Source organism: Aegilops tauschii, chromosome 6 (genome assembly GCF_002575655.3).
Source record: "Aegilops tauschii subsp. strangulata cultivar AL8/78 chromosome 6, Aet v6.0, whole genome shotgun sequence".
Lineage (NCBI taxonomy): Eukaryota > Viridiplantae > Streptophyta > Magnoliopsida > Poales > Poaceae > Aegilops > Aegilops tauschii.
Genome location: NC_053040.3, coordinates 78544727 through 78616815, shown reverse-complemented (window position 1 = coordinate 78616815; position 72089 = coordinate 78544727). Strand labels below are relative to the sequence as shown.

General features: G+C 45.6%; 3 protein-coding genes, 1 long non-coding RNA gene and 1 pseudogene across 5 annotated transcripts; 2 read left to right on the top strand and 3 right to left on the bottom strand.

Moving 5' to 3' along the window:
- The first annotated feature begins 12851 nt into the window (after positions 1-12851).
- LOC109759897 (L-aspartate oxidase, chloroplastic) lies at positions 12852-17223 on the top strand. The gene is made up of 8 exons (XM_020318733.4): positions 12852-13149; positions 13305-13430; positions 13809-14163; positions 14266-14508; positions 15124-15180; positions 15328-15408; positions 15616-15677; positions 15877-17223. The coding sequence occupies exons 2-8, from the start codon at positions 13318-13320 to the stop codon at positions 16889-16891; spliced, it is 1926 nt and encodes a 641-aa protein (XP_020174322.1). The 5' UTR covers positions 12852-13149; positions 13305-13317; the 3' UTR covers positions 16892-17223.
- Positions 17224-17579: 356 nt separating this feature from the next.
- LOC141025534 (uncharacterized) lies at positions 17580-20078 on the bottom strand. 2 transcript variants are annotated; one of them, XR_012187223.1, is made up of 2 exons: positions 18500-20078; positions 17580-17865 (listed from the first exon to the last, which is right to left on the bottom strand). It is a non-coding gene; the product is annotated as an uncharacterized lncRNA (long non-coding RNA). The 2 variants fall into 2 exon arrangements; XR_012187224.1 differs by having other exon boundaries at positions 19302-20050.
- An 874-nt stretch (positions 20079-20952) lies between these two features.
- Positions 20953-23553, bottom strand: LOC109759901 (uncharacterized). Its single transcript, XM_020318736.4, has 3 exons — positions 23398-23553; positions 22911-23183; positions 20953-22551 (listed from the first exon to the last, which is right to left on the bottom strand). The coding sequence occupies exons 1-3, from the start codon at positions 23551-23553 to the stop codon at positions 21097-21099; spliced, it is 1884 nt and encodes a 627-aa protein (XP_020174325.1). The 3' UTR covers positions 20953-21096.
- Positions 23554-25812: 2259 nt separating this feature from the next.
- LOC109759904 (uncharacterized) lies at positions 25813-31368 on the bottom strand (annotated as a pseudogene).
- A 593-nt stretch (positions 31369-31961) lies between these two features.
- On the top strand, positions 31962-33020 carry LOC109759900 (uncharacterized). Its single transcript, XM_020318735.1, has one exon. The coding sequence runs from the start codon at positions 31962-31964 to the stop codon at positions 33018-33020; it is 1059 nt and encodes a 352-aa protein (XP_020174324.1).
- Positions 33021-72089: the final 39069 nt, after the last annotated feature.

The following is a 72089-nucleotide window of genomic DNA, read 5'->3' as shown; positions in this document are numbered from 1 at the left end:
AAATCATCGCCATCGTCATCACCAACGCTCCTCTCATCGGGAGGGGGCCAATCTCCATCAACATCTTCACCAGCACCATCTCCTCTCAAACCCTAGTTCATCTCTTGTATCCAATTCTTGTCTCTAAGTCTGGGATTGGTACCTGTATGTTGCTAGTAGTGTTGATTACTCCTTGTAGTTGATGCTAGTTGGTTTATTTGGTGGAAGATCATATGTTCAGATCCTATATGCATATTAATACTCCTCTGATTATGAACATGAATATGCTTTGTGAGTAGTTATGTTTGTTCCTGAGGACATGGGAGAAGTCTTGCTATTAGTAGTCATGTGAATTTGGTATTCGTTCGATATTTTGATGAGATGTATGTTGTCTATCCTCTAGTGGTGTTATGTGAACGTCGACTACATAACACTTCACCATTATTTGGGCCTAGAGGAAGGCATTAGGAAGTAATAAGTAGATGATGGGTTGCTAGAGTGACAGAAGCTTAAAGCCTAGTTTATGCGTTGCTTCGTAAGGGGCTGATTTGGATCCATATGTTTCATGCTATGGTTAGGTTTACCTTAATACTTCTTTTGTAGTTGCGGATGCTTGCAATAGGGGTTAATCATAAGTGGGATTCTTGTCCAAGTAAGGACAGCACCCAAGCACCGGTCCACCCACATATCAAATTATCAAAGTACCGAACGTGAATCATATGAACGTGATGAAAACTAGCTTGACGATAATTCCCATGTGTCCTCGGGAGCGCTTTTCTCTATATAAGAGTTTGTCCAGGCTTGTCCTTTGCTACAAAAAGGATTGGGCCACCTTGCTGCACTTTATTTACTTTTGTTACTTGTTGCTCGTTACAAATTATCCTATCACAAAACTATCTGTTACCTATAATTTCAGTGCTTGCAGAGAATACCTTGCTGAAAACCGCTTATCATTTCCTTCTGGTCCTCATTGGGTTCAACACTCTTACTTATCGAAAGGACTACGATAGATCCCCTATACTTGTGGGTCATTAGAGAGCTTCCCGGCAACCAAGATGAAGCTGAAAAAGTAGCTCGGAGGGCCAGTATGTATCAGTTTTTCGATGACACTCTGTACAGAAGGAGGCTCAACGGTGTGAAATTGAAGTGTGTCTGCTGGGAAGAAGGAAAGGAACTGCTGGCTGAGATACACAAAGGCATGTGCAGCTCCCACATTGGATCAAGGGCATTAGTTGGGAAAGCATTCCGGCAAGGATTCTATTGGCCCACAGCCCTCCAAGATGCGGTAGAGCTAGTCACCAAATGTGAAGCCTGCCAGTTCCATTCCAAAAAAACCCACCTGCCTACCCAAGCTCTTCAAACAATCCCTCTATCATGGCCATTTTTGGTCTGGGGGCTTGATATCCTTAGGCCCTTTCCCCGAGCAATCGAGGGCTTTGAATTCTTGTTTGTTGCCATCGACAAGTTTACAAAGTGGCCGGAAGTGACTGCCGTGAGAAACATGACTGCTCAGTCAGCTATCAAGTTCTTGAAAGAATTGGTGTGTCGTTTTGGAGTTCCAGCAAGGATCATCACCGACAACGGCACCCAGTTCACGAGCCACGCCTTCATGCAATATGTTCATGTCCTCGGATGCAGGATCTCATTTGCCTCTGTGGCACACCCCCGGTGCAATGGACAAGCTGAGAGGGCGAACACTGAAGTGCTGCATGGACTCAAGACAAGAACTTTGGATACGCTGCAGAAGCACGGCAGGCGGTGGATCGAGGAGCTGCCAGTAGTTCTTTGGTCCCTTAGAAAGACACCAAACCGAGCTACCGGGCAGACTCCCTTCTCCCTGGTCTACGGGGTAGAAGCAGTTATCCCCACGGAACTCATTTACGGGTAGCCTCGAGTGCTTGCCTACGATGAAGTAGCGCAAGATCAGCACCGGCGTGACGATGTTGTGCTACTCGAGGAGAACCGTCTCCGGGCTGCTACGTGTGCTACACGCTACCAGCAAGCCCTGCGTCGCTATCATAGCCGCAGGGTTCACGCCCGGTGTTTTGAGGAAGGTGACCTTGTCCTTGGCGCATTCAGTCCGCCAAGGGTGCAAACAAGTTGTCACCAAAGTGGGAAGGCCCTTACCGGGTAGTATGAGTTACCAGACCTGGCGCAGTCCGTCTGGAGACCGGAGATGGCACTCAGTTGCAAAACTCATGCAATATTGAGCATCTCCGCAAGTTCTACCCGTAAGGCACGGTTGTCGAGCCCTGCCCGGCAGCCACCCATTTGTACAGGCCTTGCCTCAGCTGCATGTAACCCATTGTACAAAGCCAGGGCGATGACCCTGTGCAAGAGAAATTAAGGAAGCGCTGTGGGGGGGCCCCCGACCAAGATTGCATGCATGCATGAGCATTCCAAGATCACTGCATAAGCATTTCATGAGCATTTGCATATGCATATAGATAGGATCGCATCCTGCATTCATTCTCATCTGCATGAAGTTGCAGGTTCTTGCCGTGAACTTGACTTCGACGAGGAGTCGAGAAGGATGCCCGGCACAGCGATCCCCGGCAAGCCAAACAGATAAGTTCTACCTCTTGTCCATTAGTGTTCTGTAAGGCTATAACTTGAGCATGAGAAAGCTTCGCCACTCTTTTGAGACTTAGGTGCTCCCATCCATGACTCGAACGTTGCTTTGGTCAGGGTGGTTGCAGTGGCCTTTGGTAGAAAGAAGTTGTTGGGGGTTGGTCCCTTTGTCTGTAACCCGGTAGACGCAGCTCTTTGGCAGACAAAAAGGGGGGCGGCGGGATAGCCTGCCGGGGAAAACTCGTTTATTTACATTAAATAGGCATCTCGCCTCTACATGGACACATACATGCACGGGTTCTCGGCAAGGTTCATCTTTTTCATTTATATGCTGATACAAGTACAAGCGTTACAGAACACAAACATGGACTCGAGAGATTACATTATTTGAATTAAAATTTGGCAAGTGCCTGCAGATTTAAGATTGAAAAAAGATAAGTGCCCCGTAATCCCCTCTTTTCGTTTTCCCTCCTTCAGGCATTGCAGCGGAAGGAGGAAAAGATGAGAAAAGGAGCACCCAAGCAGGAGCCCACCCCGGTCCCGTCAGGACCCGCTTGGTGCGGCCTAACAAGATCGGGAGTGGCGAGGCTGCGAAGGAGGAGTACGGAGGACTGGGCGGTGCCCTCTGGTCACCACCTCCAGAGCCAGCAAGAAGCCCCGGCTTGAGCACCGGTGGAGTCATCCACCAAAGCTCAGCTGGAAGACTGCTGGAGGGGAGGCGAAGGCGCCAAGAGAACATCCCTCCCTGGCTATCACCCTAGGAGGCTAGTGATAATGATGTCGGGGAGGGAGGGGAAGAGCGGGAAGACGAGGCGACAGGTCCCCGGTCGGAGGCGAAGGAATCCACACCATCGTACTCCGACCTGACCCCTTGTCACCCGCCTTCTCCGTCTTCCCTTGCTTTCTCCTCACCACCGCTGCTCCTGGGAAGCGCCAAGACTCCGGTCCGGCGCCTTCCCCCAGAAGACGGCGAGCGCTCAGAACAGCCAGGGGGCTTGAGGCAAACTAGTCCCCACCTTGGCGGGCAAGAAGGCGCGCCTCTCGTCGACATCAGCCCCAAGACCTCCGGGAGGGGCAGTGCTAGGATTACCAATGATTTCCAGCCCCGCCTCCCAGCCGAGCCTCGAAGGAACCAAGAGGTTCGCCACACCAAGGACCAGGCTCACTCCCCGAGCATCAGCGCCAGTATGTGGCGACATTAGCCCCAACCAAGAGCCCGGGGACTGGCCCCAGGCTCCTCTCTTCGGCATAACCAGTAGAAGCAGAGGAAAGAAGAGGTGGAATGCAAGGATGAGTGACTCTGCCCTCCTCCACCCCTCCTTTTATAGGCGAACCAAGGAGGGGAGCCGCTCCCTCAGCGGGCGGCCACCGTCCTCCTCCGCCAATTCAAGACGACCGGGCCCTCACCTGGATGCTCTCCTACGCCACGCGCCTCCGTTACCTACCCCGCGCGATGCATGCAGCATACGTGGCCAAGGATAAGGGCGTGGTGGGAAGAGTGAATTGCCAGTTTCTACCCTATGCGTTAAAGTCATTCACGGGCCATTACTGGAGCGGCCCCACCATTATTGTCTTTACACGACGCGCGGAGAAACCAGAAACTGGCCCGGAATCAAGGCTAATTAAGAAGCAAAGAAGACCTCAAGAGACCCGCCTCTTCAGCAACCCTGCCTGTGCACTTATTAGGCCCTACCCCGACGACGCTCGGCAGTGCATTCGGGGTAGGCCCGGGGGCTTCTGTCGGTGCAACTAACCCTGGGTCTGTTGCCCAGACAGTCACGGGAACAAGATTAAAGCACCAGCCCAAGTCAGAGTACAAAGGACCAACATGCAGATCAGAGGGACCAAGATCAAGCCAGAGAAGCAGGATATCGCCAAGAGAAAGGCCTCCTTTGCTGGGCAGGCGAGCCCGGCAAGTCCACCCCCAGAAGCAGGCGACCAAAGCATCCCGGCAGGACCTGCCGGGGCTCGCGGAGGCCCAAACCACCTCACCAATTCCACCACGACCCACGTCATCGATCAGTGCGGTGTCGAGCCGCATAGTGACTAAGTGGCAGCCATTCACCACATGGCTGCCTCTCCCTACAGGAGAAACCCATAGACGACACCCGTCCTGTGACATGTCAAGCAAGCAGGTGCGAAGCTGGCAAGATAGCTTGCCGGGCAACCAACGAGACGTTAAGCGGTGCATTTAATGTGCCCTGTCAGCCCGCAGAGTTAGGTTTGATAGCACTATTTTCTATCATATCAGTGCATAATGACTACTTTTCCATTGTGGTGACCCCTTGATCTGTAAAACGAGGCCCGTGGCAACCGTAGAAAGGGTTAGAAGGTTGGATAACTCACACTCCCATACACGCGTAGCCACTATCGCCCTAAGGCAACCCTTGCCGGGCAAGTGTACTAAGCTCCGCCACCATCAATCCACCAAAGCAGGAGTAGGGTTTTACGCCTCGCGGCAGCTCGAACCTGGGTAAAACTGCTCGCGTGATCTCTGCCGTGCTACCACATGCTCATCTGCTCTTTGTGCAACGCGACGTCCCCGTGCCGAACCAGCAAGGGGACTCCTGGTCCCATAAGTGGCCGTGGTTTCCCGCGACAAACATATTTGTGGCACTCCCGTTTAGGTCATATTGGTGTAAAGCGCATGAAGAAACTCCATACGGATGGATTTTTGGAATCACTTGATTATGAATCATTTGATACTTGCGAACCATGCCTCATGGGCAAGATGATTAAAACTCTGTTCTTCGGAACAACAGAGCGAGCCAATGACTTATTGGAAATAATACATACCGATGTATGTGGTCCGATGAATATTGAGGCACGCGGCGGGTATCATTATTTTCTGACCTTCACATATGATTTGAGCAGATATGGGTATATCTACTTAATGAAACACAAGTCTAAAACATTTGAAAAGTTCAAGGAATTTCAGAGTGAAGTGGAGAATCGTCGTAGCAAGAAAATAAAGTTTCTACGATCTGATCGCGGAGGTGAATAGTTGAGTTACGAGTTTGGCCTTCATTTAAAACAATGTGGAATAGTTTCACAACGCACGCCACCTGGAACACCACAGCGTAATGGTGTGTCCGAACATCGTAACCGTACTTTATTAGATATGGTGCGATCTATGATGTCTCTTACCGATTTACCACTATCATTTTGGGGTTATGCATTAGAGACGGCTGCATTCACGTTAAATAGGGCACCATCTAAATCCACCGAGACGACACCGTGTGAACTCTGGTTTGGCAAGAAACCTAAGCTGTCATTTCTTAAAGTTTGGGGTTGCGACACTTATGTCAAAAGGCTTCAGCCTGATAAGCTCGAACCCAAATCGAAGAAGTGCATCTTCATATGATACCCTAAGGAAAAAATTGGGTACACCTTCTACCACAGATCCGAAGGCAAGATCTTTGTTGCCGAGAATGGAACCTTTCTAGAGAAGGAGTTTCTCTCGAAAGAAGTGAGTGGGAGGAAAGTAGAACTTGATGAGGTAATTGTACCTTCTCTCGAATTGGGAAGTAGCACATCAGTGAAATCCGTTCCCGTGATGCCTACACCAACTAGAGAGGAAGCTAATGATGATGATCATGAAACTTCGGATCAAGTTACTACTGGACCTCATAGGTAGAACAGAGCATGTTCCGCATCAGAGTGGTACGGTAATCCTGTCCTGGAAGTCATGTTACTAAACCATGGCAAACCTACAAACAATGAAGAATCTATGATGAGCCCAGATTCCGATAAATGGCTTGAGGCCATCAAATCTGAGATAGGATCCATGTATGAGAGAAAAGTGTGGACTTTGGTTGACTTGCCCAATGATCAGCGAGCCATAGAGAATAAATGGATCTTCAAGAAGAAGACTGACGTTGATGGTAATGTTACTGTCTACAAAGCTCGACTTGTCACGAAAGGTTTTCGACAAGTTCAAGGAGTTGACTACGATGAGACTTTCTCACCCGTAGCGATGCTTAAGTCTGTCCGAATCATGTTAGCAATTGTCGCATTTTATGATTATGAAATCTGGCAAATGGATGTCAAAACTGCATTCCTTAATGGATTTCTTAAAGAAGAGTTGTATATGATGCAACCAGAAGGTTTTGTCGATCCTAAAGGTGCTAACAAAGTGTGCAAGCACCAGCGATCCATCTATGGACTGGTGCAAGCATCTCGGAGTTGGAATATACGCTTTGATGAGGTGATCAAAGCATATGGTTTTATACAGACTTTCGGAGAAGCCTGTATTTACAAGAAAGTGAGTGGGAGCTCTGTAGCATTTCTGATATTATATGTGGATGACATATTATTGATTGGAAATGATATAGAATTTCTGGATAGCATAAAAGGATACTTGAATAAGAATTTTTCAATGAAAGACCTCGGTAAAGCTACTTATATATTGGGCATCAAGATCTATAGGGATAGATCGAGACGCTTAATAGGACATTCACAAAGCACATACCTTGACAAGATTTTGAAGAAGTTCAAAATGGATCAGTCAAAGAAAGGGGTCTTGCCTGTGTTGCAAGGTGTGAAGTTGAGGAAGACTCAAAGCTCGACCATGGCAGAAGATAGAAAGAGAATGAAAGTCATTCCCTATGCCTCAGCCATATATAGGTTCTATTAAGTATGGCGTGCTGTGTACCAGACCTATTGTGTACCTTGCCATGAGTTTGTCAAGGGGGTACAATAGTGATCCAGGAGCAGATCACTGGATAGCGGTCAAAATTATCCTTGGTTACCTAAGAGGACTAAGGAAATGTTTCTCGATTATGGAGGTGATAAAGAGTTCGTCGTAAAGAGTTGCATCGATGCAAGCTTTGACACTGATCTAGATGACTCTAAGTCTCAATCTAGATACGTATTGAACGTGAGAGCAATTAGCTAGAGTGGCTCCATGCATAGCATTGTAGACATAGAAATTTGCAAAATGCATACGGATCTGAATGTGGCAGACCCGTTGACTAAACTTCTCTCACAAGCAAAACATGATCACACCTTAGTACTCTTTGGGTGTTAATCACATAGCGATGTGAACTAGATTATTGACTCTAGTAAACCCTTTGGGTGTTGGTCACATGGCGATGTGAACTATGGGTGTTAATCACATAAAGATGTGAACTATTGGTGTTAAATCACATGGCGATGTGAACTAGATTATTGACTCTAGTGCAAGTGGGAGACTGGAGGAAATATGCCCTAGAGGAAATAATAAAGTTGTTATTTTATATTTCCTTATATCATGATAAATGTTTATTATTCATGCTAGAATTGTATTAACCGAAAACTTGATACATGTGTGGATACATAGACAAAACACTGTGTCCCTAGTAAGCCTCTACTAGACTAGCTCGTTAATCAAAGATGGTTAAGTTTCCTAACCATAGACATGTGTTGTCATTTGATGAACGGGATCACATTATTAGGAGAATGATGTGATGGACAAGACCCATCCATTAGCTTAGCATATTGATTGTTTAATTTTATTGCTATTGCTTTCTTCACGTCAAATACATATTCCTTCGACTATGAGATTATGCAACTCCCGGATACCGGAGGAATGCCTTGTGTGCTATCAAACATCACAACGTAACTGGGTGATTATAAAGATGCTCTATAGGTATCTCCGAAGGTATTTTTTGGGTTGGCATAGATCGAGATTAGGATTTGTCACTCCGAGTATCGGAGAGGTATCTCTGGGCCCTCTCGGTAATGCACATCATAAGAAGCCTTGCAAGCAAAGTGACTAATGAGTTAGTTACAAGATGATGTATTACGGAACGAGTAAAGAGACTTGCCGGTAACGAGATTGAACTAGGTATGTGGATACCGACGATTGAATCTCGGGCAAGTAACATACCGATGACAAAGGGAATAACGTATGTTGTCATAACGGTTCGACCGATAAAGATCTTCGTAGAATATGTAGGAGCCAATATGAGCATCTAGGTACCGCTATTGGTTATTGACCGGAGAGGTGTCTCGGTCATGTCTACATAGTTCTCGAACCCGTAGGGTCCGCAAGCTTAACGTTCGATGACGATTTAGGATTATATGAGTTATGTGATTTGGTGGCCAAATGTTGTTCGGAGTCCCGGATGAGATCACAGACATGAAGAGAGTCTCGAAATGGTCGAGAGGTAAAGATTGATATATAGGACGATAGTATTCGGACACCGGAAGTGTTCCGGAGGGTACCGGGTACATATAGGGTCACCGGAAGGGGTTCCGGGTACCCCCAGCAAAGATATGGGCTTAATGGGCCAAGGGAGGGACAAACCAGCCCACAAGGGGCTGGTGCGCCCCTCCACCAGGCCGGCCAGCCCTAGGGAAAAGAAATGGGGGAGGGCAAGTCCCTCCTTCCTTCCCCTCCTCAAGGGAGAAAGGAAAGGCGGGGCACCACCTCCCCCTTCCTTCCCCTGGCGCCTATAAAAGGAAGGGAGGGGGAGCGAACCAGGGCAGGAGCCCAAGTGGGATTCGGCCTCACTTGGGGCGTCCCTTGGCCTCTCCCCTCTCCCTCCCACCTATATATATGAGGTGGGGGCGCCTAGAACACACAACATCAATTGTTAGCCGTGTGCGGCGCCCCCCTCCACAGTTTACACCCCGGTCATATTCTCGCGGTGCTTAGAAGAAGCCCTGCGCGGATCACTTCACCATCACCGTCACCATGCCGTCGTGCTAACAGAACTCATCTACTTCCTCGACACCTTGCTGGATCAAGAGGACGAGGGACGTCATCGAGCTGAACGTGTGAAGAACTTGGAGGTGCCGTACGTTTGGTGCTTGATCGGTCGGATCTAGAAGAAGTTCGACTACATCAACCGCGTTGTCAAAACGCTTCCTCTTTCGGTCTACGAGGGTATGTAGACACACTCTACCCCTCGTTGCTATGCATCTCCTAGATAGATCTTGCGTGGGCGTAGGATTTTTTTTTGAAATTGCATGCTATGTTTCCCAACACTTTGAAGGTATTGTAACCTGCCATATTGAAGTCCATTGTTTCCTATTTTTTCCCATTACAGCTCGATGCTGAGCCATCAAGCCAAGATTTCCTAGTTACCTTAGTGTTGATTAACATCATGTATGTAGAGCGGACTGAGAAAATTCCCTTGTTATCAAAATGCCATGACAAGAAATCCCCTTGTCGTTCTGATAGTCTAAATATCTATAGGAAGGAAAGCTTCCTGTAACTTTTCTATACCCCATGTCGATGTCGTGGAGTTTCAAAAAAATCCTTCTGTGGGTTCGTATCTTCTCACATAACAATCCGTTTATTGAGTCCATGTTTCATTGTATCCCTTCCATCTAGCAATGCTCTCCAAATCTGTGATGGACTAGGGCCCAAGCTAGCCGAAAGGAAATCACCTTTGGCCTTCACAAAATTGCACTTGGACTTTTAAGATGGTGCAAAATACGCGAGGCTGAACTGGCCAACAAAGCTAAGTTGAACATGAACTTCTATGTAACTCTAAATTCCAATTCCTTCCCATGCTACCTACAGGTAGTTTGTTACCCTTCTTTACTCCCCCGTCAGAATACTCCGCAATAAGGAATTGATGTGCGGGCGCAATCCTACGGGTAATCGAAAACAAGACATGGAGAATGTCCGGATTGCTTGTGCGACTCATCTAACTAGGACACCCTTCCAAAATCCGTCTTTTAGATATTTGAACTCCTGTTCTTAAGGATATCTGTAACCTCTTGATGCAGGGCATTGGGACAACCTTTACTAAAAGAAGATTGATTCTCTTTCCAGATTTATTCTCTGACCACAAACATTTCAGTACTGGTGAAATACCTTACTACTTTGTTTTGAGAAATGCGAAGGACCTACTACTTTTTTGTGAAGGATCTACTACTATACACATGTGTGCCCGCTGTGCCATTGCCTAGCAGCAGCACCCACCCATCACTTCAGAGCACCATGGGTGAATCACCTCTTATTCGCTAATGATAGCCTTATTTCATCAAGGCGAATGTGGAAAGTGCGACTAGCCTGAATGAGATTCTTGCAATATATGGAGATGCATCTTGGACAATGTGTTAACAGGAGCAAGAGCTCTATCTTTTTCAGCCCAAACACGCCGACGACCCTTAGGCAAAATTTGAAGCGACTTCTTGGTGTACAAGTAGAAGCTTTCTCAGAACGCTACCTCGGATTACCCACTGCTATTGGCAAGATAAATAGTGGAACTTTTGAATATCTAGCTGACGGGGCAAGAGGCAGCATGCAAGGTTGGGCAGAGAGGCTATTTGCTTGTGCCGGCAGAGAGAGCCTTCTGAAATCTATTGTTCATGCTATTCCGACGTTTAGCATGAGCTGCTTTCTGTTGACAAAAAAGGTGTGTAAAGGTTTCACCTCAAGCATGGCAAAATTCTGGTGGGGCAGCTCCATTGATAGGAACTCCCTATGTTGGATCGCTTGGGATAAACTAGCTACACCAAAGTGCAAAGGCAGAATGGGATTACGCGACTTTCGGTTGTTTAACTTGGCGCTTTTAGGGAAGCACGAATGGCGTTTCATGATGAATCCCAACTCTCTATGCGCCAAGGTTATGAAAGGTAGATATTTCCCCGACTCGAACTTCCTAAATGCATCGGTACCTAAATCCTCCTCTGCCACCTGGAGGGCAATCATAGCAGGCCGGGAAGCTTTGTAGATAGGGCTGCTGAAACGAGTTGGCTCGGGAACTTCCATCTCTGTATGGGAAGATAAGTGGACTCCTTCAACTGTTTCTATGACTCCATTGATGCGACTAGCAAACGTGGTGATCCAAACTGTCAGCGAGCTCATTGATACAACTAGCTAGACCTGGCGTCAGGAGTTGGTTAGAAAGACCTTCATTGCACCCGACGCAGCCGCCATTCTCAACATTCCACTACGACAGGGAGGCGGCGAAGATCTTCTTGCTTGGGCACATGAGAAATCAGGCATTTACTCCGTTAAATCAACGTATCGAGCTCTAGTGAATCAAAAAGAGCGATTTGGCTCTAGATGAGGGGCAGATTACCGGCACTTCAGTGGATCAAAAATAGTTGTGGAATGTAGTCTGGAAGCTCAAAGTAGTCCCTAAAGTTAGAGTGTTCTGGTGGCGTGTATTGAGGGGCATTATACCTGATGAGTGCACCCTAAAGTATCGTCACATAAGAGAGATCAACACCTGCATGATCTGCCTTGCCATGGAAGAGGACTTGGAACATGCGTTGTTGCACTGTCCGCATGCGCGTCGGTTCTGGGAGGAGGCCAGACTTATTTTTGAGGTTCATTTACCACGTCTCCATCCTCATACATGGACAAAAGATATCCTCTGTGAATCCCGCTTCTCTGACAAGGACTGGGCAATCTTCGTCACTGTGATGTGGGCTGTATGGATGTCCCGCAATCGCTTGACTCACGACCGGGAAGGATGGGATCCAGCTGCTTCAGTAGAAGGATCAGAGAGGATCTCGCCATCCTAGAACTACCTCGGCAGTTCGCCTCAATACTGCCAGGCTATGGGTGGCAACCCCCTGATGACCCATACATCAAGATCAATACAGACGCCGCTGTTCATCTCGACAACGGGAATGCAGGGCTGGGGGTGTTGCACGTTCCTCATCGGGATTCAAGGGTGCATGGTGCAAGCCGTTCCCAGGTGTCACGGACCCTCTCATTACGGAGGCCCTAGCGCTTAAGGAAGGAGTGATCTTCGCAACATTACGAGGCTACACGCATGTGATCATGGAGACCGACTGTCTTCAGGCAGTTAACCTCTGGGACTCTTGCTACATCGACCGGTCGGTGGTAGCACCTATTCTTTCTGAAATTGGAGAGCTTGCTCTTTAGTTTTATCTCTTTCAATATTCAACATGTAATAAGATCAGCAAACGGTTCTGCACATCTGTGTGCTAAGCGTGGCTCTACGCTTAATGTGACTGAGAGCTGGTTAGGCTCTACTCCTAGCTTCCTGATCAGCAGCCTACTGGCTGACTGCTGATCGAATACTTTTGTGTTGAATAAAGCTCTCTGAAGTTTCCCCAGAAAAAAAAAAGCACCCACCCATCCCTTCTTGGCTGGGCCTGCGACGCAGCGGCGTGGTGGAGGGAGGGGTGGAAAAGCGCACCAGCCGGGCCCCGCGCCCCGAGATTCCAAAACGGAAAGGAAGGATCGACCGAGACAGGCACCTGAAAGAAGAAGTTTGGCTTACCCCTCAAAAAAAGAAAAAAAAAAGCATCTGAAAGAAGAAAGAATCGAATCCGCACGACGCCGGCGGCGGCGATGAGACCACCCGACCTCGGGGTGCGTGCGACGAATTTTCCTCGCCTTTCCCCTCCCCTCCCTTTTCGTTCAATTCTTTCCCTTTCCCCCCTCCCTCCCTCTCTCTTTCCCTCTCGCCCGCGCCGCTGTCTCCCTCTCCTCCGCACGCCCTCCGCCTCTCCGCCCCGCTCCTTGGGGAGGCCCAAAGGGCGTGTCCGCCGCGCTCAACTCCCACCCCGCGAGCACCAACACCTCCTTCTCCCCTGCCTGCCATTGGGAGCACCAGCGTCGGCCGGCAGCCGCCCCTGTTCCTCCCCACCAACTACGGGCGCGATCAGATCTTTCTAGAGGTACGTTTTTTTATGGCACAAATGGCTCCCTAGATCTTCCCGAATTTCTTTTTTTGTTTATTGCTACCATGCCAAGATCTCGTGGGTTCTCCATGGTTCTTTACTGACCGAACCAATCTCTGTGCCTCCTATTCTTTTTTTCTGTCTCTGTGCAGGGCCGGCGCCGGGATGGCCAAACTAATGGGCGGCTCTGCTGGCTTCCATGTGCAGGGGGCACACATGCAGGCGTCTCGCCCGCCCTCTCTCTCCTTCAGAACGTGCGCCCAGCTCGAGATCTCCAGGTGAAGTTGCAGCTCTCTTTCTTGCAGGGTCTTATCTGTACATGTTTCAACAAATGACCGTCAAGCTAAGCCAGTAACAAATGTTTACTATAACAATAAGTAATTCCATGGCCTGCCATGATCATTCAGTTTGGTGAGATAGATATTCACCTTCTTAATTCCTCATCTTTCTTTTCCGATGATTATTTTTGTCCTAATGAGTTTTTTTAAAGGCGGTATTAAATTTACTAATGGATCCATCTAAGAAATTGAGAACCTGTTAAAACCTACCAGTTGGTTGCTATTGGTTACTTGATGAAATCGCAAGCTTTGGTGATAAATCTTGAAATGCCGGTCTTCATTGTTTAAGCTGCTGACACCATGTTGGTTATGCTACAGATTTTGCACTATCCCTCGTTTCATGGGCGTGAAGGCTGTCAATGTTTCCCAACAGCATATGAGGCACAGGTTCAGCTCCATCAGAGCCTCTGCCCTCCCATGCATGCAGGATGACACCACAAGATACTTCGATTTCGTGGTTATCGGCAGTGGTGTCGCTGGCCTAAGGTATGCCCTGGAAGTCTCGAAGCACGGCTCTGTTGCTATCATCACCAAAGCAGAGCCTCATGAGAGCAACACCAACTATGCGCAAGGCGGCGTCAGCGCCGTTCTGTGCCCCAAGGATTCTGTAGAAAGCCATATGCAAGACACAATTGTTGCAGGGGCTCATCTCTGCGACGAGGAGACCGTCAGGGTAAGTTTAGCATCTGTCACAAGCGCTGTGATTGCTTCTAGTGGATCCTTGCCTGTTATCGGTTCATAACTCTTGGTTGCTAACACCTGTGTTGTCTTTCAGATAGTATGCACAGAAGGTCCTGAGCGTGTCAAGGAGCTAATAGCCATGGGTGCTTCATTCGACCATGGTGAAGATGGCAGGCTGCACCTTGCAAGGGAAGGTGGACATTCTCACAACAGAATCGTCCATTCTGCTGATATGACTGGAAAAGAGATTGAAAGAGCGCTGCTTCAAGCGGTTGAAAATGATGAGAACATATCTGTGTTCGGCCACCACTTCGCCATTGATCTGTTGACCTGTCAGGTTGGTATTTGTGGTTTGTATGCCAATCATTTGCTGATTCGATGTGTTGCCTCTTTTCGCATTTTCAAACCTTGTGTACTCTAAAGTTCTGTACAAGTCCTCAAGTTGACTGGATGCGAATTTTTGGGGATTGGTCATTTACCATTTATGGCTGAATAGCCATTCCCACCTTTTCCTCGTAGTGACTTAACAAGCAACAAAATCATGGAATGAAATAGTTAGTAGCTAAAAGAAGACTGAAGAGTCTTGTCATTAAACTGTTCTGTTTACAGGAAACAGACTAGAAAGTGATAAGGCACCAATGATAGGTGTCCTTATGTTGTCGGCTTCCAAATGTTTGTTGATAGTGACCTCTTAAAAATGCAACCTTTAAATGTTTCACTTAGTGCTAAATTTGCAGGTCACCTTTTTCTATTTTTACACGTGCTGGACTTTTGATTCCTTTGGTTTCAAACACATCCAGCTAAATGGATTTTGTTACTCGAGTTACCCCAGGAGCCGAATAACAATTCATGTTCCATAAATGTGTGTGCTATATGTACCATGCCCAACTCGCACCTCCTATTAGAGTCTCCACACAAAGCACAGTGATTAAAATGGAGTGTTTTACTGCAGAATAATGGTGAAATCTTTTGTTACGGAGTGGATTCGTTGGACACCAAAGCTCAAAAGGTACGTCAACTGTAATTCTTACATCCAATCTAGTATCTTTGTCTTCTACTCTTATATTGTTTATCAGTTTCAATTTACTCACTTTTTCTACCAAAGATTACTTTCCATTTATATCACTTGGGTCTTATCATCTTTCTTTGTATCCAGGTAGTCCGTTTCATCTCAAAAGTAACATTGCTTGCGTCCGGAGGAGCTGGCCATATATATCCCACAACAACCAATCCACCGGTATTTCAAGCACCCAGTCTCCGTTATCTTTTAATATGTTGGATTCTTTTATGCGTGTTTGTTTATCTTTTGTCTCACATTACACCATATGTTTTGAATGCCATATTAAAAGATAATTGCGACACGTCCTCTGATTTATCTTCCATATGAAATAGGTTGTCAAATGCTCATAACTCTCCTAATACTCATTAAATCTCAATGTTTCAGGTGGCTACTGGGGATGGAATCGCAATGTGCCATCGCGCTCAGGCTGTGATATCCAATATGGAGTGAGTTTTCCTTTACTCTAAGATATATTTAATCCCTTGTTCACTGAAGTACTCACTCATGCTTCCCTGATTAATGTTGAACCAGTAGCAACATGTTGATCTCAGTTCCTTTAATTTTTCCTTACTCAGTTTTGCAACTTTTGCTTGTATCCAAAATTCTGGAGTTGCATACTAAAACATCATTATTTCGCAATGACAGGTTTGTGCAGTTCCATCCAACTGCACTATCAGACGAAGGCCTTCCAATAAAGCCAGCTAAAATAAGAGATAATGCATTTCTTGTGACAGAAGCAGTCAGAGGAGATGGAGGAATTCTTTACAACCAATCCATGGAGAGATTTATGCCTTTATACGACGACCGTGCCGAGTTGGCACCGAGGGATGTGGTTGCAAGAAGCATAGATGATCAACTGAAGAAACGTGGAGGGAAGTATGTTCTCTTGGACATCAGCCACAAGCCAAGGGAGAAAATTCTTGCTCATTTTCCGAACATTGCAGCTGAATGCCTGCGGCACGGTCTGGACATCACACAGCAGCCCATACCTGTCGTCCCTGCAGCTCATTACATGTGCGGTGGTGTTCGGGCTGGGTTGCAAGGGGAGACGAGTGTGAAAGGCTTGTATGTCGCTGGTGAGGTTGCTTGCACTGGATTGCACGGTGCTAATCGTCTTGCAAGCAACTCATTGCTGGAAGCGTTGGTATTCGCTCAGAGAGCCGTGCAGCCCTCTATCGACCACATGGTGGATGCGGATGCTGACCCTTGTCTCGCGGAGAAATGGGCACGCCCTGTGCTCTCTGTCTCCATTAAGGACAGTGCACTGTCTGACATCATTGAGAAGACAAAGAAGACCAGGATGGAGCTGCAATCCATAATGTGGGAGTACGTCGGTATAGTGCGGTCGACGAACCGGCTGAAGAATGCAGAATGGAAGATTGGTGATCTAGAGTCAGAGTGGGAGGAATTCTTATTCAGGAGGGGCTGGAAGCCTGCCACAGTGGGGATCGAGGCCTGCGAAATGAGGAACCTCTTCTGCTGCGCAAAGCTGGTTGTGAAGAGCGCGCTTGCGAGGCGGGAGAGCCGTGGCCTGCACTTCACTGAGGACTTCCCTTACCTGGAGGAGAGCAAGAGGAAGCCTACAGTGATCTTCCCTACTGCTATCCAAGAGCTAACATGGAGTTCAAAGCCATTGCAGAGGCAGCTGCAGTGCAAATAGTTGCCACGCCCATATCATGGAGTTTTGGGGCGTGAAGATTCATTAATTTATTAAAATTACTGAATTAGGCTGAAGTAGCCTTTTAATCTTGCAGTATACTAATCCAGCAAAGCTGGAGTTGTAATTGATTCTTCAGTTATAATTAGTCTGAAGTAGCCTGTTGTATCAGTGTACTTGCTTATTTTACCATTCACATCAGCTTCAGGTGTTGTAACTTGTCAGGTGTGGTTGGGATCATGTTCTGATATTTCAGATGTATAGGACTGCAGATGATTGTACACACTGGTTTGATTTGAATGGCCAGACTTCCATCAAGGTAGATGTTATCAGTACATATTGTTCCTTTGGTTACTTTTTGACCAATATGTCTGCTGATGAAAATATGAAGATCAAACTTGATACTGGCTGCTAATATGTACAGAAGTATTTGGATTGATTTGTACTTTATTCCTATGCCTATTTAATAATACTCCCTAAATATAAGCCTTTTTAGATATTTGAACATGGACTACATACAGATGTATATAGACGTATTTCAGAGTGTAGATTCACTCATTTTGCTCTGTATGTAGTCCATATTGGAATCTTTAAAAAGGCTTATGTTTAGGAACGGAGGGAGTATAAAACTATTGAAGTTGCTTAAGACCTTGTTTATCCAAAACATCGTACACTCTTGAACGACTAGGAGTACTTCATTAATATATATCATTACTGGAAGTCTGAGCACAACAGTTATTGTACAGCACAACAAAGTCTGCATGAAATACTTTGTCCAAAATGAAAAAAAAATCAACAACAGGTCATTAGTACATTAAGCTAAAGATCATGGTGGATGATGAGTTGATGGCAAAAACCATGAATGCCAGGAAGATATGGCCATATAGCTGTTCGCCATTTTTGGGAAAGGGTCGCTCCCCCAGTTATCGATCCACAGTTGCTGATGATGACAGATGAAATCAAGAATATGCTAGCACCTGCAATACAAATAAAATAAATAATTCAGCATTGATACCTACTTGCAGAGATTGAAGAACTTGACAAGTCATGCGATGTGATGTCAGGAAAGCAAGGTTATTTCTTTTTTTAGGTTATTTCTTTTTTTTGAGAATCAAGGGGGGGGGGGGGGGGGGGAGTTTCCCCACCTGAATATATTGCTCAAAGTGGCCAAAAAGCCTGAGTAGTGATCCAGTTTATAAGGAAAACTGGATCAAAAACCTTAACAAATTGACCCCGTTTATAAGGGAAACCGGGCCGAAAAACCGAACAAGGCACGACCTAGCTGGCAGACATAAGACATCACCACGAGAGACACAAGTAGATGTGGGGTGTCGTCGAGAGATCACAATACCAGGACTTTGCAAACAGCCGAACGCATCGGCGGGCATACCGGCCCCCATGGCACAACTCAGGAGCAACCACAATCAACGAGTGTCATCCCAGACACGAACCTTGACTGGGGCTCCGCCACAGAAGAACGGAACGATTAGCAAGTTTGAGAGGCATCTTGTGCCATCCTTGAGCAAAGATGAGCCGAGACAATACCAAGAGCACGAAGCTCGCCGCAACACAACGGTAACCATGAGAGAGTCTTGAGCAATCATCACCAACCTGAGCCGCACGAGAACACCACCACCGTAGACGAAGAGCTCCAATCAACCGAGACCATCCATGATGCCTCCAGGCTATTGGTGCAGCCGAAGGGCAACGAGCGACCGAGTCCACACCCGGACGAAGAGTCACACGCAGCCGAGTCTACATCACAACAGCGGCACCGCTGGCGAAGCCGAAGGGCATCAAGGAGCCGAGTCTACACCTGGATCGCTTCACCGTGCACAGCAGCGCAGGACGGTCGCGCCACCACCACCACAACACACACCACCGTCGACCCCAGTCGGCCGCACAACCACACCACCAGCCGCACCACCACCACCAACCACCGACCTCAAGCCAGCCAAACACCACCCAAACCTCAGGTAAGCAACATGGAGCAACGTCTCCGAAGACAGGCACCACCAAGGTGGTAACGACGTCGTGGACGCCGCTGCCGTCCGATCCAGGAGCTGGATTTAAGGCTTTCACCCGGAGGACGAACAGAGTAGGCGAGGAACCAATGCATCACACAACGGTACCTTCAGGGAGGGATCCAACGCTGCAGAGCGCCGCTACCACCGATGCCGACCGAAGCCGACATAAGGCTTTCACCAGTAGCATCACCCTCGTCACCCTTTTGCTGAGCCACGTCGCTGTTGAGACCAGAGCCACCACCGCAAGGAGGGGAAAACCTCCTGCTACGGCGACCGAGCGCCTGCCGGACTAACACCAGACCGCCGAAGCAACCAACAGGGGTGGAACCGAGCAAGGCGCGTCAGGGAGTGCGAGATCCGCGGGAGGATATGAGCAGAGGACGCACCTAGCCGCCCCTGACTTGGATCTGGCAGGAAAGAGAGAAGTGGCTGGACCACCGGCCTGGCCCCGCCGCCACGCCACCACGCTGCCAGCCACGCAGGGCTAGCAAGCCGACCAGCTCCATAGCACCAAGCCGGGAGGGGGGCCGCCACCCCACCCCATCCCGCCGAGCAGGGCTGCCGGGCCAAAGCCCGAGCAACCCACTGCAGCCGCAGCATCGCCGGGAGGGGTCTCGTCGAGCAGCCAGGAGCCGCAGTCCGCATCCCCGCCCGCCGGATCCACGCGCCAGGAGCCGCCGGAGCGCCGCCACCCGCCATGCCGTCCCCGCCAGATCCCGTCGAGGCGCACCGAGGCCGCACCCCAAATCACCGGAACGAGGACGCCCAACTCCGCGCCCTGCGCACCCAGGCCGTGCCCCTCGCGCCCTCGCCGCGCAGCCCCGAGCACGGCCACACACGCCGGTGCGCGCACCCGCACGAGTGCCGCGCCGAGCCGAGTCCCCGCACGAACGAACGGCCCGCGCCGCCCCTGCTCGAGCTGGAGGAGGGAAAGGCCCCGCCGCCGCCGAGCCGCGCGGGCTTCGCCCGGCGACGTCCGCCGGCGGCGGCAAGGGGAGGAGGGGCCGGAGGGGCTTGTGCAGGCGGCGGCTAGGGTTCGCTCCCGGGCCGCCCGCGGGAGCGACCAGGGGAGCGAGGAGCGTCCGTAAAAGCAAGGTTATTTCATGCAAACAGAAAAGAAAACTCTGAAAAGCTTAGGACATTTTAGGAACAGTCTGTATTACAACCACACTTGGAAGCTCTGAAAACTTATTTAAGCATAGTGAAAGAAAACAGGTGATAAAGGATGTCCATTCATATAGCTGGCATAAGGAAGAAATATACTCCCTCCGTTCCTAAATATAAGTCTTTTTAGAGATTTCAATATGGATTACATACGAATGTATATAGACATAGTTTAGAGTGTAGATTCACTCATTTTGCTCCATATGTAGTCCATATTAGAATTTCTAAAAAGACTTATATTTAGGAACGGAGGGAGTAGAACTTATAGAAAAGCAACTCCAGGATAAAATGGCATATCCCTTCTACTTTTTGTCCTCTTCTTTGCTTTGTTGCTACAAGTACCCAGCCATCGACTGGTCATTTGCCTGATTATTGGCACATCGACTGGTCATGTTGTCCTCAGGGCTCAGAGCCAGTCAGGTTTTTAGCAGCGAATGCAAAACACATGCGGGAAGTATGCCAAACTTGAACTGAAATGATACACACAGGCATAAGCACTAATACGGTATCATCATCACAGCCAGATGCTACCAGGAAGCACTCAGCTAATAATATCTTCATAGTAACAATTTGGCGCAATACTAAAGCTTCATGCTCAATGGTCAATTGTAGTGTTTGGACTTCAGAAATCATTTAGGGCAGGAAAGTGAAATTGTTCTGTTCTCTTTCCCTTCGAAAGAATGACCATGAGAAAATAACCATGGTAAGTAACGAGTATTTAGCACCAAGTACAATAAAGGTGTGTTTTATCTTGACAACTAAGTAATATCCGTCGATCATTTAAGTAAATGTAACAAGATTAGGCCTCACCAGTACTTGTGACCATGTCAAAGATATTGTGTTCTTCAATTACCCTTCTGCAGCCTATGACGAATATCCTTGTTCTTCATTTCAGTAATCAATTCCTTCGCTTTCATGGAGTCACCGTGATTCAAATAACCCTCAATCATGCACATGTAAACAGTTGTATCACGTGGTACTGCCATATCAATCATCTCATTGAATTTTCCATGTTCATCAATTACCCTTCTGCGGCCTATTTGGAATATCCTTGTTCTTCATTTTGGTAATAAAATCATTGGCTTTCACTGAATCACCATTTTTAAAATAACCCTCAACCATGCACATGTAAACTTCTGTGTCAACTGGTACTCCCATATCAATCATCTCACGGAATTTTTCCATCGCATCATCCATCCTGCCCATCTTGCAAAATGCAGATATCACAGTTAAATAAGTGAATTCATTAGGCTTCACCCCCTGCTTCAACATATCTTCGAAGAAAAGCAGGGCCACATCCATCATTCCATGCTTAGCATATGCATTAATCAGTATGTTGAAACAACGGAGGTTGGGTACAACTCCATCTCTTGCCATCAGCTCACAGAGATCGATCATATCAACAAGGGATCCTTCTATAGAGTACCCATAGAGCATAGTACAGTATGCGACAATATCAGGTTTTTGCCCATTCACAGCCATGGAATAAAATATTTCCTGAGCTTCTTTGGTTCTTCCATGCTTGCAAAGGTAGTCCATGAGTGAGGTGTAGGTAACAACGCTTGGCATAACACCTTGGCTTCTCATCACTTTCAACAACCTAGCGACTTCTTTCAACTGTCCCAAAGTCGAATATCCTTGGATCAGGCAATTATATGTCACAGCATCTGGTTGGACACCATTATGAACCATTGATCGAAGAACCACCTCTGCCTTGTCCATTGCTCTTGCTTTGCACAGAGCATCGATAACGGAGCTATACGTCACCACATCGGGCACAACCCCCTGCTGCATCATTTCATGGAATAGATCACATGCTTTGCTTATTTCACCCTCCTTGAAGAAACCATCGATTACCATGCTGTATGACACCACGCTGGGGGAGTGGTCAGATCCTTTTTCGGCCATCATCCGGAGCAGGTCAAGCGCGAGCTGGCTCCTACCATTGTCACAGAAACTCTTGAGAATTACTGAGTAGGAGATGACATCAGGCAGGTCATCGGGCATCCTGTGGAGCAGCACGCCCAAAGCCTCCTCCGTGCGCTTCATGTCGCAGAGGCACTTGAATAAGTTGCTGTAGGTAATGATGTCCGTCGGTATGCCTGTCTTGAGGCGGCGGCCGAAGAAGGCAGGCCCTAGGTCCGGGCAGCATGCTCGATGGCAGCAGTCAATTAGTATATTGTAGGTGTAAATGGTGGGCGCTGTCACCTGGCGACGACCTGCTTGGGCCATGCGGTTGAAGAGATCGATGGCGAGGGCAGAGGCATTGGTGCAGGCGGTTGAGGGCGGCGCACGCACGAGTGCAACAAATAAGCCGTTGAGTGCACGCGCTGATACTGGGACAGGTTGGCGCAGCATTTCATCGAACAGTTGGTGCGCGAGCTCTGGCCTGAGCGTTCTGAAGCCCAGATGGGCGTCCTCTTGAGCGTCCCCCGCGTCCCCCGCGTCGCTCCTGGGCGGCTCGGGGGAACCCTAATCGTCGGCCGGCGGCGCCCCCCTTCGCCACCCCTTCTCCCCCTCGCCGCTGCTGGAGGATGCGGCCGGGCTAAGCCCGCGCCGTGGACGGCGGCGTCAGGGCGTTCCCCGCACGAAGGCGCGCATCTTGGTGGAGGGAGGCCGCTCCCTCGTCCTGCTCGGCGGCCCGGCGTTGCGGCGCTCCGGTGGCCAGGACCGCGGATCTGGAGGGTGGCTCCTCCGGTGACCCCCGGGTTCCGGTTGCTGCTCGCGGGATGGCGCCTCCGGCTCCCTGCGGTCTGAGGCGACGACTCTGCTTCGCTTCTCAGATCCGGCCATGGTTGGGTTGGGGTGGCAGCCCTCCCACCTCTGCTTACCTGCAGGTTTGCTGGCCGGGAGTTGTGCGCCTCTTGTGGCTGCCCTGCGGAGGAGGGTTGCTGGGTCTGGCAGGCGGCCAGATCTGGCTCACCGCCGGTGCTGCTGGCCGGCTTCGACGGCAGCAAGGTGTGGTGGCGGCATGGAGGGCCTGGTGGTTGGGTCGGGTCATGTGTGGTTTGCCCTCCGGACAGATCTGATCTGGCCGGTGCGACCTCGATGTGCGGCGGCTCAGATCGGCAGTGACCCGTGCACACGATGCTTGATGGAGGTTCCTTCAGCGGATCCGGGTGAAAACCTAGTTCTCGGCTTTGCCAAGACCGGCGTTGGCGGCACTCTGTTGTGTCATTACCTTCTTGAAGGCCTCGCCGTGGAGAAGCTCCAGACCTCTATCTGCTACCTCCGGGGGAAACCCTAGATCAGTAGATCAGATGACGGCGGCGCGTTGGTGTCGTTTCCTCCTTGGGGGCGTCATTCTTGGAGGCGTACACGGGTTCGAGGGGCCAGCGGGCGTTTTTTTTGGTGGAGCGGTGCTTCATCCTGCACATTGATGACGGCGGATCTCGGCGGCGTGGTGCAGTGGAGACTCAGCGCCCGATGCGCGGTGCTGGACACGCACAGGAGGGGGTTGCTGTCTGGCGTCATGGTGGCGTCAATGGCTGAGTGGCCTGCAAGGTAGTAGCCTCAATATCTGCTCTGAAGACGGACCAGTGGAAGATGGCGGCGACGACACATGTGAGTGCGTCTGACCAGTTCATGCCCCAGACCTGGTATGTGGCTCGGCTGGGGCTGCTGGCTTTTGATGATAGGCTTAGGTGAGTGGACTGGGTATTTGGCCCAGCTAGCGCCCCTTCATCATATGGATAGGAGTAGTGGCATATGTTGCCAAGATGGCGGATTCAGACAGATTGTTGTCATACTTTGTAAGGTCCTCGAGAATAATCAATAAAGTGGCCGCATGCATCTCCCAGATGCAGAGGCCAGGGGTCATCCTTCTTTTCTAAAAAAATGATGGGCGTGGAGTTCGTCCAGCAGCTCGTGGGCGCGTGAGGAAACGGAGCTAGAGAAAGAGCGGACCTGAAGGCGTGACATTGTCGCAGTCTAATTTCTGCAGCAGCGGTGAATGCTGGCGGCAACGACCAAGTCCTGTCCTGGTGGGAGGAAGGCAGACAGAGGAGACACTAGAGACTAGACTGGGTGGTGTCGCTCGCTTCTTCCTGCAGCGACGGTGAGTCCGGGCGCGCGCCGGCGACGACCAACCACGGGCCGGGCGCGTCCAGCGGCGGGAGGACGGTGAACGGCGGTGCTGGATTCGGGGATTTTAGATTCGATTTGGAGCTCGGCGCGGCTGGGATTCGATTTGCTGGGCGGGTGCACCATGCATTTTACATGGGATTGGGAGGGGTTCGTACCAAAATAGGGAGTGTGAGTGTGTGACATTTCCTTCCGAGAAACTACACGCAATGGAACCAGTTAACCAACCAGATGGGATCATACAACCATATGATTTTTTAATACTTCAATTAATCACTTTATTCGCAACATGAGTTTAGTAAAAAAAAACGTATCATAAGTAATTCGCCTTTTTTTCATCGCCGTTAGGCGGGGAGGACCGACTCTTCATTGGTTACAGTGGTTTTTATCCTAGTAAGTCTAGGGTTTGCTCGTCTGAAACGACGAATGGACAGTGCATTACGATAGAGAAGCCGCTATTTTCTTTAATGAAATTCAGAAATCCAATATCATTTAGATTACTATTTTAGTGGTCCAAACGATCTTATTTATATTAGTTTACAAGAGGGAGCACTTCTGTTAACCTTTTTCTGCTGCCCATGTTGCTGATCTGCACATGGTGCTTCTATCTACATGCACGTGTTTTCCAATTCTCCTTCTATTACTTTGGAAAAAAAAACTTGCCTGCTAATTAGGGAAAATTCATCTCTGCACCCGCGCTAACGAAAAAAATCAAAACAAATACTAGAAAAATTCAAAAAAATCCAAATTTATTTTATGCGGTAGACAATTTGATGCATGAGGTCCGCTCAGATTTTCAAATCATTTGGACATCTGAGGAGCTCTCAGAAAAAAAGACAAATTAGGGGTCTGTAAAAATGTTTAGTGGCTCAGATGTCCAATGACTTGAAATTTGGAGCGGGCCTCACACATCAAATTGTCTACCACACAAAAAAAACTTTGAATTTTTTATGATTTTTTTTCTAACCGGGTGCAGATGAGCCTGGGCATCGAAACGCCCTACTCGCTAATTAGATGTTATCCTTGAGACCAGTACAAGTATATAAAACTAGAACTAGAGGCAGCCGCAGTGCAAATAGTTGCCACGCCCATATCATGGGAGTTTGGGGGCCTGAAGATTCATTAATCTGTTAAAATTACTGAATTAGGCTGGAGTGGCCTTTTAATTTTGCCACACCCATACTCATCCAGCCAAGCTGGAGTCGTAATAGATTCTTATGTTATAATTAGGCTGAAGTAGCCAGTTGTATCAGTGTACTTGCTTATTTTACCATTCATCAGCTTCAGGTGTTGTAACCTGTAAGGAGTACCGTAGTATAGGACTATAGATGATTGTACACGCTGGTTTGATTTGAATGGCCAAACTTCTGACTCTGATTCTGTTATCTTGAGTAATCCACTCCCAGAAGAGTTGGTTTCACAGACTGGGTAGATGTTATCAGTACATATGGTTCCTTTGGTTACTTTTTGACCAATATATCTGCTGGTGAAAAATTTAAGATGTTTGCAGTTTGAGTGGTCAAATTTGATACTGGCTGTCTGTACAGAAGTATTTAGATTAATCTGTACTTTATTTCTACGCCCATTTAATAATATAAAACTATGGATGTTGCTTAAGACTCTGTTTGCCCAAAACATCGTATACTCCTGAACAACTAGGGGTACTTCAACAATATATCATTACTTGGAAGTCTAGAGAACAACAGTCATTGTACAGCACAACAAAGTCTGCATGAAATACTTTGTCCAAAATGAGGAAAAAAATCAAGAACAGGTCATTAATATATTGTTAAGCTAAAGATCACGGTGGATGAGGATGTAAGCAGAGATGAGTGAGTTGATGGCAAAACCATGAATGCCAGGAAAGATATGGCGATGGGGCTGTTCGCCATTTTGGGGAAAGGATCACTACCCCAGTTATGGAGCCAGACATCCAGTTGAATACTCGGGCAGTTGCTGGTGATGACAGATGAAATCAAGAATATGGTAGCACCTGCAATACAAACAGAATAAATAATTCAGTATTGATGCCTCCTTGCAAAGATTGAAGGACTTGACAAGTCATACCATATCGGGAAAGCAAGTTATTTCATGCAAACAGAAAAGAAAGCTCTGAAAAGCTTATGATATTTAGGTACAGTCTGTATTAAACAACCACACCTGAAAGCTCTGAAAACCTATTTAAGCATCATGCAAGGAAACAGATAATAAAGGATGTCCATTCATATAGCTGCCAAAAGGAAGAAATATAGTATAACTTAAAAATAAAAAAAGCAAGGATAAAATGGCATAACCCTTCTACTTTTTGACCTCTTCTTTGCTTTATTGTTACAAGTACCCATTTAAACCGTTTGCCCGGTTTTTGGCACATGCACTGGTCATGATGTCCTCACTCGGTGCTTAAACCCAGCTCAGGTTTTTAAGAGTGAGTGCAAAACACATGAGGGAAATATGCCAAACTTCAACTGAAATGATACATACATGCATAAGCGCTGATAAAGTATTATTATCACAGCCAGATGCTACCAGGAAGCAGTCAGCTAATGATATACTCCCTCTGTACCAAAATACTTGTAGTTAAGGGAAACTAGTACAAGTTCCCCCAACTACAAGTATTTCGGTACAGAGGGAGTATATACAATCTTCATAGTAACCATTTGGCGCAATACTAAAGCTTCATGATCAATGGCCAATTGTAGTGGACTTCAGAAATCATTTATGGCAGAAAAGTGAAATTGTTCTGTTCTCTTTCTCTTCGAAAGAATAACCATGCTAAGTAACGAGTGTTTAGCAACGACGAAGCAATATCTGTCGTCATTTAAGTAAATGTAACAAGATCAGGCCCCTCACCAGTATGTATAACCATATCAAAGATATTGTGTTCTTCCAAACCTATGATGAATATACATGTTCTTCATTTCCGTAACCAATTCCTTGGTTTCCACGGAATCACCGTGATTCAGATAACCCTCAATCATGCACATATATGCCATTGAAATTTCATTGAAATTTTCCATATCGATCATCTCATTGAAATTTTCCATAGCTTCATCCATCTTTTCCATCTTACAAAATGCAGATATCACAGTTAAATAAGTTAATCATTAGGGTTCACCCCTGCTTCAGCATGTCTTCAAAGAAAAGCATGGCCACATTCATCATTCCATTCTTAGCAAATGCATAAATCAGTATGTTGAAAACAGGGAGATCGGGTATAACTCCGTCCCCTGCCATTAACTCACATAGTCACAGATATCAATCATGTCAACAAGGGATCCTTCTCTAGCATACCCATTGAGCATAATAGAGTATGAGAAGACATCAGGTTTTTGTCCCTTCACAGGCATGGAATAAAAAAAAAACTGCAGCTTCTTTGACTCTTCCATCCTTGCAAAGGTAGGTCATGACTCATGACTGAGTTCCAGGTAACAACATTTGGTAGAACACCTTGGCTTCTCATCACTTTCAACAACCTAAACGCTTCTTTCAACTGACCCGAAGTTAAAAATCCATGGATCAGGGTATTATATATCCTATTATGTGGTTGGACACCATTATGAACCATTTGTCGAAGGATCACCTCTGCCTGCTAATTAGGTGCTATCCTTGCCATAGATACAAGTACATGATACTAGAACCAGAGGCAGCTGCAGTGCAAATAGTTGCCAACCCATACATATCATGGAGTTTGAGGGCTTGAAGATTCATTAATTTATTAACATTACTGAATTAGGATCAAGTGGCCTTTTGATTTTGCAGTATAGTCATCCAGCCAAGCTGGAGTTGTAATAGATTCTTCAGTTATACTTAGGCTGAAGTAGCCTCTGTTGTATTAGTGTAATTGCTTATTTTACCATTCACATCAGCTTCAGGTGTTGTAGCTTGTCAGGTGTGATTGGGATCATGTTCTGATATTTAAGATGTAGTATAGGACTGCAGGTGATTGTACACACTGGTTTGATTTGAATCGCCAGACTTTCATCAAGTTAGATGTTATCAGTACATATTGATCCTTCCGTTACTTTTTGACCAATATAACTGCTGATTAAAAATTTAAGATGTTCACAGTTTGAGTGATCAAACTTGATACTGGCTGCTAATATGTACATAAGTATTCTGTACTTTATTCATATGCCCATTTAATAATATAAAACTACGGAAATTGATTATGGAAGTTGCTTAAGACCGTGTTTGTCCAAAACATCGTATATGCTTGAACAGCTAGGGGTACTTCAATAATATATCATGCACACAGCAGCTACGGACACATATATATCATTACTGGAAGTCTAGAGCACAACAGTTATTGTACAGCACAAAAAGGTAAGCATGAAATACTTTATCCGAAATGGCAAAAAAAATCAACAACAGGTCGTTAGTACATTAAGCTAAAGATCAGTGGATGAGATTGTAAGCAGAGATGAGTGACTTGGTGGAAAAAACCATGAATGCCAGGAAAGATATGGTGATGGAGCTGTTCGCCATTTTTGGGAAAGGATCGCTCCCCCAGTTATCAATTCAGTCGAGTACTCGAGCAGTTGCTGATGATGACACATAAAATCAAGCATATGCTAGCACCTGCAATACAAAAAAAAAATCAGCATTGATACTTCCTTGCAGAGATTGAAGAACTTGACAAGTCATACGGTGTCGGAAAAGCGAGGTTATTTCATGCAAACAGAAAAGAAAGCTCTGAAAAGCTTATGATATTTTAGGTACAGTCTGTATTAAACAACCACACCTGGAAGCTCTGAAAACCTATTTAAGCATCGTGAAAGAAAACAGGTGATAAAGGATGTCCATTGATATAGGTTGCATAAGGAAGAAATACATAACTTAAAAATAATAATAATAATCAACTCCAGGATAAAATGGCATATCCCTTCTACTTTTTGTTCTCTTCTTTGCTTTGTTGCTACAAGTACCCAGTCATCGACTGGTCATTTGCCTGATTATTGGCACATCAACTAGTCATGTTCAGGGTTTTAACAGCTAATGCAAAACACATGCGGGAACAATGCCAAACTTGAACTAAAATGATATAAAAAGACATAAGCGTTGATACAGTATCATCATCACAGCCAGGTGCTACCAGGAAGCACTCAGCTAATAATATCTTCATACTAACCATTTGGCGTAATACTAAAGCTTCATGCTCAATGGGCAATTGTAGTGTTTGGACTCAGAAATCATTTATGGCAGGAAACTGAAATTGTTCTGTTCTCTTTCTCTTCGAAAGAATGACCATGAGAGAATAGCCATGGTAAGTAACGAGTGTTTGACACCAAGTACTATAAATGTGTCTTTTGTCTTGACGACTATGCAATATTAGTCGATCATTTAAGTAAATGTAACAAGATCAGGCCTCTCACCAGTACCTACAACCATGTCAAAGACATTATGTTCTTCCATTACCCTTCCACGGCTTATGACGAATATCCGTGTTCTTCATTTCAGTAATCAATTCCTTCGCTTTCACGGAGTCACCGTGATTCAAATAACCCTCAATCATGCACATGTAAACTTCTGTGTCAACTGGTACTCCCATATCAATCATCTCACGGAATTTTTCCATCGCATCATCCATCCTGCCCATCTTGCAAAATGCAGATATCACAGTTAAATAAGTGAATTCATTAGGCTTCACCCCCTGCTTCAACATATCTTCGAAGAAAAGCAGGGCCACATCCATCATTCCATGCTTAGCATATGCATTAATCAGTATGTTGAAACAACGGAGGTTGGGTACAACTCCATCTCTTGCCATCAGCTCACAGAGATCGATCATATCAACAAGGGATCCTTCTATAGAGTACCCATAGAGCATAGTACAGTATGCGACAATATCAGGTTTTTGCCCATTCACAGCCATGGAATAAAATATTTCCTGAGCTTCTTTGGTTCTTCCATGCTTGCAAAGGTAGTCCATGACTAAGGTGCAGGTAACAACGTCTGGCATAACACCTTGGCTTCTCATCACTTTCAACAACCTAGCGACTTCTTTCAACTGGCCTAAAGTTGAATATCCTTGGATCAGGCTAGTTGGACACCATTATGAACCATTGATCGAAGAACCACCTCTGCCTTGTCCATTGCTCTTGCTTTGCATAGCGCATTGATAATGGAGGTATACATCACCACATCGGGCACAACCCCCTGCTGCATCATTTCATGGAACAGATCACATGCTTTGCTTATTTCACCCTCCTTGAAGAAACCATCGATTACCACGCTGTATGACACCACGCTGGGGGAGTGGTCAGATCCTTTTTCGGCCATCATTCGGAGCAGATCAAGCGCAAGGTGGCTCCTACCACTGTCGCAGAAGCTCTTGAGAATTACTGAGTAGGAGATGACATTAGGCAGGTCGTTGGGCATCCTGTGGAGCAGCACGCCCAAAGCCTCCTCCGTGCGCTTCATGTCACAGAGGCACTTGAGTAAGCTGCTGTAGGTAATGACGTCCGTCGTGATGCCTGTCTGGAGGAGGCGGCCGAAGAAGGCAAGCCCTAGGTCTGGGCGGCATGCTCGGTGGCAGCACTCAATAAGTATGCTGTAGGTGTAAATGGTGGGTGCTGTCACCTGGCGACGACCTGCTTGGGCCATGCGGTTGAAGAGATCAATGACGAGGGCAGGGGCATTGGTGCAGGCGGTTGAGGGCGGCGCACGCGCGAGGGCAGCAAATAAGCCGTTGAGTGCACGTACTGATACCGGGACAGGTTGGCGCAGCATTTGGTCGAACAGTTGGCGCGCGAGCTCCGGCCAGAGCGTTCCGGAGCCCAGATGATGGTGGAATTCGCTCAGCAGTTCGTTGGCGCGTGAGGGCACGGAGCTGGAGAAAGAGCGGGGCTGGAGGCGTGACATTGCCGCCGTCTACTTCCTGCGGCGGCGGTAAACGCGGGCGGCAACGACCAAGTCCTTACTCTGGTGGGAGGAGGACGGACGGAGGAGACGCTGGACAGAGTGGCCTCGCTGGCTTCTCCCTGCAGCGACGGTGAGTGAGGGGGCGCGCCGGCGAGGACCAACCACCGGCGGGAGGAACGCGGACGGAGGTGTGGGATTGGGGAATTTCAGATTCGATCTGGAGTTCGGCGCCACTGCGTCTCGATCTTTACTCCCGAGAAACATGCAAGAAGTGTGATTGGCATCGTGCACTCCTAGACAGGGAGTGTGACTTTTCCTACCGGCAAACTAGAGATAGGGCCAACTTCACCGTGCGACCTCATCTTGTCCGGGTGCGTCTTTTTTAAGGTAGAACAGACGAGTAGCGTGGTTCAACGCGTGGCCCCAAACGAATAAATGTCCGGATTCCGTCCGTTTTCGACCCATCCATGGCCCAAACTTGCGCCGAGTTTGGAGTGAAACGGACATCACGCGGACGGGCTCGCCGCACGCCCTTGTCCCCCCGTGGCCCGCCTGTCGAGGACACTAGCAGTCCCTTCGCTTCCACCCCTCTCTCCGCCCCGCCCTGCCGCCGGCGCCGCTGCTATTTTCTGGCCGCCACCTCACCGCGCAGCCCCCGGCCGTCCATACCAAACCACGTCTCGACATGGCCGCCACCACGCCCGCGCTTTCGCCGTAGTTTTGGCTGTCGGTCGGAGGAGGTTTGGTTGTCGCCGTCGCAGCCGGCGGCGGAGGGGATACGACCGCCGGCGACGTACCACGGCGGCCGCGGCAGCTTCCGACGAGTGCTCCAGAGCGGCCAGTAGTCGGCCGCCAACCACCCCTGCTACATCGAGGTGATCATCGCGACCTCTTTGCCACCACGACCGCAAGGTGTTTGACACTTTGTCCACAATGGTATGGACAGTGGAGATGAGTTTTTCTTCCACCACTTCATTTGTTCATCGGACGATTCGTCGTCGGATGATGAAGATCTTGTGGTGGCTGCACTGGTCGTTCACGACCACATTCAACGGCAGCTTCCTCGGTACAGGGGGTCACTCCCTGGCCGTGCTCCCAACCTGAACCGCAACAGGGAGAGAGGCCACACCCTGCTCTATGTCTATTACTTTGCGAACACCCCGCTCTTCAAGTCGGATAAATTCCGTCGCCGTTTTCGAATGGCAAAGCATGTGTTCAATTGTATCCGAGAGGGAGTGGTTGCTCATGACCCATACTTCGAGTGCAAGACGGATGCCCTTGGCAAGCTTGGATTCTCCTCTTACCAGAAATGCACCACGGCCATCCGCATGCTTGCATATGGAATTCCAGGCGATCTGGTGGATGAGTATGTGCGTATGAGTGAGACAATATGTCTGATGTCAATGTACAAGTTCTGCCAGGCTGTGATCGAGGTGTTTGGCCCGGAGTACTTGAGGCAGCCAACTGCCGCTGATACAGAGAGATTGTTGGCGACCAACACAGCTAGAGGCTTTCCAGGCATGCTTGGCAGCATAGATTATATGCACCGAGAGTGGAAGAACTGTCCATTTGCTTGGCAGGGCCAGTACAAAGGGCATGTCAAAGCGTGCTCTGTCATATTAGAAGCGATGGCTTCGCAGGATCTTTGGATATGGCATTCTTTCTTCGGCATGGCAGGTTCTCACAATGATATCAACGTGCTGCAGTGTTCTGCAGTGTTCGCAAGGCTTGCAGAAGGCCACTCCCCACCTGTCAACTTTGAGATCAACAACCACCAGTACAACAAGGGATACTATCTAGCTGATGGTATATATCCTCAGTGGTCAACTTTTGTGAAGACAATCTCGAACCCCAAGGTGAGAAGAGAAAGAGATTTGCCCAAATGCAAGAGAGTGCAAGAAAGGATGTGGAACATGCTTTTGGTGTGCTTCAATCCTGGTGGGGTATCGTTCGAAACCCTGCACTGTCATGAGATGAAAGGAAGCTTTGGGAGGTGATGACTGCTTGTGTGATCATGCACAACATAATCGTCGAGGACGAGCGTGATGAGAGTATCTTCGACCAAAGATTTGATTATCAAGGTAAAAATGTTGAGTCCCTGCACCAAGAACCGGCCACATTTGAACAGTTTGTTCAATTCCATCGTGAGCTGCGTGATTGGCACACTCATTTGGATCTTCAAAATGACTTGATTGAGCACGTGTGGGATCACATTGGCAACCAATAGATGTATTGGTTCATTTTATGTTGATTGAAGACAATTTCGATTTGGTTGTAAAACTATTTTATTAGAGACAATTTTGATTGGGTTGTAAAACTATTTTTATTTTCAGACAATTAATATTTGAACGTGCAAACTAGTTTTGATATGAAAATATGGGCATTTTTGGCCTTGGCGGACAGGATGGAGCAAACGGATGCGGCTGCGCGCTGGGCGCACGGCCACCACATCTCAGGACAGGCCCGGACACAACCCCATCGCCCTACCCAAAGGGACAAAATCCAGCTAAACCGGACGTCCGTTTGGGGTCCGGTGATGAGTTGGCCTAAGAGACGATGGAATCAGTCAACCAAGGTCCGTCAGTTCATTTATCCATTCTTTAAAAATAATTTGATTATATTTCAATTAACCAATTGATTTGTAACACGAGTTTAGTAAAAGAAATCATAACGTAAGTACTTCTTTTCTTTGGCGGCCTTTGTTCGGCCCCGTTTGATGGGACTTCATCGGTTTCAGTGGTTTTCGTCCAGTCTAAGGTTTGGTCTTGATTGAAACGAAGAGGCAGCAACGTTATGGTAGGGCATAATGTCCCTCCCATCCCTTATATGCTCTGTTACGGTTCTATATTGACGGTGGTGTTCGATGGTTCCGCTTCATATCCATTTGGTGTTGGCATTTGTGAGCGTGTGGTAGTGATGGCAGTGTCAATGGGACGAATAAACAAATCATGTGTGGGCTTGGGACGTGGCCCTGTCGATTTTCTTCAGGAGAAGTCTGGATTTCGCTCCTCGAAGAAAGTGTGTATTGCGGTTCAAAAGCTTGTGAATGATCGAGAATTCGGGATTCTTCCTGGATCTGCTCGGTCCCCTTGTTCCCTCTTCCTTCGGTGGTGGCACCGTCAGCTGTGAGGAGAGTTTTTGAATGTCCATGGGTTCGTCGAAGGAGAAGGTTTTGCATGTTCTTCATTTTGTTTCTTTGTTTGACAATAGCTTCTCTAGACTCCTCGGGAGCATATGCATCGTTATACTACTAGCTACCATTTTCCTTGATGAAATTCAGATATGAGATGTCCTCTAGCCGTCTCTTTAGAAAGATAAGTACTCATATTATGTTTTAAAAAATGTGAATGGAATGGAAAGGATATATAACCAAATTGAAAACATTCGGGATGTTCTCAACTAAGTTGTAATGCCAATGTGGATGTTGCCAGTTATGTGGCTCATTTGCTTACTTTTCGTATGGAGGGTCCCTTGTATAGTGAATGGAGGTGGATCCGCTTAGTTTTTTCATTGATGCTCTAGCAAATGATGCTCGAATGAAAGAAAATATTACGAAAATCCTCCATATTGTATTTAGTGTCCAAACAGAACTTTGAGTTAAATTGACACAATTTCCAACACTATATAGTGTAATTACATAAAAAAAGAAATCTGTATATATTTCTATTTTCAAATAAATTAAATTGTTGGTTTTAATGGGAAAAAATAGTTGCTAAACTATTTGTCTAAAGATGTGACAATAACAATGCACGGTTAAAGTCAACCAAGTTACCTATAGAATTAAAAAAAAAACAAGTTTGAGTTGATGGTTTTTGACTTGGCCCAAAAGAAGGTGAAATAGGCGTAGATGTATGGCCTTCATGGACGAGTGCATCGCGAAGAACTCGAAAGTCCTCGCCAAGAAGCAGAGATGATTTACCGTACCTCCACCCTGGACACGTGCCCGTGCAAAACGCCGCAATTAGCTGAACTTCGTCAAGCTGCCCAGGCCGTTAGAATCGCCAAAAATGATGAAATACACTGAAAAAATCACTAGAATGCATTGGAAACTGACGACAACTTTTATGGGGGCAGTTTTGGGCACTTCCTTGCCCTTTGGTCTTGCTCGTGCAACCATTAGCACCATTTAATTGCTTCCTAATTGGGCCATAGGATGTCAAGTGGTGAAACATAATGCGAATCCCCCTCTGATCGATAACTATCACTTTCAGTTCTAAATGTTCCCTTGAAGTGCCCATAGTCTCAATCAGATCATTCGCAAGATGCTCATGAGTTCCTCGATACCGAATTAATTGATTCATTTGGATGAAATCCTGAAACGTCGCAGGATCCTGTGGTGGAAGTTGCATAGGATTACACATGTGCTCAAAATCCAAATGGGTGCGAACCGCCTCACCCTTATCCTTCACAATCATGTTGTGCATAATCACACAAGTTGTCATCACCTCCTGCAACTTCTGTGGATTTCTTAAATTTGTATGTCCTTACAACTATAAAACAGGTTTGAAGCACTTCAAATGCCCTTTTCATATCCTTTCTAGCTCCTTCTTGTTTTTGGAAAAAGTGAGATATTTTATGACCCCTTGGCTCATAGATGGTTTTGAAGAAGGTCCCCACGGAGGATAGATTCCATCATAAAGGACAAAATGATTTGGCTTCACACTGTTGATGTCTACTATGCAATTTTCTTCTTGTAGACTCGTGTGATGTCTACTACACAACCTTCTTCTTGTAGACGTTGTTGGGCCTCAAAGTGCAGAGGTTTGTAGGACACTAGCAAATTTCCCTCAAGTGGATGACCTAAGGTTTATTAATCCGTGGGAGGCGTAGGATGAAGATAGTCTCTCTCTCAAACAACCCTGCGACCAAATAACAAAGAGTCTCTTGTGTCCCCAACACATCCAATACAATGGTAAATTGTATAGGTGCACTAGTTCGGCGAAGAGATGGTGATACAAGTGTAATATGCATAGTAGATATAGGTTTTTGTAATATGAAAATATAAAAACAGCAAGGTAGCAAGTAACAAAAGTGAGCGAAAACGGTATTGCAATGCTTGAAAACAAGGCCTAGGGTTCATACTTTTACTAGTGCAACTTCTCTCAACAATGATAACATAATTAGATCATATAACAATCCCTCAATGTGCAACAAAGAGTCACTCCAAAGTCACTAATAGCGAAGAACAAACGAAGAGATTATTGTAGGGTATGAAACCACCTCAAAGTTATTCTTTCTGATCGATCTATTGGGCTATTCCTATAAGAGCATCTCCAGCCGTTGACTCCCCCCAGGGGGCTCGAAAAAGCGTCGCCTGAGGGCAACCCGGCGATAAAATCGGCTTGGGGCCGAACTGTTCCCAGCCGCTGGCCCAGGGTCACCCAAAAGGTTTTTTTTAAAAGACAGTCGGCTATTATTCGGCATAAACTTCGGTGACTTAAACAGTTTTTACATAGCGAATTTAAAATTTACTAAAAAACAAAGGTTTAGACTACAGGAAGAACGCGCTCAGCATGGCGAAGTCGCGCCGTCGCCGCCATCGCCGTTGTCCTCGTCGTCCTTCTCCTCCTTGACGCGGTCGCCCCTGCTGTTCCTCTGCCCGGGGTCGCCCTGGCGGACCGGTGGCGACACGTCGTCGTCGCTGTCGTTGTCGAGAACGACGACCCCTCCCTCATCGCGGCCACGACACCAAGCGGCGAACTGTTCCAAGGTGCGACACTGGCGCTCTAGCTCCGTCCGTTCCCAGTCTTCCCGCGCCCATTTCAATGCCGCCTCGTCGGAGAGCCCCGGCTCCGTCTTCACGGCGGCGAGGCCTGGCTCCGTCTTCACAGCGGCGAGCCCGGGCTCCGTCTTCACGGCGGCGAGCCCCGGCTCCGTCTTCGGCTTGACGAAGCGGGGAGGAGCCAAGGAGGAGGCACGCCCGCCCTCGTTGATGATGATGCCAGCGCTGCGGGTGCGCCGGCCGAGCGGTGTCTTCACGGGCTAGGCCTTGGCGCTGAACAGCGCCGGCGACCTGAAGGAGGAGGAGCGGGAGGAGGAGGACGAAGAGGACGCCGTCCTCCTCGGCATCCATTGGCCGCCGCTCCGGGCCAGGGCGGCAGGGTACGTCAAGGGTGGGTCGTTGCCGCCCTCGAGGTACCTGAGAACGGCGTGAAGCGAGCGGCCGGGGGCGCCCCACCACAGGCGGCGCCCCACCACAGGCGGCGCCCCTCCCTGCTCTTGGTGCCCCGCACGACCGGCGCCCCGTTGGTGGAGGCCAGCCGCTGCGCCTGCCGGTGCTGGAAGTACGCCACCCACGCCTCGTGGTTGTCGGCGGCGTACTGCGGGAGGGCGCGCTGCTCCTCCATCAGCGACGCCCGCACGCGGTAGACCTCGTCGGCGAAATAGTCGGCGCGCGCGTTGACATCGGGCAGCGGGGGAATGGGGACGCCACCGGCGCTGAGCCTCCACCCGCCCGGCCCTGCGCGCTGTTGGAAATATGCCCTAGAGGCAATAATAAATGGTTATTATTATATTTCTTTGTTCATGGTAATTGTCTATTATTCATGCTATAATTGTATTGTCCGGAAATCGTAATACATGTGTGAATACATAGACCACAACCTGTCCCTAGTAAGCCTCTAGTTGACTAGCTCGTTGATCAACAGATAGTCATGGTTTCCTGACTATGGACATTGGATGTCATTGATAACGGGATCACATCATTAGGAGAATGATGTGATGGACAAGACCCAACTTAAGCATAGCATAAAAGATCGTGTAGTTTCGTTTGCTAGAGCTTTTCCAATGTCAAGTATCTTTTCCTTAGACCATGAGATCGTGCAACTCCCGGATACCGTAGGAGTGCTTTGGGTGTGCCAAACGTCACAACGTAACTGGGTGACTATAAAGGTGCATTACGAGTATCTCCGAAAGTGTCTGTTGGGTTGGCACGGATCGAGACTAGGATTTGTCACTCCGTGTGACGGAGAGGTATCTCTGGGCCCACTCGGTAATGCATCATCATAATGAGCTCAATGTGACTAAGGCGTTAGTCACGGGATCATGCATTGCGGTACGAGTAAAGAGACTTGCCGGTAACGAGATTGAACAAGGTATTGGGATACCGACGATCGAATCTCGGGCAAGTAACATACTGATTGACAAAGGGAATTGCATACGGATTGATTGAATCCTCGACACCGTGGTTCAACCGATGATATCATCGTGGAACATGTGGGAGCCAACATGGGTATCCAGATCCCGCTGTTGGTTATTGACCGGAGAGGCGTCTCGGTCATGTCTGCATGTCTCCCGAACCCGTAGGGTCTACACACTTAAGGTCCGGTGATGCTAGGGTTGTAGACATATATGTATGCGGAAACCCGAAAGTTGTTCGGAGTCCCGGATGAGATCCCGGACGTCACGAGAGGTTCCGGAATGGTCCGGAGGTAAAGATTTATATATGGGAAGTCTTATTTTGGTCGCCGGAAAAGTTTCGCGCTTTATCGATATTGTACCGGGAGTGCCGAAAGGGGTCCGGGGGTCCACCAAGGGGGTCCACCAGCCCCGGGGGGGCCACATGGGCTGTAAGGGGTGCGCCTTGGCCTATATGGGCCAAGGGCACCAGCCCCAAGAGGCCCATGCGCAAGAGATAAGAAAAAAAGGGAGAGTCCTAAAGGGGGAAGGCACCTCCGAGGTGCCTTGGGGGGGAAGGACTTCCCCCTGGCCGCACCCTTCCTTGGAGGAAGGGGCAAGGCTGCGCCCCCCTCTCCCTTGGCCCTATATATAGTGGGGGGAAGGGAGGGCAGCAACATCTAAGCCTTGGGCGCCTCCCTCCTCCCCTGCAACACCTCTCTCTCTCGCAGAAGCTTGGCGAAGCCCTGCCGGAGACCCGCTACATCCACCACCACGCCGTCGTGCTGTTGGATCTCCATCAACCTCTCCCCCCCTTGCTAGATCAAGAAGGAGGAGACGTCGCTGCACCGTACGTGTGTTGAACGCGGAGGTGCCGTCCGTTCGGCACTCGGTCATCGGTGATTTGGATCACGGCGAGTACGACTCCGTCATCCACGTTCATTGGAACGCTTCCGCTCGCGATCTACAAGGGTATGTAGATGCACTCCTTTCCCCTCGTTGCTAGTAGACTCCATAGATGCATCTTGGTGAGTATAGGAAAATTTTAAATTATGCTACGATTCCCAACAGTGGCATCATGAGCCAGGTCTATGCGTAGTTACTATGCACGAGTAGAACACAAAGTAGTTGTGGGCGTTGAGTTTGCCAATTCTTCTTGCCGCTACTAGTCTTTTCTTGTTTCGGCGGCATTGTAGGATGAAGCGACCCAGACCGACCTTACACGTACTCTTACGTGAGACAGGTTCCACCGACTGACATGCACTAGATGCATAAGGTGGCTAGCGGGTGTCTGTCTCTCCTACTTTAGTCGGAACGGATTCGATGAAAAGGGTCCTTATGAAGGGTAAATAGAAATTGGCAAATCACGTTGTGGTCATACGTAGGTAAGAAACGTTCTTGCTAGAAACCTACAAACCACGTAAAAACTTGCAACAACAATTAGAGGACGTCTAACTTGTTTTTGCAGCAAGTGCTATGTGATATGATATGGCCAGACGATGTGATGAATGATATATGTGATGTATGAGATTGATCATATTCTTGTAATAGGAATCACGACTTGCATGTCGATGAGAATGACAACCGGCAGGAGCCATAGGAGTTGTCTTTATTATTTTGTATGACCTGCGTGTCATTGAATAACGCCATGTAAATTACTTTACTTTGTTGCTAAACACGTTAGCCATAGAAGTAGAAGTAATCGTTGGCGTGACGACTTCATGAAGACACAATGATGGAGATCATGATGATGGAGATCATGGTGTCATGCCGGTGACAAAGATGATCATGGTGCCCCGAAGATGGAGATCAAAGGAGCATAATGATATCGGCCATATCATGTCACTATTTGATTGCATGTGATGTTTATCATGTTTTTGCATCTTATTTGCTTAGAACGACGGTAGCAAGTAGGATGATCCCTTATAATAATTTCAAGAAAGTGTTCACCCTAACTGTGCACCGTTGCGAAGGTTCGTCGTTTCGAAGCACCACGTGATGATCGGGTGTGATAGATTCTTACGTTCGAATACAACGGGTGTTGACGAGCCTAGCATGTACAGACATGGCCTCGGAACACACGCAATACACTTAGGTTGACTTGACGAGCCTAGCATGTACAGACATGGCCTCGGAACACGGAGGACCGAAAGGTCGAGCATGAGTCGTATAGAAGATACGATCAACATGGAGATGTTCACCGATCTTGACTAGTCCGTCTCACGTGATGATCGGACATGGCCTAGTTGAACTCGGATCATGTTTCACTTAGATGACTAGAGGGATGTCTATCTGAGTGGGAGTTCATAATCAGATGAACTTCATTATCATGAACATAGTCAAATAGGTATTTGCAAATTATGTCATAGCTTGCGCTTTAGTTCTACTGGTTAAGATATGTTCCTAGAGAAAATTTAGTTGAAAATTGGTAGTAGCAATTATGCGGACTGGGTCCGTAAACTGAGGATTGTCCTCATTGCTGCACAGAAGGCTTATGTCCTTAATGCACCGCTCGGTGTGCTGAACCTCAGCGTCGTCTGTAGATGTTACAAAACATCTGACATACACGTTTTGATAACTACGTGATAGTTCGGTGCGGTTTAAGAATTGTGGCACCAAAGACATTTCTGAAACGTCGCAGAACATGTGAGATGTTCCGAAGACTGAAATTGGGATTTCAGACTAGTGCCCACGTCAAGAGGTATGAGACCTCTGACAAGTTTCTTAAGCCTGCAAACTAAGGGAGAAAAGCTCAATCGTTGAGCGTGTGCTCAGATTGTCTGAGTGCCACAATCGCTTGAATCGAGTGGGAGTTAATCTCCCAGATGAGATAGTGATAGTTCTCCATAGTCACTGCCACCAAGCTAGTAGAGCTTCGTGATGAACTATAACATATCAAGGATAGTTATGATGATCCTTGAGCTATTCGCGATGTTTGACACCGCGAGAGTAGAAATCAAGAAGGAGCATCAATTGTTGATGGTTAGTAAAACCACTAGTTTAAGAAGGGCAAGGGCAAAAAGGGATACTTCATGAAACAGCAAGTCGTTTGCTGCTCTAGCGAAGAATCTCAAGGTTGAACCCAAACCCGAGACTAAGTGCTTCTGTAATGAGAGGAACGGTCACTGAAGCAGTACTACCCTAGATACTTGGTAGATGAGAAGGCAGGCAAGGTCGACAGAAATATATTGGATATACGTTATATGAATGTGTACTTTACTAGTACTCCTAGCAGCACCAGGGTATTAGATACTGGTTCGGTTGCTAAGTGTTAGTAACTCGAAATAAAAGCTGCGGAATAAATGGAGACTAGCTAAAGGTGAGATGACGATATGTGTTGGAAGTGTTTCCAAGGTTGATGTGATCAAGCATCGCATGCTCCCTCTACCATCGAGATTTGGTGTTTGCGTTGAACATGATTGGATTATGTTTACCGCAAAACGGTTATTCATTTAAGGAGAATAATGGTTACTCTATTTATTTGAATAAAACCTTCAATGGTCTTGCACCTAAAATGAATCTCGATTGATACACATGTTCGTGCCAAAAGATATAAAATAGTAATGATAGTTCCACATACTTGTGGCACTGCCATTTGAGTCATATTGGTATAGAACGCATGAAGAAGCTCCATGTGGATGGATCTTTGGACTCACTCGTTTTTGAAAAGATTGAGACATGCGAACCATGTCTATTGGTATATATGCATGAAGAAACTCCATGCAAATGGATTGTTTGGACTCACTTGATTTTGAATCACTTGAGACATGCAAACCATACCACATGGGCAAGATGACTGAAAGGCCTCGTTTTCAGTAAGATGGAACAAGAGAGCAACTTATTGGAAGTAATACATTTTGATGCATGCAGTCCAATGAGTGCTGAGACATGCAGTGGATATCGTTGTGTTCTTACTTCACAGATGATTTGAGTAGATGCTGAGTGTATTTACTTGATGAAACACAAGTCTGAATTATTGAAAAGTTCAATAATTTCAGAGTGAAGTTGAAGATCATCGTGACAAGAGGATAAAATGTCTGTGATATGATCATAGAGATGAGTATCTGAGTGACGAGTTTGGCACACAATTGAGACATTGTGGAAAGTGTTTCACAATTAATACCGCCTGGAACACCATAGTGTGATGGTGTGTCCGAACATCATAACTGCACCCTATTGGATATGGTGCATACCATGATGTTTCTTATCAAATTACCACTATCATTTATGGGTTAGGCATTAGAGGCAACCGCATTCACTTTAAAAGGGGCACCACGCAATTCCGTTGAGACGACACCGTTTATAGAAACCTAAGTTGTCGTTTCTTAAAAGTTTGGGGCTGCGATGCTTATGTGAAAAAGTTTCAGGCTGATAAGCTCGAACCCAAAGCGGATAAATGCATCTTCATAGAATACCCAAAAACAGTTGGGTATACCTCCTATTTCAGATCTGGAAGCAAAAGTAATTGCTTCTAGAAACGAGTCCTTTCTCGAGGAAAAGTTTCTCTCGAAAGAATTGAGTGGGAGGATGGTGGAGACTTGATAAGGTTATTGAACCGTCGCTTCAACTAGTGTGTAGCAGGGCACAGGAAGTTGTTCCTGTGGCACCTACACCAATTGAAGTGGAAGCTTATGATGGTGATCATGAAACTTCGGATCAAGTCACTACCAAACCTCGTAGGACGGCGAGGATGCGCACTACTTCAGAGTGGTACGTGATCCTGTCTGAGATATAATGTTGTTGGACAACAATGAACCTACGAGCTATGGAGAAGCGATGGTAGACCCATATTCCGACGAATGGCTCGAGGCCATGAAATCCGAGATAGAATCCATGTATCAGAACAAAGCATGGACTTTGGTGAACTTGCCCGATGATCGGCAAGCCATTGAGATAAATGGATCTTTAATAAGAAGACGGACATGGACGGTAATGTTACCGTCTATGAAGCTCGACTTGTGGCAAAGAGTATTTTCACAAGTTCAAGGAGTTGACTACGATGAGTTTTTCTCATCCGTAGCGATGCTTAGGTCCGTCGGAATCATGTTAGCATTAGCTACATTTATGAAATCTGGCAGATGGATGTCAAAACAAGTTTCCTTACCAGTTTTCGTAAGGAAAGGTTGTATGTGATACAATCAGAAAGGTTTTGTCGATCCTAAGGATGCTAAAAGGTATGCTAGCTCCAGCGATCCTTCCATGGATCAAAGCAAGCATCTCGGAGTCAGAATATACGCTTTGACGGGGTGATCAAAGTTTTTGGGTTTATACAAAGTTTGTTAGAAACTTGTATTTAAAATAAAGTGAGTGGGAGCGCTACAACATTTCTGATGAGTATATGTGAATGACATATTGATGATCCGAAATGATGTAAAATTTCTGGAAAGCATAAAGGGTTGTTTGAAAGGAGTTTTTCAAAGGAAGACCTGGATAAAGCTACTTACATATTGGGCATCAAGATCCATAGAGATAGATCAAGACGCCTGATGATACTTTCAAAAGACAGCACACCTTGACATGATTTTGAAAGAGTTCAAAATAGATCAGCAAAGAAGGAGTTCTTGGCTGTGTTACAAGGTGTGAATATTGAGTGAGACTCAAGACCTGACCACAGCAGAAGATAGAGAAAGGACGAAAGGTCGTCCCCTATGCTTTAGACATAGGCTCTATAGTATGCTATGCTGTGTACTGCACATGTAGTGTGCCTTGCCATAAGTTGGTCAAGAGGGTACAATGGTGATCCGGGAAAGGATCTCATGACAGCGGTCGAACTTATCCTTAGCACCTAGTGGATTAAGGAATTTTCTCGATTATGGAGGTGGAAAGGAGTTCGTCGTAAAGGGTTAAGTCGATGCGAACTTTGACACTAATCCGGATGACTCTGAGTAGTAAACCGGATTCGTATAGTAGAGCAATTATTTGAAATGGCTCCAAATAGCGCGTGGTAGCATCCACAAGATGACATAGATATTCGTAAAGCACACGGTTCTGAAAGGTTCAGACCCGTTGACTAATAACCTCTCTCACAAGCATAACATGACCAAACTAGAACACATTGAGTGATAATCACATAGTGATGTGAACAAGATTGATGACTCTAGTAAACTCTTTAGATGTTGGTCACATGGTGATGTGACCAGTGAGTGTTAATCACATGATGATGTGAACTAGATTATTGACTCTAGTGCAAGTGGGAGACTGTTGGAAATATGCCCTAGAGGCAATAATAAATGGTTATGATTATATTTCTTTGTTCATGGTAATTGTCTATTATTCATGCTATAATTGTATTGTCCGGAAATCGTAATACATGTGTGAATACATAGACCACAACCTGTCCCTAGTAAGCCTCTAGTTGACTAGCTCGTTGATCAACAGATAGTCATGGTTTCCTGACTATGGACATTGGATGTCATGGATAACAGGATCACATCATTAGGAGAATGATGTGATGGACAAGACCCAACTTAAGCATAGCATAAAAGATCGTGTAGTTTTGTTTGCTAGAGCTTTTCCAATGTCAAGTATCTTTTCCTTAGACCATGAGATCGTGCAACTCCCGGATACCGTAGGAGTGCTTTGGGTGTGCCAAATGTCACAACGTAACTGGGTGACTATAAAGGTGCATTACGGGTATCTCCGAAAGTGTCTGTTGGGTTGGCACGGATCGAGACTGGGATTTGTCACTCCGTGTGACGGAGAGGTATCTCTGGGCCCACTCGGTAATGCATCATCATAATGAGCTCAATGTGACTAAGGCGTTAGTCACGGGATCATGCATTGCGGTACGAGTAAAGAGACTTGCCGGTAACGAGATTGAACAAGGTATTGGGATACCGACGATCGAATCTCGGGCAAGTAACATACCGATTGACAAAGGGAATTGCATACGGATTGATTGAATCCTCGACACCGTGGTTCATCCGATGATATCATCGTGGAACATGTGCGAGCCAACATGGGTATCCAGATCCCGCTGTTGGTTATTGACCGGAGAGGCGTCTCGGTCATGTCTGCATGTCTCCCGAACCCGTAGGGTCTACACACTTAAGGTCCGGTGATGCTAGGGTTGTAGAGATATATGTATGCGGAAACCCGAAAGTTGTTCGGAGTCCCGGATGAGATCCCGGACGTCACGAGAGGTTCCGAAATGGTCCGGAGGTAAAGATTTATATATGGGAAGTCTTATTTTGGTCGCCGGAAAAGTTTCGCGCTTTATCGGTATTGTACCGGGAGTGCCGAAAGGGGTCCGGGGGTCCACCAAGGGGGTCCACCAGCCCCGGGGGGGGGGGGGGGGCACATGGGCTGTAAGGGGTGCGCCTTGGCCTATATGGGCCAAGGGCACCAGCCCCAAGAGGCCCATGCGCAAGAGATAAGAAAAAAAGGGAGAGTCCTAAAGGGGGAAGGCACCTCCGAGGTGCCTTGGGGGGGGAAGGACTTCCCCCTGGCCGCACCCTTCCTTGGAGGAAGGGGCAAGGCTGCGCCCCCCTCTCCCTTGGCCCTATATATAGTGGGGGAAGGGAGGGCAGCAACATCTAAGCCTTGGGCGCCTCCCTCCTCCCCTGCAACACCTCTCTCTCTCGCAGAAGCTTGGCGAAGCCCTGCCGGAGACCCGCTACATCCACCACCACGCCGTCGTGCTGTTGGATCTCCATCAACCTCTCCCCCCTTGCTGGATCAAGAAGGAGGAGACGTCGCTGCACCATACGTGTGTTGAACGCGGAGGTGCCGTCCGTTCGGCACTCGGTCATCGGTGATTTGGATCACGGCGAGTACGACTCCGTCATCCACGTTCATTGGAACGCTTCCGCTCGCGATCTACAAGGGTATGTAGATGCACTCCTTTCCCCTCGTTGCTAGTAGACTCCATAGATGCATCTTGGTGAGCGTAGGAAAATTTTAAATTATGCTACGATTCCCAACACGCGCATGTCGGGAGGCGCCGGGATGTTGGCCTCGAAGAGCAAGTACGCCTCCTACTCGTGCAGCGAGCGATGGTCGAAGCCGTTGGCCGCCGCCCCATCGCCAGGGAATCGCTCGCACATCGTCGTGGCTGGGCTTGGGGAGAGTGGGGAGGAACGTCGGCGGCGGCTGCGCACGAGGAGAGAGAGGCAGAGCACGGCGGGGTGTGGCCAGAGGCGAGGGGGAGGCGTTGCTTTTATAGCGGCTGGGCGCCATGTGTACGCGTGGCGGGAGGGAGGGCGTCGCTGCGCCGCCCGTGAGGAATTATTGGAAGGCTGACGGGTGATGTCTACTACACAACCTTCTTCTTGTAGACGTTGTTGGGCCTCCAAGTGCAGAGGTTTGTAGGACAGTAGCAAATTTCCCTCAAGTGGATGACCTAAGGTTTATCAATCCGTGGGAGGCGTAGGTTGAAGATAGTCTCTCTCAAACAACCCTACAACCAAATAACAAAGAGTCTCTTGTGTCCCCAACACACCCAATACAATGGTAAATTGTATAGGTGCACTAGTTCGGCGAAGAGACGGTGATACAAGTGCAATATGGATGATATATATATAGGTGTTTGTAATATGAAAATATAAAAACAGCAAGGTAACAAGTAATAAAAGTGAGCGTAAACGGTATTGCAATGCTAGGAAACAAGGCCTAGAGTTCATACTTTCACTAGTGCAAGTTCTCTCAACAATAATAACATAATTGGATCATATAACAATCCCTCAACATGCAACAAAGAGTCACTCCAAAGTCACTAATAGCGGAGAACAAACGAAGAGATTATTGTAGGGTACGAAACCACCTCAAAGTTATCCTTTCTGATCTATCTATTCAAGAGTCCGTAGTAAAATAACATGAAGCTATTCTTTTCGTTCGATCTATCATAGAGTTCGTACTAGAATAACACCTTAAGACACAAATCAACCAAAACCCTAATGTCACCTAGATACTCCAATGTCACCTCAAGTATCCGTGGGTATGATTATACGATATGCATCACACAATCTCATATTCATCTATTCAACCAACACAAAGAACTTCAAAGAGTGCCCCAAAGTTTCTACCGGAGAGTCAAGACGAAAACGTGTGCCAACCCCTATGCATAGGTTCATGGGCGGAACCCGCAAGTTGATCACCAAAACATACATCAAGTGAATCAATAGGATACCCCATTTTCACCACGGGTATCCCATGCAAGACATACATCAAGTGTTCTCAAATCCTTAAAGACTCAATCCGATAAGATAACTTCAAAGGGAAAACTCAATCCATTACAAGAGAGTAGAGGGGGAGAAACATCATAAGATCCAACTAGAATAGCAAAGCTCGCGATACATCAAGATCGTATCACCACAAGAACACGAGAGAGAGAGATCAAACACATAGCTACTGGTACATACCCTCAGCCCCGAGGGTGAACTACTCCCTCCTCGTCATCGAGAGCGCCGGGATGATGAAGATGGCCACCGGTGAGGGATCCCCCCTCCGGCAGGGTGCCGGAACAGGGTCCCGATTAGTTTTTGGTTGCTAAAGAGGCTTGCGGCGGCGGAACTCCCGATCTATTCTGTTCCCCGATGGTTTTAGGGTATATGGGAATATATAGGCGAAAGAAGTCGGTAAGGGGAGCTACGAGGGGCCAACGAGGGTGGAGGGCGCGCCCAGGGGGTGGGCGCGCCCCCTGCCCCGTGCTCTCCTCGTTGATCCCCTGACGTGCACTCCAAGTCTCATGTATTGCTTTCCTTCCAAAAATAACTTTTCCGAAGGTTTCATTCCGTTTGGACTCCGTTTGATATTCCTTTTCTGCGAAACACTGAAACAAGGAAAAAACAGAAACTGGCACTGGGCTCTGGGTCAATAGGTTAGTCCCAAAAGTAATATAAAAGTGCATAGTAAAGCCCATAAACATCCAAAACAGATAATATAATAGCATGGAACAATAAAAAATTATAGATACGTTGGAGACGTATCAACGGGCGGCACCCTTGGCATTGATTCCCCGCGGGAAACCGAGGCGTTGTGAGGACGACGAGGCGAGTGTCGCTGGCTCGGCGGGCCCGCAGTTAGTTCGCGTCAGAATCGCTTGCGCGCCCCCCAGCGCGCCGGGTTCAGACTGGGTCTGCCAGCGCCAATTTTGGCCCAAACCGGCGAAAACGGGCTCCCGGGGGCGCGACTGGGCCAATTTTTGGGCGCCGGCGCGAAAAAATTGCCTGGGGGCGTGTTGGGGGCGCGGCTGGAGATGCTCTAAGTGTCACAAACAACCCTAGAGTTCGTACTAAAATAACACCTTAAGACACACATCAACCAAAACCCTAATGTCACCTAGATACTCCAATGTCACCACAAGTATCCGCGGGTTTGATTATACAATATGCATCACACAATCTCAGATTCATCTATTCAAACCAACACAAAGAACTTCAAAGAGTGCCCCAAAGTTTCTACAGAGAGTCAAGACGAAAACATGTGCCAACCCCTATGCATAAGTTCACAAGGTCACAGAACCCGCAAGTTGATCACCAAAACATACATCAAGTGGATCACGTGAATATCACATTGTCACCACAGATAAGCACATGCAAGACATACATCAAGTGTTCTCAAATCCTTAAAGACTCAATCCGATAAGATAACTTCAAAGAGAAAACTCAATCCATTACAAGAAGGTAGAGGGGGAGAAACATCATAAGATCCAACTATAATAGCAAAGCTCGTGGTACATCAAGATCGTGCCAAATCAAGAACACGAGAGAGAGAGAGATCAAACACATAGCTACTGGTACATACCCTTAGCCCCGAGGGTGAACTACTCCCTCCTCGTCATGGAGAGCGCCGGGATGATGAAGATGGCTGCCGGTGATGATTCCCCCCTCCGGCAGGGTACCGGAATAGGGTCCCGATTGGTTTTTGGTGGCTATAGAGGCTTGCGGCAGCGGAACACCCAATCTAGGTTCTGTTCTGGGGTTTTTAGGATTTATAAGAGGTGTTGGCGTCGGGAACAAGTCAGGGGGGGTCCCACGAGGCGATGACAAGGACCGGGGGGGGGGGCTAGGGGTGCGCCCTCCACCCTTGTGGTGGCCCCGGGACTCCTCTCCGATATTTGTTCGTTCCAGTATTTTTCATATTTTCCAAAAATAATCTCCGTAAATTTTCAGGTCAACTTGACTCCGTTTGATATTCCTTTTCTGCGAAACTCAAAAACAATGAAAAAAACATAAACTGGCACTGGGCCCTAGGTTAATAGGTTAGTCCCAAAATAATATAAAGTAGCATATAAATACCTATAAAACATCCAAGATTGATAAAATAATAGCATGGAACAATCAGAAATTATATATACATTGGAGACGTATCAAGCATCACCAAGCTTAATTCCCGCTCGTCCTCGAGTAGGTAAATGATAAAAACAGAATTTTTGATGTGAAATGCTACCTAACATATTTATCCATGTAATTTTCTTTATTGTGGCATGAATGTTCAGATCCATAAGATTCAAAACAAAAGGTTAATATTGACATAAAAACGATAATACTTCAAGCATACTAATAAAGCAATCATGTCTTCTCAAAATAACATGGCCAAAGAAAGTTATCCCTAAAAAATCATATAGCCTGGCTATGCTCCATCTTCATCACACAAAATATTCGAATCATGCACAACCCCGATGACAAGCCAAGCAATTGTTTCATACTTTTGATGTTCTCAAACCTTTTCAACTTTCACGCAATACATGAGCGTGAACCATGGACATAACACTATAGGTGAAATAGAATATGGTGGTTGTGGAGAAGACAAAAAGAAGGAGATAGTCTCACATCAACTAGGCGTATCAACGGGCTATGGAGATGCCCTTCAATAGATATCAATGTGATTGAGTAGGGATTGCCATGCAACAGATGCACTAGAGCTATAAGTTTATGAAAGCTCAAAAAGAAACTAAGTGGGTGTGCATCTTGAAGGAAATATGCCCTAGAGGCAATAATAAAGTTATTATTTATTTCCTTATATCATGATAAATGTTTATTATTCATGCTAGAATTGTATTAACCGGAAACATAATACATGTGTGAATACATAGACAAACAGAGTGTCACTAGTATGCCTCTACTTGACTAGCTCGTTGATCAAAGATGGTTATGTTTCCTAGCCATAGACATGAGTTGTCATTTGATTAACGGGATCACATCATTAGGAGAATGATGTGATTGACTTGACCCATTCCGTTAGCTTAGCACTCGATCATTTAGTATGTTGCTATTGCTTTCTTCATGACTTATACATGTTCCTATGACTATGAGATTATGCAACTCCTGTTTACCGGAGGAACACTTTGTGTGCTACCAAACGTCACAACGTAACTGGGTGATTATAAAGGTGCTCTACAGGTGTCTTCGAAGGTACTTGTTGGGTTGGCGTATTTCGAGATTAGGATTTGTCACTACGATTGTCGGAGAGGTATCTCTGGGCCCTCTCGGTAATGCACATCACTTAAGCCTTGCAAGCATTGCAACTAATGAGTTTGTTGCGGGATGATGTATTACGGAACGAGTAAAGAGACTTGCCGGTAACGATATTGAACTAGGTATTGAGATACCGACGATCGAATCTCGGGCAAGTAACATACCGATGACAAAGGGAACAACGTATGTTGTTATGCGGTCTGACCGATAAAAATCTTCATAGAATATGTGGGAGCAAATATGAGCATCCAGGTTCCGCTATTGGTTATTGACCGGAGATGTGTCTCGGTCATGTCTACATAGTTCTCGAACCCGTAGGGTCCGCACGCTTAAAGTTTCGATGACAGTTATATTATGAGTTTATATGTTTTGATGTACCGAAGGTTGTTCGGAGTCCCGAATGTGATCACGGACATGACGAGGAGTCTCGAAATGGTCGAGACATGAAGATTGATATATTGGAAGCCTAAGTTTGGGTATCGGAAGTGTTCCGGGTGAAATCAGAATTTTACCGGAGTACCGGGAGGTTACCGGAACCCCCCGGGAGCTTAATGGGCCATAGTGGGCCTTAGTGGAAGAGAGGAGAGGCGGCCAGGGCAGGGCCGCGTGCCCCTCCCCCCTAGTCCGAATAGGACAAGGAGAGGGGGGCGGCTCCCCCTTTCCTTCCTCTCTCCATCCTCTTTCCCCCTCCACTCCTAGTCCAACAAGGAAAAGGGAGGGAGTCCTACTCCCGGTGGGAGTAGGACTCCTCCTGGCGCGCCCCTCCTGGCCGGCCACACCTCTCCCCCTTGCTCCTTTATATACGGGGGCAGGGGGCACCCTAGAGAGAACAATTGATCGTTTGATCTTTTAGCCGTGTGCGGTGCCCCCCTCCACCATAGTCCACCTCGATAATACTGTAGCGGTGCTTAGGCGAAGCCCTACGTCGGTAGAACATCATCATCGTCACCACGCCGTCGTCCTGACGAAACTCTCCCTCAACACTCGGCTGGATCGGAGTTCGAGGGACATCATCGGGCTGAACGTGTGCTGAACTCGGAGGTGCCGTGCGTTCGGTACTTGATCGGTCGGATCGTGAAGACGTCCGACTACATCAACCGCGTTGTGCTAACACTTCCGCTTTCGGTCTACGAGGGTACGTAGACAACACTGTCCCCTCTCGTTGCTATGCATCACCATGATCTTGCGTGTGCGTAGGAATTTTTTTGAAATTACTACGTTCCCTAACACATCTAACTTGCTTGCTCATGAAGACCTAGGGCAATTTGAGGAAGCCCATCGTTGGAATATACAGGCCAAGTTCTATAATGAAAAATTCCCACTAGTGAATGAAAGTGACAACATAGGAGACTCTCTATCATGATCATGGTGCTACTTTGAAGCACAAGTGTGGTAAAAGGATAGTAGCATTGCCCCTTCTCTCTTCTCTCTCATTTTATTTATTTATTTGGGCCTTCTCTCATTTTTTGGCCTCTTTTTTCGTCCGGAGTCTCATCCCGACTTGTGGGGGAATCATAGTCTCCATCATCCTTTCCTCACATGGGACAATGCTCTAATAATGAAGATCATCACACTTTTATTTACTTACAACTCAAGAATTACAACTCGATACTTAGAACAAAATATGACTCTATATGAATGCCTCCGGCGGTGTACCGGGATGTGCAATGAATCAAGAGTGACATGTATGAAAGAATTATGAAAGGTGGCTTTGCCACAAATACGATGTCAACTACATGATCATGCAAAGCAATATGACAATGATGAAGCGTGTCATAACAAACGGAACGGTGGAAAGTTGCATGGCAATATATCTCGGGATGGCTATGAATGCAATAATAGGTAGGTATGGTGGGTTTATGGTACCGGCGAAAGTTGTGCGGTACTAGAGAGGCTAGCAATGGTGGAAGGGTGAGAGTGCGTATAATCCATGGACTCAATATTAGTCATAAAGAACTCACATACTTACTGCAAAAATCTATTAGCTATCGAAACAAAGTACTACGCGCATGCTCTGATGTCTACTACGCAACCTTCTTCTTGTAGATGTTGTTGGGCCTCCAAGTGCAGAGGTTTGTAGGACAGTAGCAAATTTCCCTCAAGTGGATGACCTAAGGTTTATCAATCCGTGGGAGGTGTAGGATGAAGATGGTCTCTCTCAAACAACCCTGCAACCAAATAACAAAGAGTCTCTTGTGTCCCCAACACACCCAATACAATGGTAAATTGTATAGGTGCACTAGTTCGGCGAACAGATGGTGATACAAGTGCAATATGGATGGTAGATATGAGTATTTGTAATCTGAAAAATATAAAAACAGCAAGGTAACTAATGATAAAAGTGAGCACAAACGGTATTGCAATGCAGAGAACAAACGAAGAGATTATTGTAGGGTACGAAACCACCTCAAAGTTATTATTTCGAATCGATCTATTCAAGAGTTCGTACTAGAATAACACCTTAAGACACATATCAACCAAAACCCTAATGTCACCTAGATACTCCAATGTCACCTCAAGTATCTATGGGTATGATTATACGATATGCATCACACAATCTCAGATTCATCTATTCAAACCAACACAAAGTACTTCAAAGAGTGCCCCAAAGTTTCTATCGGAGAGTCAAGACGAAAACGTGTGCCAACCCCTATGCATAAGTTCACAAATGAAACCCGCAAGTTGATCACCAAAACATACATCAAGTGGATCACGTGAATATCCCATTGTCACCACAGATAAGCACATGCAAGACATACATCAAGTGGATCACGTGAATATCCCATTGTCACCACAGATAAGCACATGCAAGACATACATCAAGTGTTCTCAAATCCTTAAAGACTCAATCCGATAAGATAACTTCAAAGGGAAAACTCAATTCATTACAAGAGAGTAGAGGGGGAGAAACATCATAAGATCCAACTATAATAGTAAAGCTCGCAGTACATCAAGATCGTACCATCTCATGAACACGAGAGAGAGAGATATCAAACACATAGCTACTGGTACATACCCTCAGCCCCGAGGGTGAACTACTCCCTCCTCGTCATGGAGAGCGCCGGGATGATGAAGATGGCCACCGGTGATGGATCCCCCCTTTGGCAGGGTGCCGGAACAGGGTCCCAATTGGTTTTTGGTGGCTACAGTGGCTTGCGGCGGCGGAACTCCTGATCTAGGTTTCTTTCTGGAAGTTTGGGTATATATGAGAGGTATTGGCGTCGGGAACAAGTCAGGGGGGTCTCCGGGCTGTCCATGAGGCAGGGGGCGCGCCCCCCACCCTCGTGGGCAGCCCGGGACTCTTCTGGTCCATCTCCGATGCTCTGTGGGCTTCTTCTGGTCCAAAAATAATCTCCGTCAAGTTTCAGGTCAATTGGACTCCGTTTGGTTTTCCTTTTCTGCGATACTCAAGAACAAGGAAAAAACAGAAACTGACACTGGGCTCTAGGTTAATAGGTTAGTCCCAAAAATCATACAAAATAGCATATAAATGCATATAAAACATCTTAGATGGATAACATAATAGCATGGAACAATAAAAAATTATAGATACGTTGGAGACGTATCAAGCATCCCCAAGCTTAATTCCTGCTCGTCCTCGAGTAGGTAAATGATAAAAACGGAATTTTTGATGTGGAATGCTACCTAACATATTTATCGATGTAATTTTCTTTATTGTGGCATGAATATTCAGATCCATAAGATTCAAGACAAAAGTTTAATATTGCCATAAAACAATAATACTTCAAGCATACTAACCAAGCAATTATGTCTTCTCAAAATAACATAGGCAAAGAAACCTCATCCCTACAAAATCATATAGTTTGGCCATGCTTCATCTTCGTCACACAAAATACTCAAATCATGCTCAACCCCGGTTTCAGCCAAGCAATTGTTTCATACTTTAGTATTCTCAAACTCTTTCAACTTTCATGCAATACATGAGCGTGAGCCATGGACTTAGCACTATAGGTGGAATAGAATATGATGATGGGGGTTGTGTGGAGAAGACAAAAAAGGAGAAAGTCTCACATTAACTAGGCGTATCAACGGGCTATGGAGATGCCCATTAATAGATATCAATGTGAGTGAGTAGGGATTGCCATGCAACGGATGCACTAGAGCTATAAGTGTATGAAAGCTCAAAAGGAAACTGAGTGGGTGTGCATCCAACTTGCTTGCTCACGAAGACCTAGGGCATTTTGAGGAAGCCCATCATTGGAATATACAAGCCAAGTTCTATAATGTAAAATTCCCACTAGTATATGAAAGTGACAACATAGGAGACTCTCTATCATGAAGATCATGGTGCTACTTTGAAGCACAAGTGTGGTAAAAGGATAGTAGCATTGCCCCCTCTCTCTTTTTCTCTCAATTTTTTGTTTTTTTGTGGGCTTCTTTGGCCTCTCTTTTTATTTGGGATTTTTTGGCCTCTTTTATTTTTCATAAAGTCCGGAGACTCATCCCAACTTGTGAGGGAATCATAGCTTCCATCATCCCAACTTGTGAGATCATCACACTTTTATTTACTTACAACTCAAGAATTACAACTCGATACTTAGAACAAAATATGACTCTATATGAATGCCTCCGGCGGTGTACCAAGATATGCAATGAATCAAGAGTGACATGTATGAAAGAGTTATGAATGGTGGCTTTGCCACAAATACGATGTCAAGTACATGATCATGCAAAGCAATATGACAATGATGGAGCATGTCATAATAAATGGAACGGTGGAAAGTTGCATGGCAATATATCTCGGAATGGCTATGTAAATGCCATGATAGGTAGGTATGGTGGCTGTTTTGAGGAAGGTATATGGTGGGTTTATGGTACCGGCGAAAGTTGCGCGATACTAGAGAGGCTAGCAATGGTGGAAGGGTGTGAGTGCGTATAATCCATGGACTCAACATTAGTCATAAAGAACTCACATACTTATTGCAAAAATCTACAAGTCATCAAACAAAGTACTACACACATGCTCCTAGGGGAAGGGTTGGTAGGAGTTAACCATCGCGCGATCCCCACCTCCACACATAAGGAAGACAATCAATAAATAAATCATGCTCCGACTTCATCACATAACGGTTCACCATACGTGCATGCTACGGGAATCACAACCTTTAACACAAGTATCTCTCAAATTCACAACTACTCCACTAGCATGACTCTAATATCACCATCTTCATATCTCAAAACAATCATCAAGTATCAAACTTCTCATAGTATTCAATGCACTTTATATGAAAGTTTTTATTATATCCCTCTTGGATGCCCATCATATTAGGACTAAATTCAGAACCAAAGCAAATTACCATGCTGTTTAAGACTCTCAAAATAATATAAGTGAAGCATGAGAGTTCATCTATTTCTTCAAAATGAAACCACCGCCGTGCTCTAAAAGGATATAAGTGAAGTACTAGAGCAAATGACAAACTACTCCGAAAAATATAAGTGAAGATCAATAAGTAGTTGAATAATTATGTAACTATGTGAAGACTCTCTAACATTTAAGAATTTCAGATCTTGGTATGTTATTCAAACAGCAAGCAAACCAAAATAAAATAAAATGACGCTTCAAGCAAAACACATATCATGTGGTGAATAAAAAATGTAGCTCCAAGTAAAGTTACCGATGAATGAAGACGAAAGAGGGGATGCCATCCGGGGCATTCCCAAGCTTAGGCTCTTGGTTGTCCTTGAATATTACCTTGGGGTTCCTTGGGCATCCCCAAGCTTAGGCTCTTGCCACTCCTTATTCCATAGTCCATCGAATCTTTACCCAAAACTTGAAAACTTCACAACACAAAACTCAACAGAAAACTCATAAGCTCCGTTAGTATAAGAAAATAAAACCACTTTTGGTACTGTTGTGAACTCATTCTAAATTCATATTAATTTAATATCTACTGTATTCCAACTTCTCTATGGTTCATACCCTCCGATACTACTCATAGATTCACCAAAATAAGTAAACAACACAATGAAAACAGAATCTGTCAAAAACAGAACAGTCTGTAGTAATCCGTATCAAACGTATACTTCTGGAACTCCTAAAATTCTACCAAATTAGGAAAACCTGAGCAATTTGCGTACCAATCCATAGCAAAAAGAATCAGATAAAAATCACGTTTATGTGAATTATCAAAACTAATTTACTGGACGCAAAAGTTTCTGATTTTCAGCAGGATCAACACAACTATCACCGTAAGCTATCCTAAAGGTCTTACTTGGCACTTTATTGAAACAAAACCTATAAAACATGATTACTACAGTAGCATAATCATGTGAACACACAAAAATAGTAAGGGTAAATATTGGGTTATCTCCCAACAAGCGCTTTTCTTTAATGCCTTTTTAGCTGGGCATGATGATGTCAATGATGCTCACATAAAAGAGAAGAAGTGAAACATAAAGAGAGCATCATGAAGCATATGACTAGCACATTTAAGTCTAACCCACTTCCTATGCATAGGGATTTTTTGAGCAAACAACTTATGGGAACAATAATCAACTAGCATAGGAAGGCAAAACAAGCATAACTTCAAACCTTTAAGCACATAGAGAGGAAACTTGATATTATTGCAATTCCTACAAGCATATGTTCACCCCTCATAATAATTTTCAGTAGCATCATGAATGAATTCAACCATATAACCATAACATAAAGCATTATTTTCATGATGCATAAGCATAGAAATTTTATTACTCTCCACATAAGCAAATTTATTCTCCTTCATAATAGTAGTGGGAGTAAACTCAACAAAATAACTATCATGTGAGGCATAATCCAATCGAAAATTAAAATCAAGATGGCAAGTTTCATGGTTATCATTATTCATTATAGCATACATGTCATCACAACAATCATCATAGATAGCAACTTTGTCTCATAATCAATTGGAACCTCTTCCAAAATAGTGGATTCATCACTAAATAAAGTCACGACCTCTCAAAATCCACTTTCATAATTATCACAATAAGATTCAGCACCCTCCAAAATAGTGGGATCATTACTTTCTAAAGTTGACACTCTTCCAAACGCACTTTCATCAATATAATCATCATAAATAATAGGCATGCTTTCATCATAATAAATATTCTCATCAAAGCTTGGGGGACTAAAAATATCATATTCATCAAACATAGCATCCCATGCTTGTAGCTTTGCATATCATTAGCATCATGAATATTCAAAGAATTCATACTAACAACATTGCAATCATGCTTATCATTCAAAGACTTAGTGCCAAACATTTATAGACTTCTTCTTCTAACACTTGAGCACAATTTTCCTTTCCATCATTTTCACGAAAGACATGATAAAGATGAATTATATGTGGCAACCTCATTTCCATTTTTTTGTAGTTTTCTTTTATAAACTAAACTAGTGATAAACAAGAAACTAAAAGATTCGATTGCAAGATCTAAAGATATACCTTCCAGCACTCACCTCCAAGGCAACGGCGCCAGAAAAGAGCTTTGTTGACGGGATGTGAGTGTCGCTTACCTAGCCTCCCCGGCAACGGCGTCAGAAAAGAGCTTGATGTCTATTATGCAACCTTCTTCTTGTAGACTCGTGTTGGGCCTCCAAGCGCAGAGTTTTGTAGGACAGTAGCAAATTTTCCTCAAGTGGATGACCTAAAGTTTATCAATCCGTGGGAGGCGTAGGATGAAGATGGTGTCTCTCAATCAACCCTGCAACCAAATAACAAAGAGTCTTTTGTGTCCCCAACACACCCAATACAATGGTAAATTGTATAGGTGCACCAGTTCGGCGACATGATGGTGATACAAGTGCAATATGGACAGTAGATATATGTTTTTGTAATATGAAAATATAAAAATAACAAGGTTGCAAGTAACAAAAGAGCGAAAACGGTATTGCAATGCTTGAAAACAAGGCCTAGGGTTCATACTTTCACTAGTGCAAGTTCAACAATGATAACATAATTAGATCATATAACAATCCCTCAATGTGCAACAAAGAGTCACTCGAAAGTCACTAATAGCGGAGAACAAACGAAGAGATTATTGTAGGATACGAAACCACCTCAAAGTTATTCTTTTTGATCGATCTATTGGGATATTCCTATAAGTGTCACAAACAGCCCTAGAGTTCGTACTAAAGTAACACCTTCAGACACCATCAATCAAAACCCTAATGTCACCTAGATACTCCAATGTCACCACAAGTATCCGCGGGTTTGATTATACGGTATGCATCACACAATCTCAGATTCATCTATTCAAACCAACACAAAGGACTTCAAAGAGTGTCCCAAAGTTTCTACCGGAGAGTCAAGACGAAAACGTGTGCCAACCCCTATGGATAAGTTCACAAGGTCACAGAACCCGCAAGTTGATCACCAAAACATACAACTAGTGGATCACGTGAATATCCCATTGTCAACACAGATAAGCACATGCAAGACATACATCAAGTGTTCTCAAATCCTTAAAGACTCAATCCGATCAGATAACTTCAAAGGGAAAACTCAATCCATTACAAGAAGGTAGAGGGGGAGAAACATCGTAAAATCCAACTATAATAGCAAAGCTCACGGTACATCAAGATCGTGCCAAATCAAGAACACGAGAGAGAGAGAGAGATCAAACACATAGCTACTGGTACATACCCTCAGCCCCGAGGGTGAACTACTCCCTCCTCGTCATGGAGAGCGCCGGGATGATGAAGATGGCCACCGGTGATGATTCCCCGCTTCGGCAGGGTGCCAGAATAGGGTCCCGATTTGTTTTTGGTGGCTACAGAGGCTTGCAGCGGCGGAACTCCCGGTCTAGGTTCTGTTCTGGAGGTTTGGGGATATATAAGAGGTGTTGGCGTCGGGAACAAGTTACGGGGGCCCATGAGGCGACGACAAGGATGGGGGGTGCGCCCTCCACCCTTGTGGTGGCCCCGGGACTCCTCTCCGATATCTTTTCATTCCAGTATTTTTTATATTTTCCAAAAATAATCTCCGTAAATTTCCAGGTCAATTGGACTCCGTTTGATATTCCTTTTCTGCGAAACTCAAAAACAGGGGAAAAAAACAGAAATTGGCACTGGGCCCTAGGTTAATAGGTTAGTCCCAAAAATAATATAAAATAGCATATAAATACATATAAAACATCCAAGATTGATAATGTAATAGCATGGAACAATCAAAAATTATAGATACGTTCTGTCTTCCTTTTCCGATCCATTCTACCTAGTTGTTATTTGTCTTCGTGTTTACTCAGTACTACATCGTTTCATTCTCATATTCGTCCTCATCTGATGAGGATGAATACATGAGGTTCCCGTAGAAGTACTCAGTGTCCGGAGCCATCCTGTCTGCTTCAAAGTAAGGACAAAAGAAGTCAATTTTTTTTGCTATGACATTTGGCCGAACACTTGTTGGGCATGGTGTCAACATCTGGAGTGGCAGAAGGTACCTGGGAGACTGTCGGGTCAGGGGTGGTTCCACAACATTGCTGGTCTAACGGTGGAGGTCCGGCAAGGCCTCGGCGGGCGGTGCACCAACGACGTTGGACCTAGGAGGTAGCGGATGTAGGGAACGAATGAGGGACAGAGTGATGAAAACAAAGGGGTTGGGTGGGGTTATTGAAAACAAAATGATTTTTCAGACTATGAATAGTAGCAATATGGCAATACGTTACTATTTATATCCAAGCTTTGAATTTGGCAATGTTCACAGTTTGGCTTATCTGCATCTTTCTACTACGAACGTACTCCTTCTAAGACAAGAATTTTGGGACGGAGGGAGTAGTATGTAGTATTGTAAAACATAGGTTTTGGGGGAACTGGCTCAACCCTCAAAGGGGTGGCCTATCACATATATATAATGATGACATACAAGTCCAATACCAATAAGGCCTGGTTTACACAGTAGGGCTACAATACGAAGTCTAACACCCTCCCTCAATCTCAACTCACTCCTGAAGTATCTAGGAGGTTGAGATTGCGCCTATAGACCTCAAACATGGGAGAAGGTAGAGGCTTGGTGAAGATGTTGGCAAGTTGATCTTTTGAAGAGATAAACCTGACTTGTAGTAGCTTATGTGTGATGACCCACAAGTATAGGGGATCGCAACAGTTTTCGAGGGTAGAGTATCAACCCAAATTTATTGATTCGACACAAGGGGAGCCAAAGAATATTCTCAAGTATTAGCAGTTGAGTTGTCAATTCAACCACACCTAGATAACTTAGTATCTGCAGCAAAGTATTTAGTAGCAAAGTAATATGGAAGTAACAGTAACAGTAGCAAAGTAATATTTTTGGGTTTTGTAATGATTGTAACAGTAGCAACGGTAAAGTATATAAGGGGAGAACAATATGTGAAAAGCTCGTAGGCATTGGATCGGTGATGGAGAATTATGCCGGATGCGGTTCATCATGTAACAGTCAAAACATAGGGTGACACAGAACTAGCTCCAATTCATCAATGTAATGTAGGCATGTATTCCGAATATAGTCATACATGCTTATGGAAAAGAACTTGCATGACATCTTTTGTCCTACCCTCCCGTGGCAGCGGGGTCCTAATGGAAACTAAGGGATATTAAGGCCTCCTTTTAATAGAGTACCGGACCAAAGCATTAACACATAGTGAATACATGAACTCCTCAAACTACGGTCATCACCAGGAGTGGTCCCGATTATTGTCACTTCGGAGTTGCCGGATCATAACACATAGTAGGTGACTATAGAATTGCAAGATAGGATCAAGAACTCACATATATTCATGAAAACATAATAGGTTCAGATCTGAAATCATGGCACTCGGGCCCTAGTGACAAGCATTAAGCATAGCAAAGTCATAGCAACATCAATCTCAGAACATAGTGGATACTAGGGATCAAACCCTAACAAAACTAACTCGATTACATGATAAATCTCATCCAACCCATCACCGTCCAGCAAGCCTACGATGGAATTACTCACGCACGGCGGTGAGCATCATGAAATTGGTGATGGAGGATGGTTGATGATGATGACGGCGACGGATTCCCCTCTCCGGAGCCCCGAACGGACTCCAGATCAGCCCTCCCGAGAGGTTTTAGGGCTTGGCGGCGGCTCCGTATCGTAAAACGTGATAAATCCTTCTCTCTGATTTTTTCTCCCCGAACACGAATATATGGAGTTGGAGTTGAGGTCGGTGGAGCGTCAGGGGGCCCACGAGGCAGGGGGCGCGCCCAGGGGGGCAGGCGCGCCCCCCACCCTCGTGGACAGGTGGAGGCCCCCTGACATGGATTCTTCTTCCAGTATTTTTAATATTTTCCAAAAATACATTCCGTGGAGTTTCAGGTCATTCCGAGAACTTTTGTTTCTGCACATAAATAACACCATGGCAATTCTACTGAAAACAGTGTCAGTCCGGGTTAGTTCCATTCAAATCATGCAAGTTAGAGTCCAAAACAAGGGCAAAAGTGTTTGGAAAAGTAGATACGACGGAGACGTATCAACTCCCACAAGCTTAAACCTTTGCTTGTCCTCAAGCAATTCAGTTGATAAACTGAAAGTGATAAAGACAAACTTTTACAAACTCTGTTTGCTCTTGTTGTTGTAAATATGTAAAGCCAGCATTCAAGTTTTCAGCAAAGATTGTGACTAACCACATTCACAATAACTCTTAGGTCTCATGTTTACTCATGTCAATGGCATAATCAACTAGCGAGCAATAATAATAAATCTCGGATGGCAACACTTTCTCAAAACAATCATAATATGATATAACAAGATGGTATCTCGCTAGCCCTTTCTGAGACCGCAAAACATAAATGCAGAGCACCTTTAAAGATCAAGGACTGACTAAACATTGTAATTCATGGTAAAAGAGATCCAGTCATAGTCATACCCAATATAAATTAATAGTAATGGATGCAAATGACAGCAGTGCTCTCCAGTTGGTGCTTTTTAATAAGAGGGTGATGACTCAACATAAAAGTAAATAGATAGGCCCTTCGCAGAGGGAAGCAGGGATTTGTAGAGGTGCCAGAGCTCGGTTTTGAAATAGAGATAAATAATATTTTGAGCGGCATACTTTCATTGTCAACATAACAACCAAGAGATGGCGATATCTTCCATGCTACACACATTATAGGCGGTTCCCAAACAGAATGGTAAAGTTTATACTCCCCCTCCACCAACAAGCCTCAATCCATGGCTTGCTTGAAACAACGAGTGCCTCCAACTAGCAACAGTCCCAGGGGGAGTTTTGTTTGCAATTATTTTGATTTAGTTTGCATAAAGCATGGGACTGGGCATCCCGATGACCAACCATTTTATCGTGAGTGAGGAGCGGAGTCCACTCCTCTTGAGAATAACCCGCCTAGCACGGAAGATACGGACAACCCTAGTTGATACATGAGCTATTCGAGCATACAAAACAGAATTTCATTTGAAGGTTTAGAGTTTGGCACATACAAATTTACTTGGAACGGCAGGTAGATACCGCATATAGGAAGGTATAGTGGACTCATATGGAATAACTTTGGGGTTTAAGGGATTGGATGCACAAGCAGTATTCCCGCTTAGTACAAGTGAAGGCTAGCAAAAGACTGGGAAGCGACCAACTAGAGAGCGACAACAGTCGTGAACATGCATTAAAATTAATAAACATTGAGTGCAAGCATGAGTAGGATATAATCCACCATGAACATAAATATCGTGAAGGCTATGTTGATTTGTTTCAACTACATGCATGAACATGTGCCAAGTCAAGTCACTTAAATCATTCAAAGGAGGATACCACCCCACTATACCACATCACAACCATTTTAATAGCATGTTGGCACGCAAGGTAAACCAACTCATAGCTAATCAAGCATGGCACAAGCAACTCTAATCTCTAATTGTCATTGCAAACATGTGTATTCATAATAGGCTGAATCAGGAACGATGAACTAATCATATTTACAAAAACAAGAGAGGTCGAGTTCATACCAGCTTTTCTCATCTCAGTCAGTCCATCATATATCGTCATAATTGCCTTTCACTTGCACGACCGAACGATGTGAATAATAATAAGAGTGCACGTGCATTGGACTAAGCTGGAATCTGCGAGCATTCAATAAATAGGAGAAGACAAGGCAATATGGGCTCTTGGTTAGATCAACAATAATGCATATAAGAGCCACTTCGACAATTTCATTATGGTCTTCTCCTATCAACCCCCAAAGAAAGGAAATAAAAACTATTTACACGGGAAAGCTCCCAACAAGCAAAAGAAGAACAGGAAATATTTTTGGGTTTTTTTTAATTATTACTACTACAGCAAGAAAGGTAAACTAGCTTAAAGCTACACTAATTTTTTTGTTTTTCTTAAGATTTAACAAACACACAAGAAGAAAGCAAGAAAAATAAAATAAACTAGCATGGATATTACAGTGAAAAAGTATGAGCACCGACATCTAGCAATGTGTGAACATGAATGTAATGTCGGTGAGAAATATGTACTCCCCCAAGCTTAGGCTTTTGGCCTAAGTTGGTTTATTGCCACGGATGGCCTGGCGGATATCCATAGTTGTAGCCAGGGTTGTACTGAGATGAAGAAGACTCTGATTGCCACTGGTTGGCAATCGTCTCCGGATCCCACTGGTAATTAGACTGTCGTGGAGGTTCAAATTGTGGTTCCGGCTCCGTGGCTGGTATAGGGTTCCGGTTGGCGTGAATGGCCGCCAGCGGAATGAGATACATACCTGCAGATAAATCAAACAAGGAAGGAGCAGGCAAGGTAATAGTCTGGGGGTGATGTTTACCAAAGAACAATTTGTATTTAAGCGCCCCTTCCCTATTTTTAACAATAAAGTCATGCGCTACCATACTCTTATAATCTAAATAAGCAGTGGGCAGCAATTTTTCTTCTTTTTCATAGTGCCTAATAGGTATGTTATAATGTGCAGCAAAGCGTGAAGCGTAAATACCTCCAAAGATGGGTCCCTTTGTCGGTTCAAACTTAACCGTTTAGCAATAATACCGCCCATACTAACAGTGTTATCGCAGAATAAACCATGGAACAAAATGATAATATCAAAAACACTAAGGTTTCCACAGTTTCCGCGACCAATTAAGCAATGGCTAGCAAATATTGCAAAGTAGCGTACAACAGGAAAATGTATGCTAGTGATTCTTGCATCGAAAACCTTCCTAGTTTCCCCTACAGCAATAGTATCAATGAACCCGTCCACATCTTTACGATGTGGTTCCTCTAAGCTACCCTCGAAAGGTATTTTGCAAACCCTGCAAAATTCATATAGTGATATCTTCTTAACCACATCATATAAATGAAACTCTACTGAAGGAGGTGATTCCTTAGGATAATAGTATAAGTTTTGCACAAAAGTATTGGTGAGTAAGAGATACTGTTCGCGTTGGTCGCGGAGGAAGTCGGTGAGGCCTGCATTCTCAGCCAATTCATAAAAATCATCATAAATCCCGGCTGCTCTCAAGAAATCGTCGGAAGGCCATTCACACGGCCGAACCTCCGCAGTGCGAGGCAGATTATATTTGGGCCTCTCTGCTTCCTCACTTTGCCTTTCCTTCGAGCTTCGGCTCGATGAGCCCCTCAAAAATCTCTTCATTATTTTTTGAAAAATTCTGAAATTTTTAGTAACTTCAAATAAAAGTGAACAGAGCTCAACCAAATTGATAGCAACTACTCCTACAAGTGCCTAGAGACTATATCATGCATTAGAACTACTTGGAACCATATAAATTTGACATGCAAGCTCAAGAACATGGTCACCTAGGCAGCACAAATTTGCAATGAATAAAGCACTAGAACAAAAATTAATTGGACCAATGGAGGAGTCACATACCAAGGAACAATCCCCTCAAGCAGTTTTGTGAGAGGTGCTTTGAGCAAGGAGATCGAAAATCGCAGCAAAATGAGCTAGAACTCGTGCTTGAGCTGGATAGTGATTTTTTTGGGAGGAAGAAGAAGTGTGTGGGTGCAGGAATAAGTGGAGGGGAGCCACCATGGGCCCACGAGGCAGGGGGCGCGCCCTGGACCCTCGTGGCCAGGTGCTTGCTCCCCTGCTGTGTTCTCAGTGCCAGATATTCTCAAATATTCCAGAAAAAATCATATTTCAATTTCGGGGCATTTGGAGAACTTTTATTTTCGGGGTATTTTTATATTGCACGGATAATTCAGAAAACAGACAGAAAAATACTATTTTTACTTTATTTCAACTAAATAACAGAAAGTAAAAGGAGGGTACAGAAGGTTGTGCCTTCTAACTTCATCCATCTCATGCTCGTCAAAAGGAATCCACTAACAAGGTTGATCTAGTCTTGTTAACAAACTCATTTCGAATAACATGGAACCGGAGAAATTTCGAATAACACTATGTTACCTCAACGGGGATATGCACATCCCCTATAATAAGAATATCATATCTCTTTTTGACAGTAGGAAGAGGAAATTCAAAACCTCCAAAAATGATTGATGGAATTTTTCCAATAGAGTTGATACTATGAACTTGAGGTTGTTTCCTCGGAAAGTGTACCGTATGCTCATTACCATTAACATGAAAAGTGACATTGCCTTTGTTGCAATCAATAACAGCCCCTGCAGTATTCAAAAAGGGTCTTCCAAGAATAATAGACATACTATCGTCCTCGGGAATATCAAGAATAACAAAGTCCGTTAAAATAGTAACGTTTGCAACCACAACAGGCACATCCTCACAAATACCGACAGGTATAGCAGTTGATTTATCAGACATTTGCAAAGATATTTCAGTAGGTGTCAACTTATTCAAGTCAAGTCTACGATATAAAGAGAGAGGCATAACACTAACACCGGCTCCAAGATCACATAAAGCAGTTTTAACATAGTTTCTTTTAATGGAGCATGGTATAGTGGGTACTCCTGGATCTCCAAGTTTCTTTGGTATTCCACCCTTAAAGGTATAATTAGCAAGCATGGTGGAAATTTCAGCTTCCGGTATCTTTCTTTTATTAGTAACAATTTCTTTCATGTACTTAGCATAAGGATTCATTTTGAGCATATCAGTTAATCGCATACGCAAAAAGATAGGTCTAATCATTTCAGCAAAGCGCTCAAAATCCTCATCATCCTTTTTCTTGGATGGTTTGGGAGGAAAAGGCATGGGTCTCTGAACCCATGGTTCTCTTTCTTTATCGTGTTTCCTAGCAACAAAGTCTCTCTTATCATAACGTTGATTCTTTGATTGTGGGTTATCAAGATCAACAGCAGGTTCAGTTTCTACATCATTATCATTACTAGGTTGAGCATCATCATGAACATCATCATTAACATTATCACTAGTTTCATGTTCATTGCCAGATTGTGTTTCAGCATCAGAAATAGAAATATCATTAGGATTCTCAGGTGTTTCAGCAATAGGTTTACTAGAAGCATGCAAAGTCCTATCATTTTTCTTTTTCTTCTTTTTAGAAGGACTAGGTGCATCTATATTATTTCTCTGAGAATCTTGCTCAATTCTCTTAGGGTGGCCTTCGGGATACAAAGGTTCCTGAGTCATTTTACCAGTTCTAGTAGCCACTCTAACAGCATAGTCATTATTCTTATTATTCATTTCATTGAGCAAATCATTCTGAGCTTTAAGTACTTGTTCTACTTGAGTGGTAACCATAGAAGCATGTTTACTAATGAGTTTAAGTTCACCTTTAACTCTAGACATATAATCACCCAAGTGTTCAAGCATATCGGAATTATATTTCAATTGTCTACCAAATATGCATTAAAGTTTTCTTGTTTAACAATGAAATTGTCAAACTCATCTAAGCATTGTCTAGCAGACTTATAACGAGGGATATCACCTTCATCAATTCTATAGAGAGAATTTACCTTTACTACCTATGTCGGGTTATCAAGACCATGAGTTCCTTCAATAGGTGATGAATTAAGATAATATATTTCTTCAATAGGCGGTAAATTAAGACCATGTATTTCTTCAATAGGAGGTAAATTCTTAATATCTTCCGCTTTAATACCATTTTCTTTCATAGATTTCTTTGCCTCTTGCATATCTTCAGGACTGAGAAATAGAACACCTCTCTTCTTCGGAGTTGGTTTAGGAATAGGCTCAGGAGTTGGCTCAGGAAGTGTCCAATTATTTTCATTTGTCAACATATTATTCAATAGAATTTCAGCTTCGTCCGATGTTCTTTTCCTGAAAACAGAACCAGCACAACTATCCAGGTAATCTCTGGAAGCATCGGTTAGTCCATTATAAAAGATATCAAGTATTTCATTTTTCTTAAGAGGATGATCGGGCAAAGCATTAAGTAATTGGAGAAGCCCCCCCCCCAAGCTTGTGGGAGACTATCTTCTTCAGTTTGCACAAAATTATATATATCCCTTAAAGGAGCTTGTTTCTTATGAGTAGGGAAATATTTAGCAGAGAAGTAATAAACCATATCTTGGGGACTACGCACACAACTAAGGTCAAGAGAATTAAACCATACCTTAGCATCACCCTTTAATGAGAACGGAAATATTTTAAGGATATAAAAGTAGCGAGTTCTCTCATCATTAGTGAATAGGGTGGCTATATCATTTAATTTAGTAAGATGTGCCACTACAGTTTCAGATTCATAGCCATAAAAAGGATCAGATTCAACCAAAGTAATTATATCAGGATCAACAGAGAATTCATAATCCTTATCAGTAACACAGATAGGTGAAGTAGCAAAAGCAGGGTCAGGTTTCATTCTAGCATTAAGAGATTGCTGCTTCCATTTAGCTAATAACCTCTTTAGATCATATCTATCATTGCAAGCAAGAATAGCTCTAGCGGCTTCTTCATCTATAACATAACCCTCAGGCACAACAGGCAATTCATATTTATTAGGGGGAGAGTCTTCATCATCACTATCTTCAATATTATCAGTTTCAATAATTTCATTCTCTCTAGCCCTAGCAAGTTGTTCATCAAGAAATTCACCAAGTGGCACAGTAGTATCAAGCATAGAAGTAGTTTCATCATAAGTATCATGCATAGCAGAAGTGGCATCATCAATAACATGCGACATATCAGAATGAATAGCAGAAGCAGGTTTAGGTGTCGCAAGCTTACTCAAAACAGAAGGTGAATCAAGTGCAGAGCTAGATGGCAGTTCCTTACCTCCTCTCGTAGTTGAGGGATAAATTGTTGTTTTTGCGTCTTTCAAGTTCTTCATAGTGACCAGCAGATATAAATCCCAAGTGACTCAAAGAATAGAGCTATGCTCCCCGGCAACGGCGCCAGAAAATAGTCTTGATGACCTACAAGTATAGGGGATCGCAACAGTTTTCGAGGGTAGAGTATTCAACCCAAATTTATTGATTCGACACAAGGGGAGCCAAAGAATATTCTCAAGTATTAGCAGTTGAGTTGTCAATTCAACCACACCTGGATAACTTAGTATCTGCAGCAAAGTATTTAGTAGCAAAGTAATATGGAAGTAATAGTAATAGTAGCAAAGTAATATTTTTGGGTTTTGTAATGATTGTAACAGTAGCAACGGTAAAGTAAATAAGCGGAGAACAATATGTGAAAAGCTCATAGGCATTGGATCGGTGATGGAGAATTATGCCGGATGCGGTTCATCATGTAACAGTCAAAACATAGGGTGACACAGAACTAGCTCCAATTCATCAATGTAATGGAGGCATGTATTCCGAATATAGTCATACGTGCTTATGGAAAAGAACTTGCATGACATCTTTTGTCCTACCCTCCCGTGGCAGCGGGGTCCTAATGGAAACTAAGGGATATTAAGGCCTCCTTTTAATAGAGTACCGGACCAAAGCATTAACACATAGTGAATACATGAACTCCTCAAACTACGGTCATCACCGGGAGTGGTCCCGATTATTGTCACTTCGGGGTTGTCGGATCATAACACATAGTAGGTGACTATAGACTTGCAAGATAGGATCAAGAACTCACATATATTCATGAAAACATAATAGGTTCAGATCTGAAATCATGGCACTCGGGCCCTAGTGACAAGCATTAAGCATAGCAAAGTCATAGCAACATCAATCTCAGAACATAGTGGATACTAGGGATCAAACCCTAACAAAACTAACTCGATTACATGATAAATCTCATCCAACCCATCACCGTCCAGCAAGCCTACGATGGAATTACTCACGCACGGCGGTGAGCATCATGAAATTGGTGATGGAGGATGGTTGATGATGACGACGGCGACGGATTCCCCTCTCCGGAGCCCCGAACGGACTCCAGATCAACCCTCCCGAGAGGTTTTAGGGCTTGGCGGCGGCTCCGTATCGTAAAACGCGATAAATCCTTCTCTCTGATTTTTTTCTCTCCGAACACGAATATATGGAGTTGGAGTTGAGGTCGGTGGAGCGTCAGGGGGCCCACGAGGCAGGGGGTGCGCCAGGGGGGCAGGCGCGCCCCCCACCCTCGTGGACAGGTGGAGGCCCCCCTGACGTGGATTCTTCTTCCAGTATTTTTAATATTTTCCAAAAAATACGTTCCGTGGAGTTTCAGGTCATTCCGAGAACTTTTGTTTCTGCACATAAATAACACCATGGCAATTCTGCTGAAAACAGCGTTAGTCCGGGTTAGTTCCATTCAAATCATGCAAGTTAGAGTCCAAAACAAGGGCAAAAGTGTTTGGAAAAGTAGATACGACGGAGACGTATGACTGTGCAACACGTTCCGTCACAAAATGATAGTCAATCTCAATGTGTTTAGTCCGTGCATGGAACACCAGGTTTGACGACAGAGACGTAGCACCGATGTTGTCACACCAAAGGACCGAAGGATGTGGTTGAGCAACTCCTAGCTCTCGAAGTAGGGACTCAATCCATATAAGTTCAGCAGTTGCATTGGCAACCGACTTGTACTCAGCTTCTGTGCTGCTGCGGGAAACAGTGGCTTGCTTGCGTGCACTCCAGGCGATCAGATTAGGACCCAAGAACATAGCATGTCCCCCCGTAGATCGCCTGTCATCTGGACACCCAGCCCAATCAGCATCAGAGAATGCAGACAGAACTCCGGAGGAACTGGGGCGCAGGTGAAGACCAAAGGAGACAGTGAGACGCACATAACGCAGTATGCGCTTCACAGCAGACCAGTGTACATCAGTGGGAGTATGAAGATACTGGCACACCCTGTTAACCGCAAAGGAGAGATCAGGACGCGTGATCGTCAGATACTGCAGGCCACCAACAATACTCCTGTACTCAGTAGCATCCTCAGGAGAGAGAAGAGCACCATCAGCAGCAGAAAGGGTGTCAGTGGAGGACATGGGCGTAGGCGATGGCTTGCACTTGAGCATACCAGCACGGCGCAAGAGATCAAGAGAGTACTTCTTCTGGGTGAGAGCCAAACTGCCACGAGACTGATGAGCGACCTCAATACCCAGGAAGAAATGAAGATGTCCCAAATCCTTAACTGCAAAATCACGACCAAGTGCAGTCACAAGAGCATCAGCAGCCGTCGGAGATGAGCTCACCAGGACAATATCATCCACATACACAAGGAGGTACATGGTCACACTCGGTCGCTGAAACAAGAACAGTGAAGTATCAGCCGTCGAAGGAATGAACCCATGAGTGCGTAGAGCTGAAGCCAGGCGAGCATGCCAGACACGGGGAGCCTGCTTAAGTCCATATATGGCCTTCGTCAGATGACAGAGATGATGAGGCTGAGTGTGATCAACAAATTCAGGTGGCTGCCGCATGTAAACCTCTTCTTCAAGCAATCCATGAAGAAAAGCATTCTGCACATTGAGCTGGCGGAGAGACCATCCGCGAGAAACTGCCAGAGACAGAAGAAGTCGAATAGTAGTAGGCTTGACAACTAGGCTGAATGTATCCTCATAGTCCAAGCCCTGACGCTGTTTAAAGCCCTTAGCCACGAGGCGCGCTTTGTAGCGCTCAATGGAACCATCTGCATGTTTCTTCACCTTGAACACCCACTTCGAATCAATGATGTTGACGCGAGACGAAGTGGGAACAAGTGTCCAGGTCTTATTCTTCATAAGAGCATGATATTCTTGTTCCATAGCAGCCCTCCAGTGTGGAATACTCATAGCGGCTTGATAACTGCGTGGTTCGGCGGTTGGATCATCCACAGCATGAGCCAGGCAAGCATCAAGATAGGTGACTGTGCCATCGGTGCGCTCCTTGGGACGAACAATGCCACTGCGGCTGCGAGTGTGTGGACGTCGCGGGGGAGCAAACACCGGGGCCGGCGGGATGTCCGGAGCAGGTGAGGCTGGTCCAGGGGACTCCGGCGAAGAAGGACCGGGTGACGTCGGACCGGGCGACGGCGGACGAGGCGACAGCAGGCCAGTCGACGTAGGCCCCGGCGGCGTGTGAGCCGCTGTAGACCCGGGCGAAGTAGGCACCAAGGACGCCCGTGCAGATGGCGAGGGCGACGATGGAGGGGAGTCCGGGCGAGGAGGTGGCGACGGAGACTGCTCAGAGGAGGCCCGGTCGCAGTAGCCAACATGGGCTTCGGCCCAGGCGCGGTTGGAGACGGGGCGCCCGGTGTGGGGTCGAGAGCAGGAGGCG

What these genes read in the sequence shown, in the direction of transcription:
- LOC109759897 (XM_020318733.4), top strand. Translation starts at nt 13,318, where the DNA reads ATGGCCAAACTAATGGGCGGCTCTGCTGGCTTCCATGTGCAGGGGGCA. An exon ending in GCCCAGCTCGAGATCTCCAG is followed by an intron (nt 13,431 to 13,808) that starts GTGAAGTTGCAG and finishes GTTATGCTACAG; the next exon opens with ATTTTGCACTATCCCTCGTT. An exon ending in GCGACGAGGAGACCGTCAGG is followed by an intron (nt 14,164 to 14,265) that starts GTAAGTTTAGCA and finishes GTTGTCTTTCAG; the next exon opens with ATAGTATGCACAGAAGGTCC.
- LOC109759901 (XM_020318736.4), bottom strand. Translation starts at nt 23,553, where the DNA reads ATGACGCCAGACAGCAACCCCCTCCTGTGCGTGTCCAGCACCGCGCAT. An exon ending in CGCTGGCCCCTCGAACCCGT is followed by an intron (nt 23,184 to 23,397) that starts GTACGCCTCCAA and finishes GATCCGCTGAAG; the next exon opens with GAACCTCCATCAAGCATCGT. An exon ending in CCCGGCCAGCAAACCTGCAG is followed by an intron (nt 22,552 to 22,910) that starts GTAAGCAGAGGT and finishes GCCGACGATTAG; the next exon opens with GGTTCCCCCGAGCCGCCCAG.
- LOC109759900 (XM_020318735.1), top strand. Translation starts at nt 31,962, where the DNA reads ATGGACAGTGGAGATGAGTTTTTCTTCCACCACTTCATTTGTTCATCG.